The 72,089-nt window shown below is 45.4% G+C and overlaps 1 protein-coding gene across 1 annotated transcript; it reads left to right on the forward strand.

Moving 5' to 3' along the window:
• The first annotated feature begins 1,178 nt into the window (after positions 1-1,178).
• Positions 1,179-25,760, forward strand: LOC129827813 (sodium-dependent phosphate transport protein 2A-like). Its single transcript, XM_055889011.1, has 13 exons — positions 1,179-1,340; positions 1,491-1,679; positions 3,597-3,743; positions 4,127-4,270; positions 5,157-5,268; positions 6,204-6,399; positions 8,024-8,119; positions 8,489-8,621; positions 9,266-9,433; positions 9,671-9,787; positions 23,295-23,419; positions 23,743-24,012; positions 24,203-25,760. Exons 1-13 carry the CDS (start codon positions 1,280-1,282, stop codon positions 24,518-24,520), a joined length of 2,076 nt encoding a protein of 691 aa, XP_055744986.1. The 5' UTR covers positions 1,179-1,279; the 3' UTR covers positions 24,521-25,760.
• The last annotated feature ends 46,329 nt before the right edge of the window (positions 25,761-72,089 follow it).

A 72,089-nucleotide genomic window follows, 5' to 3' on the forward strand; every position in this document is an offset into this window, starting at 1 on the left:
GGTGTGCCTTGTTAAAAGTTAAGTTGTGGGATTTCTTTCCTTCTTAATGTGTTTGAGCCAATCAGTTGTGTTGTAACAAGGTAGGGGTTGTATACATGAGACAGCCCGATTTGGCAAAAGACCAAGTCCATATTATGGCAAGAACAGCTCAAATAAGCAAAGAGAAACGACAGTCCATCATTACTTTAAGACTCAAAAGGACTTGAAAGGACTACCCAGAGTTACCTTTGAGGCAGAGGATATGTTCATGAGAGTTACATGCCTCAGAAATTGCAGCACAAATAAATGCTTCACCGAGTTCAAGTAACAGACACATCTCAACCTCAACTGTTCAGAGGAGACTGTGTGAATCAGGCCTTCATGGTCGAATTGCTGCAAAGAAACCACTATTAAAGGACACAAATAATAAGAAGAGACTTGCTTGGGCCAAGAAACACGAGCAACGGACATGAGACTGGTGGAAATATGTCTTTGGTGTGATGAGTCCAAATGTGAGATTTTTGGTTCCAACCGCCGTGTCTTTATGATATGCCGAGTAGGTGAACGGATATCTCTGCATGTGTGGTTCCAACCGTGAAGCATGGAGGAAGAGGTGTGATGGTGTGGGGGTGCTTTGCTGGTGACACTGCCAGTGATTTATTTAGAATTCAAGGCACACTTAACCAACATGGCTACCACAGCATTCTGCAGCGATATGCCATCCCATCTGGTTTGCGCTTAGTGGGACTATCATTTGTTTTTCAACAGGACAATGACTCAATACACCTCCAGGCTGTGTAAAGGCTATTTGACCAAGAAGGAGAGTGATGGGGTGCTGCAACAGATGTCCTGGCCTTCACAATCACCCAATCTCAACCCAATTGAGATGATTTGAGATGAGTTTGACCACAGAGTGAAGGAAAAGCAGCCAACAAGTGCTCAGCAAATGTGGAAATTCCTTCAAGACTGTTGGTAAAGCCTTCCAGGTGAAGCTGGTTGAGAGAATGCCAAGACTGTGCAAAGCTGTCATCAATGCAAAGGGTTGCTACTTTGAAGAATCTCAACTATAAAAAAACACTTTTTTGGTTACTACATGATTCCATGTGTGTTTTTTCATATGTCTTCACTATTGTTCAACAATGTATAAAATAGTAAAAATAAAGAAAAACCCTTGAATAAGTAGGTGTGTCCAAACTTTTGACTGGTACTGTGTATTTTTGTTGCTGGGTTTTTCATTTATTTAAAATGGTCAAATATAATATAATACTATTTCTCTACAGCCCTATACAGTGAAGTCATCATGTCCTCTCGTCTAATCACAATAATTTCATCCAGCGTGGAACCTATGATCAACTACAACGGTAAATTCCAAGAGTGATATTTTATCATATCAAAAAGTGTGCCCAGAGAATTCAAGGCACTTTGTCAATAAATACAACTCTGACTTTATCTTCAACCTCAAATTCAGAATTAATTGTTTGAATTCAGTGAAATATAAACTGTGGTTTTAGGGGGACGGACCCATGGAACACCCGCTTCCCTGCGTCCCAAACATCTCCTGGAGGAGGACAGGGAGTCGGGCCTTGGGTCCACTCTGGACCTCATCAGCAGCTTGGAGGGGTACAGCCAGGAGGATGAACCAACCTCACCCACCTCCTCCCCCAAACAAAGGGAAGGGAACAGTCCCCCCAAAGAGCAAGGTACAGCACTCTGAAGTTTCAGACACATTTTACCCCTGCATTATACTATATTTACATCAACACTCCTACAAGAGGAGATACTGTGTAGTGAATGTGGAGGAGAGTCATTGTGATAACCTATTAGTAAGTCATTTTTTATTTTATTTTGTTAGGATCCCAATTGGCCCACACCAAATCTGACAGCTAGTCTTCCTGGGGTCCAACACAGTGAATAATACATTACAAACAAAAATACTTTACAATTTACATGCATTTAAAACATGAAAGGAAAATGTTCCTTTTTTTACAAACACATTTATGTCAATGTTTTGTTATAGAAGGGTCTAGACACCTTTTTTGTGATTTCACATGTTTTTGAGAAACTTATCCCAAACAGCAAATCACTTCCTCAGCCTCCTTGTGCATTATGGGGGCCCCGGCAAAACATGAACAAAGGCTCCAAAAACACACAGATTTGTCCTTTTAGAAACGGCCAAGCTCTCAGTGAAGTGATCATCCGAATTTTATCCCCAATGTTTTATTACATTTTCTACGACTCAAGCCGTTTCCCCTTTCCAGCTGTTCCATTCTCTGTGTTGCCTGCTGCTACAGGTAACTGCCAAAATTGTCATGAATACTCAGGGAGAAAAAGGTGTAGATTCACGCACTGAGCGTGGCAGGTGTTAATTTCGCCTTCGCAGAAGGCAGGAGTCGTGGTCACAGGCAGGCAATGGTCATACACAGGTAGGCAAACAGGCAGGTGAATCAAAACTAGGTTCTCACAACCGATCTAGGAAAAGGCTTAGTAGAGTCAAAATGAAAAATACCTCACAAAGGCACAAACAGAATGAACTGAACTAAATCTGGAGCTGATGAGACCAGGTGAGTAACTAACACAGGTGAAATCAATGAACAAAAATGAAAGACATGTCTATGTTCAAGAACACAACAAAACAGAACACAAGTTTGACTAAGAAAATAATACAGAACCTTACAAAAATAAAATAAACACCAACATAAAGTGTCTTAATAGGGCGTTGGCCACCATGACCTGCCAGAACAGCTTCAATGTGCCTTGGCATAGGTTTTTTTCTCTCCTCAATTGTCTAGTGTTGGTGATCACGTGCCCACTGGAGCCGCTTCTGCTTGTTTTCAGCTGATAGGAGTGGAACCCGGTGTGGTCGTCTGCTGCAATAGCCGTGACAAGTTGTGCGTTCCGAGATGCCATTCTGCACCCCACTGTTGTACTGCGCTGTTATTTGTCTGTTTGTGGCCTGCCTGTTAGCTTGCACGATTCTTGCCATTCTCCTTCAACCTCTGAAAAGCCCAGCAGGGCAGCTGTTTCTGAGATACTCGATCTGGCGTGTCTGGCACCAACGATTATACCATGCTCAAAGTCGTTTAGGTCACTCGTTTGGCCATTCTAATGTTCAATCGAACAGTAACTGAATGCCTCGATGCCTGTCTGCCTGCTTTATATAGCAAGCCACGGCTACGTGACTCACTGTCTTTACGAGCAATCCATTTTCGTGATAAACTGGCCACTGAGTGTATATAATGTGTATATATCTAAAACTACAACTAAAGTCACAAATGTACACAATTAATAAATAAAGAAACAATACAACTAAATATTAATAATGTGTGGATGTGTGTAGAGTGTGTGTTAAGAGTGTGTGTGTGCATCTATCTCTTATACGTACAGTACATGTCAGTACATGTACTGTACACACAAAAATTAGGTCACAATGGGGAGAGAAGTTGCTTATTTTGTCATTACGTTGTTGCCTTGTCTTTTCAAAGCGATACTGTTTCTAAACTAGGACAAATGTTTGTTTGTTCTTCAGGAAGAAACATTGTAATAATGCATTTGTTCTTTCCATCTTTTTCTTTCTTGTTCTTTCGTTCTCTGGTTGTTTCTTTTGTTTTGATCAGCAGCCACCGCAGAACCTGACATGGAGCTCAGTCCCAACAGAGTCAGAGAATTCTTCATCAACTGCTCCAAGATCCCTCTACTCCTCCTCCTCCTCTTCTTCTTCGTCTGTTCATTAGACACACTAAGTTCAGCGTTCCAGCTGGCTGGGGGTGAGTAGATTACACTCAACTGTCCCTCTGAGATTAATTTGGTAATGAGGGATTTTCTTTCTCACTATAATTAGGATGTTTTGCACTCTGTCCTGTCCTCTCTGGATGTGCTTTGTCAGATTAACTGACTCGTGCATTTTGATGACTGTGATGAGAAAACCTGTTGAAACCTGTGGAAACCTGTTGAAACCTGTTGAGTCGATGACAATTACTATTGTATAACTAGACATAACTAAACTGATACTATTGGTACAAACTGATTCATGATATGGTACTGTAAACTGTGTGTTTACTCTAACTCTGAACTAGGTGGAAACCCTGTCTATTGTCCTGATGTAGGAGATGTGTTAAGAGCTGTACATCCTGTATGTGTGTGACTGAAGGTAAGGTAGCGGGGGACATCTTCAAAGACAATGCGGTGCTGTCTAACCCAGTAGCAGGGCTGGTGGTGGGGATACTGGTCACTGTATTGGTCCAGAGCTCCTCCACATCCACCTCCATCATCGTCAGCCTCGTCTCCTCAGGATGTGAGTACTTGGAGAGAGAGATTCTGTGTTTGTGTGTGTGTTCGTGCAGGTGTGTGTGTGTGTGTGTGCGTGCCGTCTTGTGGGTTTGTGCATACATGTTTTTGGGCTTGTGTTGATCTGCATGAGGGTGAAAACATGGCTTGTAAATCTGAACTGAGTGAATAGGATTAAAGGGACCAGTGAAAACACGATGCTTATGAATTTGAAACAAAGTGGTGGAGCTCTCTCATCATTGTCAGTGCTTAGTTATGTACAACAGTCTCTTGGGGTGGGCTGTCTGCTGCTAATAGGGGTTATCCACAGAGACCTCTCATTCACTGTGTGTATGTGACCAGTGGCTATGGTACATCAGTATGCCAGGACTGTCTCTGTCTAAGCAGCCAATCTCAGAGAGGACACCAGGGGATTTATGGGCAATTACAACCGCTCAGCTTCCCTGTGCCTCCTGTCTGTCTGTGAGCTGTATGTATGTGTGAATACGCAAAGGGTCATCATCTGCATAATAGGCCCCAGCAATAATAAAGCCAGTTCTTCAGTTAAAAACTGAGATGCCTCCACTCACCTGCAAATTACCTTCAGTTTTTCCTCCATTAAAAGCATTTTGAAATAGGAAGGGTCAGGTTTGATAATATTTAATCCCTAGCATTACCATAATCATGGCACTATGCAGTCTGAGAAGAAGCCAAAGTCATTACATAAATATGGGAGGTTGTGTAACTGTCTGTCTGTCTGTCTGTCTGTCTGTCTGTCTGTCTGTCTGTCTGTCTGTCTGTCTGTCTGTCTGTCTGTCTGTCTGTCTGTCTGTCTGTCTGTCTGTCTGTCTGTCTGTCTGTCTGTCTGTCTGTCTGTCTGTCTGTCTGTCTGTCTGTCTGTTTCCTTCTGACAGTGCTGGAGGTCCGGTCTGCCGTTCCTATCATCATGGGGACCAACATTGGGACATCGGTCACCAACACCATCGTAGCCATGATGCAGGCAGGGGAGAGAAATGACTTCAAACGGTACAAGGGGATGGGAGGAGAGGAGATGGAAGAGAGGAAAGGAGAGAGGAAAGAGGAGAGGAGAAAGGAGAGGGGAGAGGAGAGGAGAAAGGAAAGGGGAGAGGAGAGACGAAAGGAGAGGGGAGAGGAGAGGAGAAAGGAGAGGGGAGAGGAGAGGAGAAAGGAGAGGGGAGAGGAGAGGAGAAAGGATAGGGGAGAGGAGAGGATAAAGGAGAGGGGAGAGGAGAGGAGAAAGGGGAGGGGAGAGGAGAGGAGAAAGGAGAGGGGAGAGGAGAGGAGAAAGGAGAGGGGAGAGGAGAGGAGAAAGGAGAGAGGAGGGGAGAGGAGAAAGGAGAGGGGAGAGGAGAGGAGAAAGGAGAGAGGAGAGGAGAGGAGAAAGGAGAGGAGAAAGGAGAGGGGAGAGGAGGATAGGAGAGAAGAGAGGAGAGGAGAGGAGAGGAGAAAGGAGAGGGGAGAGGAGAGGAGAAAGCTGAGGAGAAAGGAGAGAGGAGAGGAGGAGAGGAGAGTGAACTGTACTTCTCTCCAGTCCATGTGCTGTCATGTTAACAGTATAACATCATCTAACCATACATAAGCCTATCAACAGCAGCAATGACATTTCTCAAGCTGTTGACCCCATATCACTAAACTTATTAAGCACCCAGCACTACGGAGATTGTATTACTTTTGCCCATGTCATCACAAGGACCTTTCTGCTCAGAGTTCAAAGTTAAAAACACTTTATTGTCAATTATAAAGTGAAATGGACACTTTCACTAAACTAACTTAATCACATAACTCAGTCACATAAGTACATGACGAAACAAGTAATGCGTAAGGGCATATTATTTAAAAGTAATCAGTACAAGTACCCATAACATCGCAAAGGTAAGTTATTGGAGGAGATCAAACACACAATTAACCAACCCACAACTGGGTTCTGTCTCTGTGTTCAGGGCGTTTGCTGGGGCTACCATCCATGACTGTTTCAACTGGCTGTCTGTGCTGGTACTGCTGCCGATGGAGGTGGCTACAGGGCTGATGACCTACCTGGCCCGCATCGTGGTCACCAGCTTCAACATCCAGACTGGAGAGGACGCACCAGAGCTACTGAAGGTCATCACCGAACCAGTTACAAAACTCATCATACAGGTATTAATCAGTCACTAAACTCATCATACAGGTATTAACCAGTCACTTAACTCATCATGCAGGTATTAACCAGTCACTAAACTCATCATACAGGTATTAACCATTCACTAAACTCATCATACAGGTATTAACCAGTCACTAAACTCATCATACAGGTATTAACCAGTCACTAAACTTATCATACAGGTATTAACCAGTCACTAAACTCATCATACAGGTATTAACCAGTCACTAAACTCATCATACAGGTATTAATCAGTCACTAAACTTATCATACAGGTATTAACCAGTCACTAAACTCATCATACAGGTATTAACCAGTCACTAAACTCATCATACAGGTATTAACCAGTCACTAAACTCATCATACAGGTATTAACCAGTCACTAAACTCATCATACAGGTATTAGCCAGTCACTAAACTTATCATACAGGTATTAACCAGTCACTAAACTCATCATACAGGTATTAGCCAGTCACTAAACTCATCATACAGGTATTAACCAGTCACTAATCTCATCATACAGGTATTAGCCAGTCACTAAACTCATCATACAGGTATTAACCAGTCACTAAACTTATCATACAGGTATTAACCAGTCACTAAACTCATCATACAGGTATTAACCAGTCACTAAACTCATCATACAGGTATTAACCAGTCACTAAACTCATCATACAGGTATTAATCAGTCACTAAACTCATCATACAGGTATTAACCAGTCACTAAACTTATCATACAGGTATTAATCAGTCAAAAAACTCATCATACAGGTATTAACCAGTCACTAAAATCATCATACAGGTATTAACCAGTCACTAAACTCATCATACAGGTATTAACCAGTCACTAAACTTATCATACAGGTATTAATCAGTCAAAAAACTCATCATACAGGTATTAACCAGTCACTAAAATCATCATACATGTATTAACCAGTCACTAAACTCATCATACAGGTATTAATCAGTCATTAAACTCATCATACAGGTATTAACCAGTCACTAAACTTATCATACAGGTATTAATCAGTCAAAAAACTCATCATACAGGTATTAACCAGTCACTAAAATCATCATACATGTATTAACCAGTCACTAAACTTATCATACAGGTATTAATCAGTCATTAAACTCATCATACAGGTATTAATCAGTCATTAAACTCATCATACAGGTATTAACCAGTCATTAAACTTATCATACAGGTATTAATCAGTCATTAAACTTATCATACAGGTATTAATCAGTCATTAAACTCATAATACAATATAAAAAAAACTGTCAATATAACACCCAATGAATACCTGTCATAAACATGTTGGCTGTGCTCCCTGCTTATACCATCAAACCCCTGCAACTTATCCAAAATGTTGCTGCCGGGCTGGTGTTCAACCTTCCCAAGTTCTCCCATGTCACCCCGCTCCTCCGCACACTCCAATGGCTTTCACTCAAAGCTCGCATCCACTACAAAAATATACTTACCATGACTGTGATATATGTTTGTCCCACCCAACTATCTGAAGATGAATGCACTAACTGTAAGTAGCTCTGGAGAAGAGAGTCTGCTAAATGACAAAAATAAAATAAAAGTTAACAACCACTCTGTCTTGTCTCCATCAGTTGGATAGGCAGGTGATCACCGGCATCGCGATGGGAGATGAGAGGATGAGGAACAGGAGCCTAGTGAAGAAGTGGTGCCACACCGGGCTAGTTACGGTACAGACCCTCAACACCATCACTGTCTCAACACTGTCATCGTTGTCATCACTGTCACCCACAGACCCTCTGCCTCACCACGTCACGGTCTCAACACTGTCACGGCCAACACCGTCATCATCATCATGACTGTCACCACCGTCACTCTTGAGCCTGTCACCCCCACCAGCTGTTAAGGCTTTGGTGCGATAAGCTCTGTCGCTGATGAGACTTTCACTGTCACTATCACAGTGATTTATGAATATACTGTCTGTGAATGATAAGACATAAGGCATACTGTTTGCTATGTTTATCTTCTCTCTACCTTGCACTCTCTCTGCTATCTATCTCATATGCTTCTAAACTCTCTCCCCTTCTCTTTCCCATCAGTCCTCTCTTCAGTCCTCTATGAATATCAGCATCACTGGTTCTGACAACTGTAGCCCCGCCCATCTCTGCTTGCAGGAAGGTGACATCACCTGGACCACTCAGAATCTCTCCTCCGAGTTTAACATCCAGAAATGTAAATCCAACATAAATGACATACATTAAACTTACATACCACTGTTTTACATACTATTTTTGACATCACACTTATTTTAATTATTATTTATTTAGAGGTTTTTAGATTATTTTTTAGATTTGGGTTATTTATAGTTCATTTTCATTGTTTTAGCAGAATAAGAACTTTATACAGATGTAGAATCTCAATTTCAGCTAGTTTCCTACAGCAGGACTAGAATCCTGCAGCAACAAGAAATGTGAATTATTATGTGGATTATATTTAATGGATATTTTTTGTAGCGCATTTTCTGTTGGGGCAAATCAAATCTGACATGTTTAAAATGGAAATTACAAACTTTAGAAGCATTTTTAAACCTTGAATACACTACAAGTTTGCCTTTCCTGCTGTGCAGGAACATTTTCAACAAAAAAGACTGCTCAAATTATGATCCTACATCTGTATAGAGAAAATAATACATGCCATTTAGCAGACACTTATCTCCAAAGAGACTCACAGTCATGTGTGCATACATTTTTTACATATGGGTGGTCCCAGGAGTCAAACCCACTATCCTAGCATTGCAAACGCCATGCTCTACCAACTGAACTGCAGACGAGCACATTATTGTGAATTATTTGTCTGGTGCTCCTGGTTTCCTCCAGGTAGGCATCTGTTTGCTGATGCCGATCTGTCAGACCTGACGGTGGGGCTGATCCTCCTGGCCGGCTCCCTGGCCCTGCTCTGCACCTGCCTGGTGCTCCTGGTCAAGCTGCTCAACTCCCTCCTCCAAGGTCAAGTGGCAAAGGTCATCCAAAAGGTCATCAACACAGGTGGGCGCCGGTCAGAGATAGATTGCAAGATTTTTTACATACAATATATGAGAAAGCCAAGACAGACAGACAGACCTAATCAGGGTCGTCACTAGTTACCACAGCAACAAAGTCTTAATTATGTCTAAACCCTGCCTATTTCTGAAATCCACTAGCAAGATTTTCAGACAGACAAGAAAGACAGACAGGTAGACAGACAGACCTAATCAGGATCTTGCTCTAACCATTTCAATGTAGACTTGCCGTATCCGTTTGGCTGGCTGGCGGGCTACCTGGCCATGTTTGTGGGAGCAGGGATGACCTTTGTAGTGCAGAGCAGCTCTGTGTTCACCTCTGCCCTGACACCACTTATAGGTGAGTGACTTCTGGCTAGGGGAACATCTACCTGCCCCATTCTGACTTCTGGCTAGGGGAACATCTACGTACCCCATTCTGACTTCTGGCTAGGGGAACATCTACCTACCCCATTCTGACTTCTGGCTAGAGGAACATCTACCTACCCCATTCTGACTTCTGGCTAGGGGAACATCTACGTACCCCATTCTGACTTCTGGCTAGGGGAACATCTACCTACCCCATTCTGACTTCTGGCTAGGGGAACATCTACCTACCCCATTCTGACCTCTGGCTAGAGGAACATCTACCTACCCCATTCTGACTTCTGGCTAGGGGAACATCTATCTACCCCATTCTGACTTCTGGCTAGGGGAACATCTACCTACCCCATTCTGACTTCTGGCTAGGGGAACATCTACCTACCCCATTCTGACTTCTGGCTAGGGGAACATCTACCTACCCCATTCTGACTTCTGGCTAGGGGAACATCTACCTACCCCATTCTGACTTCTGGCTAGGGGAACATCTACCTACCCCATTCTGACTTCTGGCTAGGGGAACATCTACCTACCCCATTCTTGCATGAATAACAATTAAAACAACATTTGTAGGTTTTATGTAATGATTGAAATTATAGACAGAATAATCATAAATAAAGGCCATTTATCAATTTGGTTTATTCAAATCAGTTGTTCGGGGGGGAGAAGAAAAGGTCAATAGTTTGAACAAGACTAACAGATTCACTTGGGTTATGAAATCTATTCTCAGAAAAAACATTGATGTATACCTGAAATACGTAGCCTACAAACACAATCTATGAACTCACACAGAGACATACATTCTAGTTTTATCTCATTGCTGACATGCTGGTCCAGACTAAAACCCCTGTGGTTTGTGAGATAGCATGTTAATATACCGTAGAAAGACAGCAGGCAGTTAAACATGTACAATCAGATAAACATTGACCCACTTCACATCACATAGTTTGATGAAGCCAGAGTTAAACTTCCTCATGCATCTTCATTTGATGTATGGTTTGAATATTTATAAAAACATGAACAATGGATTAATGGGTATTTTTTGGGTTATCATCAGGTAAACCAGTTATGCTAATCCCATTAAGGTACAGCATAAATCACGTTTCTTAAATCAAAGGGAATATTCCATTACCTGATATAACAACAAATGGGTGTAAATCTTCAGTGGATCAGTGACCAGGAAGTCACACTGTTCATACTGTTCTCTGGCTGGATGTTTCTGGAGGTGAAGGCGTAGAGGAATGGATCCAAGCAGCTGTCGGTCAGAGATCCAGCAATTCTGCAATTGGATTCCCAGAACCCTCTCATAGCCTTTTCCCCCACAAAGATGACTGCCACTCCCAGCACATTCAAATCAAATCAAATTGTATTTGTCACATACACATGATTACCAGATGTTAATGCGAGTTTAGCGAAATGCTTGTGCTTCTAGTTCCGACAATGCAGTAATAACCAACGAGTAATCTAACCTAACAATTCCACAACTACTACCTTGTACACACAAGTGTAAAGGGATAAAGAATATGTACATAAAGATATATCAATGAGTGATGGTACAGAACGGCATAAGCAAGATGCAGTAGATGGTATCGAGTACAGTATATACATATGAGATGAGTAATGTAGGGTATATAAACATAAAAGTGCATAGTTTAAAGTGGCTAGTGATACATGTATTACATAAAGATGGCAAGATGCAGTAGATGATATGGAGTACAGTATATACATATACATTATATTAAGTGGCATTGTTTAAAGTGGCTAGTGATACATTTTTGATCAATTTCCATCAATTCCATTATTAAAGTGAGCTGGAGTTGAGTCAGTATGTTGGCAGCAGCCACTCGATGTTAGTGGTGGCTGTTTAACAGTCTGATGGCCTTGAGATAGAAGCTGTTTTTCAGTCTCTCGGTCCCTGCTTTGATGCACCTGTACTGACCTCGCCTTCTGGATGATAGCGGAGTGAACAGGCAGTGGCTCGGGTGGTTGTTGTCCTTGATGATCTTTATAGCCTTCCTGTGACATCGGGTGGTGTAGGTGTCCTGGAGGGCAGGTAGTTTGCCCCCAGTGATGCGTTGTGCAGACCTCACTACCCTCTGGAGAGCCTTACGGTTGTGGGCGGAGCAGTTGCCGTACAAGGCGGTGATGCAGCCCGACAGGATGCTCTCGATTGTGCATCTGTAAAAGTTTGTGAGTGCTTTTGGTGACAAGCCAAATTTCTTCAGCCTCCTGAGGTTGAAGAGGCGCTGCTGCGACTTCTTCACAACGCTGTCTGTGTGGGTGGACCAATTCAGTTTGTCTGTGATGTGTACGCCGAGGAACTTAAAACTTACTACCTTCTCCACTACTGTCCCGTCGGTGTGGATAGGGCGGTGCTCCCTCTGCTGTTTCCTGAAGTCCACCTTCATCTCCTTTGTTTTGTTGACGTGTGTGAGGTTATTTTCCTGACACGACACTCCGAGGGCCCTCACCTCCTCCCTGTAGGCAGTCTCGTCGTTGTTGATAATCAAGCCTACCACTGTAGTGTCGTCCGCAAACTTGATGATTGAGTTGGAGGCGTGCGCGGCCACGCAGTCGTGGGTGAACAGGGAGTACAGGAGAGGGCTCAGAACGCACCCTTGTGGGGCCCCAGTGTTGAGGATCAGCGGGGTGGAGATGTTGTTACCTACCCTCACCACCTGGGGGCGGCCCGTCAGGAAGTCCAGAACCCAGTTGCACAGGGCGGGGTCGAGACCCAGGGTCTCGAGCTTGATGACGAGTTTGGAGGGTACTATGGTGTTAAATTCTGAGCTGTAGTCGATGAACAGCATTCTCACATAGGTATTCCTCTTGTGCAGATGGGTTAGGGCAGTGTGCAGTGTGGTTGCGATTGAGTCGTCTGTGGATCTATTGGGGCGGTAAGCAAATTGGAGTGGGTCTAGGGTGTCAGGTAGGGTGGAGGTGATATGGTCCTTGACTAGTCTCTCAAAGCACTTCATGATGACGGAAGTGAGTGCTACGGGGCGGTAGTCGTTTAGCTCAGTTACCTTAGCTCTCTTTGGAACAGGAACAATGGTGGCCCCTTGAAGCATGTAGGAACAGCAGACTGGGATAAGGATTGATTGAATATGTCCGTAAACACACCAGCCAGCTGGTCTGCGAATGCTCTGGGTGCGGATGCGGATGCGGCTGGGGATGCCATTTGGGCCTGCAGCTTTGCGAGGGTTAACACGTTTAAATGTTTTACTCACGTCGGCTGCAGTGAAGGAGAGTCCGCAGGTTTTGTTAGCGGGCCGTGTCAGTGGCACTGTAATGTCCTCAAAGCGAGCAAAGAAGTTATTTAGTCTGTCTGGGAGCAAGACATCCTGGTCCGCAACGGGGCTGTTTTTCTTTTTGTAATCCGTGATTGACTGTAGACCCTGCCACATACCTCTTGTGTCTGAGCCGTTGAATTGCAACTCTACTTTGTCTCTATACTGACGCTTAGCTTGTTTGAATGCCTTGCGGAGGGAACAGCTACACTGTTTTTATTCGGTCATGTTTCCGGTCACCTTGCCCTGGTTAAAAGCAGTGGTTCGTCACTTTCAATCCACGGTTTCTGGTTTGGGAATGTTTTAATAGTTGTTGTGGTTACGACATCGCCAATGCACTTTCTAATGAACTCGCTCACCGAATCAGCGTATTCGTCAATGTTGTTGTTGGACGCAATGCGGAACATATCCCAATCCACGTGATTGAAGCAGTCTTGAAGCGTGGAATCAGATTAGTCGGACCAGCGTTGAACAGACCTGAGCGCGGGAGCTTCTTGTTTTGTGACACGGTGAGGAGTGCATGGAATGATGAAGGTCACAATGATGCTGGTCACTAACCTAGTCATCCTGCGGCTCCTGAAGAAGGCTGTTTGGTTCACCTTTCTGTGGAGGTGGATATAGGCGGTGGCCACGAGAAGGGAACAACAAATCCCAGGACAGTATTGAGGAGTATACCGGCCATTTCCTGAGTGTCTGATGTGAAAACATACTGACACTGTACCTGTCCACTCTCATCTGGCTTCAAATCTCATAACATCACCCCAGAAGACATATTCATAACCCCTGTTACTCCCCAAAGGACAGCCAGCAGACCTGTCTTCCCTGCCACCCGTACGCACCGTGTCTTCCCTGCCACCCGTGTCTTCCCTGGACCACCCGTACGCAAGCATGAAAAAGTTGCTTAGAAAAAAAGTCTGCTAAATGGCATATATTCTATATGAACATACAAAGAGACAGGGTTTCATCCAGATAAACCATAGGTCGTGGACCCATACAAGCAGCGTGATGAGGCAAAGTAGATCAGATACAGTCGGCATCTGGCTCAAACTAGCTATATCTTGGTTTTGGCGAAGGACAACCAATCACTGGGATGTTCTCGGGAATGCTGATTAGGCAGCAGAGAGACATGACCGCGCTAGGCTGTCATATAAAGTACTGTTCTCATCTGACAGGAGGTACAGTACTCTGAAAAGCTGTTTTTCTGTCCAGTGGATTTGCTATCCAAATATAGTCTTAGTGAGTTGGTAGTTATGGAAAGGCCATGGTTAGATGTTGTGTGTCAGTGGGACTTTGCATGGGCCCTCTGAATATCTTGAACTCTTTATGTGAAACCACAAATGACGATGTCTTTATCTTAATTTACCTGTAGAATGTTGGATAACCAAGCAACCAATGAACTATCAGAGTTGTTCCTGCTCTAACACATGGAAAGTCAAATCAACCCCTCATATCTATTTCATATCTGATCTCTGGAGAATTTTAGGAAATGGAAATGGAAATGTTTTGGGGAAATGTTCTTTCAATTATAATGTAAACAATGTACTGGTATACATTATCACAACATCACAGGAGGTTGGTGGCACCTTAATTGTGGAGGGTGGGCTTGTGGTAATGGCTGGAGCGGAATAGGTGGAATGGTATCAAATACTTCAAACACATGGTTTCTATCTATTTAATGCCTTTCCATTTGCTCCGTTTCAGCCATTATTATGAGCCGTCCTCCTCTCAGCAGCCTCCACTGTCCAATATATCATATTTCTATTCGCATCTAAGACTCAGTTTCGGATTATTCCTCATGTTGACGGTGTGCAGGTCTCTCTCTCTCTTCTTATTTTTCAATTACCTTCAAATACATTCTTAAATAAGTATTTAGCCAAAGTTTGTTTGAAAATACAAGTGTAGTTGAATATTGGAATGTATTTGCAAATACATTTGGAAAGTATTGGCTTGTATTTAAACCTACTTCCAATTTAAGTAGTTGTAGTGGGCTGTGTATTAGAAAATACTTAAATACACAGAAAATAAGTATATCAAATACAAATACTTAAATAATCGTACATTCGTATTTTACACTGTTGAAATAACTAATGAGTGTCTGGAAATTCTACAAGATTGTGGCTTTCAGATGACTGGTGTCTACTGGTCAGTGGTGGAAAAAGTACCCAACTGTCAGACTTGAGTAAAAGTAAAGATATCTTAGTAGAAAATGACACAAGTAAAAGTGAAAGTCACACAGTAAAATACTACTTGAGTAAAAGTCTAAAAGTATTTGGTTTGAAATATACTTAAGTAACAAAAGTAAATGTAATTGTCACGACTTCCGCCGAAGTCCGAGTGGCAGTGGTATGGAGAGGGGAGGGGGGGGCAATGCAAATAGTCTGGGAAGTCATTTGACTAGCAACATTTGAAATAATGTTTTTTACATTAGATATAAGTAGAGACTCAGAGCTAGAAAATGTTATTTCATACACTATAGTTGAGGAACAATGGTAAAGTAATTCTGCTTTGAAAGTTGATAAACTCGGTCTCCGGCTCAAACTGGAAAGATCGTGGTTTTAACGATGGTTGAACATCACTGCGATGTTCCCTGGAACTCCGATTAGGAAGCAGAGAGACATGGCCACGCTAGAGGCTAGATATCCACAGTTCCAGGAGAAGGCTGAAGGACTGAGGAAGGAAGCAGAGAGACAAGGCCACGCTAGAGGCTAGATGTCCACAGTTCCAGGAGAAGGCTGAAGGACTGAGGAAAGAAGCAGAGAGACAGGACCACGCTAGAGGCTAGATGTCCACAGTTCCAGGAGAAGGCTGAAGGACTGAGGAAGGAAGCAGAGAGACAGGACCACGCTAGAGGCTAGATGTCCACAGTTCCAGGAGAAGGCTGAAGGACTGAGGAAGGAAGCAGAGAGACAGGACCATGCTAGAGGCTAGATGTCCACAGTTCCAGGAGAATGCTGAAGGACTGAGGAAGGAAACAGAGAAACAGGACCACGCTAGAGGCTAGATGTCCACAGTTCCAGGAGAAGGCTGAAGGACTGAGGAAGGAAGCAGAAAGACAGGACCACGCTAGAGGCTAGATGTCGACAGTTCCAGGAGAATGCTGAAGGACTGAGGAAGGAAGCAGAGAGACAGGACCATACTAGAGGCTAGATGTCCATAGTTCCAGGAGAAGGCTGAAGGACTGAGGAAGGAAGCAGAGAGACAGGACCATGCTAGAGGCTAGATGTCCACAGTTCCAGGAGAATGCTGAAGGACTGAGGAAGGAAGCAGAGAGACAGGACCATGCTAGAGGCTAGATGTCCACAGTTCCAGGAGAATGCTGAAGGACTGAGGAAGGAAGCAGAGAGACAGGACCACGCTAGAGGCTAGATGTCCACAGTTCCAGGAGAAGGCTGAAGGACTGAGGAAGGAAGCAGAGAAACAGGACCACGCTAGAGGCTAGATGTCCACAGTTCCAGGAGAATGCTGAAGGACTGAGGAAGGAAGCAGAGAGACAGGACCACGCTAGAGGCTAGATGTCCACAGTTCCAGGAGAAGGCTGAAGGACTGAGGAAGGAAGCAGAGAGACAGGACCACGCTAGATGCTAGATGTCCACAGTTCCAGGAGAAGGCTGAAGGACTGAGGAAGGAAGCAGAGAGACAGGACCACGCTAGAGGCTAGATGTCCACAGTTCCAGGAGAAGGCTGAAGGACTGAGGAAGGAAGCGTTGGAGGTGGAGTAGTTTAAGGTGGACAAGTTAAGTTGCTCTATTTCTAGCAGTGAGATAAACGGACTGGTTGACTGGGACGAAGTCAGTTCCTTGTTTAGATTTAATGACATCAGACAGTTTTTAGAACAGCTGGTTTTCTGTCATGCGAATATTTCCTTTTCAAATAGAGTCTCAGTGAAGTGGTGGTTTGGGAAAAGCTCTGGTTGGATGTTGTGTGTCAATATGTATTTGCATGGGACATCTGAATATACTGAACTCATGACACCACTGATTATCTTGTTTGTCAGTTCATCTTGAATTTTCTAGTCAGAATCTTGGACAGCCTTTGGACAGGAAGGTGGGTTCCTATTCTAACTTGAAACATGTTGGGTGGATGAGTGTTGTTATACATGTTCAGATTTACATTTACATTTAAGTCATTTAGCAGACGCTCTTATCCAGAGCGACTTACAAATTGGTGCATTCACCTTATGACATCCAGTGGAACAGCCACTTTACAACAGTGCATCTATCCTAGGTATTCCTTAAAGAGGTGGGGTTTCAGGTGTCTCCGGAAGGTGGTGATTGACTCCGCTGTCCTGGCGTCGTGAGGGAGTTTGTTCCACCATTGGGGGGCCAGAGCAGCGAACAGTTTTGACTGGGCTGAGCGGGAACTGTACTTCCTCAGTGGTAGGGAGGCGAGCAGGCCAGAGGTGGATGAACGCAGTGCCCTTGTTTGGGTGTAGGGCCTGATCAGAGCCTGGAGGTACTGAGGTGCCGTTCCCCACACAGCTCCGTAGGCAAGCACCATGGTCTTGTAGCAGATGCGAGCTTCAACTGGAAGCCAGTGGAGAGAGCGGAGGAGCGGGGTGACGTGAGAGAACTTGGGAAGGTTGAACACCAGACGGGCTGCGGCGTTCTGGATGAGTTGTAGGGGTTTAATGGCACAGGCAGGGAGCCCAGCCAACAGCGAGTTGCAGTAATCCAGACGGGAGATGACAAGTGCCTGGATTAGGACCTGCGCCGCTTCCTGTGTGAGGCAGGGTCGTACTCTGCGGATGTTGTAGAGCATGAACCTACAGGAACGGGCCACCGCCTTGATGTTAGTTGAGAACGACAGGGTGTTGTCCAGGATCACGCCAAGGTTCTTAGCGCTCTGGGAGGAGGACACAATGGAGTTGTCAACCGTGATGGCGAGATCATGGAACGGGCAGTCCTTCCCCGGGAGGAAGAGCAGCTCCGTCTTGCCGAGGTTCAGCTTGAGGTGGTGATCCGTCATCCAGACTGATATGTCTGCCAGACATGCAGAGATGCGATTCGCCACCTGGTCATCAGAAGGGGGAAAGGAGAAGATTAATTGTGTGTCGTCTGCATAGCAATGATAGGAGAGACCATGTGAGGTTATGACAGAGCCAAGTGACTTGGTGTATAGCGAGAATAGGAGAGGGCCTAGGACAGAGCCCTGGGGGACACCAGTGGTGAGAGCACGTGGTGAGGAGACAGATTCTCGCCATGCCACCTGGTAGGAGCGACCTGTCAGGTAGGACGCAATCCAAGCGTGGGCCGCGCCGGAGATGCCCAACTCGGAGAGGGTGGAGAGGAGGATCTGATGGTTCACAGTGTTGAAGGCAGCCGATAGGTCTAGAAGGATGAGAGCAGAGGAGAGAGAGTTAGCTTTAGCAGTGCGGAGCGCCTCCGTGATACAGAGAAGAGCAGTCTCAGTTGATTGACTAGTCTTGAAACCTGACTGATTTGGATCAAGAAGGTCATTCTGAGAGAGATAGCAGGAGAGCTGGCCAAGGACGGCACGTTCAAGAGTTTTGGAGAGAAAAGAAAGAAGGGATACTGGTCTGTAGTTGTTGACATCGGAGGGATCGAGTGTAGGTTTTTTCAGAAGGGGTGCAACTCTCGCTCTCTTGAAGACGGAAGGGACGTATCCAGCGGTCAGGGATGAGTTGATGAGCGAGGTGAGGTAAGGGAGAAGGTCTCCGGAAATGGTCTGGAGAAGAGAGGAGGGGATAGGGTCAAGCGGGCAGGTTGTTGGGCGGCCGGCCGTCACAAGACGCGAGATTTCATCTGGAGAGAGAGGGGAGAAAGAGGTCAGAGCACAGGGTAGGGCAGTGTGAGCAGAACCAGCGGTGTCGTTTGACTTAGCAAACGAGGATCGGATGTCGTCGACCTTCTTTTCAAAATGGTTGACGAAGTCATCTGCAGAGAGGGAGGAGGGGGGGGGAGGGGGAGGAGGATTCAGGAGGGAGGAGAAGGTGGCAAAGAGCTTCCTAGGGTTAGAGGCAGATGCTTGGAATTTAGAGTGGTAGAAAGTGGCTTTAGCAGCAGAGACAGAAGAGGAAAATGTAGAGAGGAGGGAGTGAAAGGATGCCAGGTCCGCAGGGAGGCGAGTTTTCCTCCATTTCCGCTCGGCTGCCCGGAGCCCTGTTCTGTGAGCTCGCAATGAGTCGTCGAGCCACGGAGCGGGAGGGGAGGACCGAGCCGGCCTGGAGGATAGGGGACATAGAGAGTCAAAGGATGCAGAAAGGGAGGAGAGGAGGGTTGAGGAGGCAGAATCAGGAGATAGGTTGGAGAAGGTTTGAGCAGAGGGGAGAGATGATAGGATGGAAGAGGAGAGAGTAGCGGGGGAGAGAGAGCGAAGGTTGGGACGGCGCGATACCATCCGAGTAGGGGCAGTGTGGGAAGTGTTGGATGAGAGCGAGAGGGAAAAGGATACAAGGTAGTGGTCGGAGACTTGGAGGGGAGTTGCAATGTGGTTAGTGGAAGAACAGCATCTAGTAAAGATGAGGTCAAGCGTATTGCCTGCCTTGTGAGTAGGGGGGGAAGGTGAGAGGGTGAGGTCAAAAGAGGAGAGGAGTGGAAAGAAGGAGGCAGAGAGGAATGAGTCAAAGGTAGACGTGGGGAGGTTAAAGTCGCCCAGAACTGTGAGAGGTGAGCCGTCCTCAGGAAAGGAGCTTATCAAGGCATCAAGCTCATTGATGAACTCTCCGAGGGAACCTGGAGGGCGATCTTGGATGATGTGTTCTACACATTGGTAGTGTAAGCCAGTTGTTCTCAAACTGTACCAGTATCCCCAACATGTACCTTTTTATGTCCATTTTACCTGTAAGACTATGGTCTCGTGAGTCTTTTCAAGTACTCCTGGTTCAGAACCACTGGTGCTGTTGTCTTTACATCCTGTAGGTCTGGTGTGTGATTGGAGGTTAACTTTACTTTATGCTATTGGTCAAAAACTTAGATTTTGAATCCAAACAGTCACATGTTATAAAGGGGTATCAGTTTCTCTTTCTCTTTGTTCCTGACCTGTGCTGATGAAATACACTCTCTCTTTCTTTCTCTCTCCACCCCAGGGACTCTTGTGGCATGGCCTTTCAGGCTATGACTTCTCTCTCTCTCTCTCTCTCTCTCTCTCTCTCTCTCTCTCTCCTTCTAATGCTTCTGAAAGCTTTGTAAATTAAGCTTATGCCTTGTTTGTGATTTCATTCATTTTACAATGATATTAAATCTCTGACTTTGATATAGACAATTCTTATTCCTTACTTGATAGTGTATTCCTGTAGCTCTTTAATGCTGCAATATGTAACTTTTTGGGTGACCCAACCAAATTCAAATATAAATGTGAGTTAATAGATCTGTCATTCTCATTGAAAGCAAGTATAAGAAGCGGTATATAATGTATGTAATATGTCCGCTATTTCTATGCTTCCCATGCAATATTATAGGTTATATTTCACAGCGGTTTAGATGGTATAATGATTCTGTACACTATAATAGCTTGTTATGTCACATACACTGAAATTAGGCAAACTTACAATTTTAGCAACCAGGAAATGGCGAGGGGATTTCTGTATAGTGCACCTTTATGAGTATTGGTTGCTTTATCTTTATCTTTATGGAGTCAGATATTCCTCTTAATAGACTTTGTCCATTCATTTCATAGTCTTATTGTGGGTCGCATGTAAGAAGTATACAATATACACATAATGTATCAAATATTACCCCACTACAATGTAAGGGGTGAGTTAGCCCCTCTACAAATATTACCTACTACAATGTAAGGGGTGAGTTAGCCCCTCTACAAATATTACCCACTACAATGTAAGGGGTGACTTAGCCCCTCTACAAATATTACCCACTACAATGTAAGGGGTGACTTAGCCCCTCTACAAATATTACCTACTACAGTGTAAGGGGTGAGTTAGCCCCTCTACAAATATTACCCACTACAATGTAAGGGGTGAGTTAGCCCCTCTACAAATATTACCCACTACAATGTACATTTACATTACATTTAAGTCATTTAGCAGACGCTCTTATCCAGAGCGACTTACAAATTGGTGCATTCACCTTATGACATCCAGTGGAACAGCCACTTTACAATAGTGCATCTAAATCTTTTAAGGGGGGGGGGGGGGGGGGGGAAGGATTGCTTTATCCTATCCTAGGTGAGTTAGCCCCACCACAAATATTACCCACTACAATGTAAGGGGTGACTTAGCCCCTCTACAAATATTACCTACTACAGTGTAAGGGGTGAGTTAGCCCCTCTACAAATATTACCCACTACAATGTAAGGGGTGAGTTAGCCCATCTACAAATATTACCCACTACAATGTAAGGGGTGAGTTAGCCCCTCTACAAATACTACCCCACTCCAATGTAAGGGGTGACTTAGCCCCTCTACAAATATTACCCACTACAATGTAAGGGGTGAGTTAGCCCCTCTACAAATATTACCCACTACAATGTAAGGGGTGAGTTAGCCCCTCTACAAATATTACCCACTACAATGTAAGGGGTGAGTTAGCCCCTCTACAAATATTACCCACTACAATGTAAGGGGTGAGTTAGCCCCTCTACAAATACTACCCCACTCCAATGTAAGGGGTGACTTAGCCCCTCTACAAATATTACCCACTACAATGTAAGGGGTGAGTTAGCCCATCTACAAATATTACCCACTACAATGTAAGGTGTGAGTTAGCCCCACTACAAATATTACCCACTACAATGTAAGGGGTGAGTTATCCCCTCTACAAATATTACCCACTACAATGTAAGGGGTGAGTTAGCCCCTCTACAAATATTACCCACTACAATGTAAGGGGTGAGTTAGCCCCTCTACAAATATTACCCACTACAATGTAAGGGGTGAGTTAGCCCCTCTACAAATATTACCCACTATAATGTAAGGGGTGAGTTAGCCCCTCTACAAATATTACCCACTACAATGTAAGGGGTGAGTTAGCCCCTCTACAAATACTACCCCACTCCAATGTAAGGGGTGACTTAGCCCCTCTACAAATATTACCCACTACAATGTAAGGGGTGAGTTAGCCCATCTACAAATATTACCCACTACAATGTAAGGGGTGAGTTAGCCCCACTACAAATATTACCCACTACAATGTAAGGGGTGAGTTAGCCCCTCTACAAATATTACCCACTACAATGTAAGGGGTGAGTTAGCCCGTCTACAAATATTACCCACTACAATGTAAGGGGTGAGTTAGCCCCTCTACAAATATTACCCACTACAATGTAAGGGGTGAGTTAGCCCATCTACAAATATTACCCACTACAATGTAAGGGGTGAGTTAGCCCATCTACAAATATTACCCAGTACAATGTAAGGGTTGAGTTAGCCCATCTACAAATATTACCCACTACAATGTAAGGGGTGAGTTAGCCCATCTACAAATATTACCCACTACAATGTAAGGGGTGAGTTAGCCCATCTACAAATATTACCCACTACAATGTAAGAGGTGACTTAGCCCCTCTACAAATATTACCCACTACAATGTAAGGGGTGACTTAGCCCCTCTACAAATATTACCCCACTCCAATGTAAGGGGTGACTTAGCCCTTTCTACAAATATTACCCCACTACAATGTAAGGGGTGACTTAGCCCTTTCTACAAATATTACCCCACTACAATGTAAGGGGTGACTTAGCCCTTTCTACAAATATTACACAACTACAATGTAAGGGGTGACTTAGCCCCATTACAAATATTACCCACTACAATGTAAGGGGTGACTTAGCCCCTCTACAAATATTACCCACTACAATGTAAGGGGTGACTTAGCCCCACTACAAATATTACCCACTACAATGTAAGGGGTGTGTTAGCCCCTCTACAAATATTACCCACTACAATGTAAGGGGTGAGTTAGCCTATCTACAAATTTTACCCCACTACAATGTAAGGGGTGACTTAGCCCCACTACAAATATTACCCACTACAATGTAAGGGGTGACTTAGTCCCTCTACAAATATTACCCCACTCCAATGTAAGGGGTGACTTAGCCCTTTCTACAAATATTACCCACTACAATGTAAGGGGTGACTTAGCCCCACTACAAATATTACCCACTACAATGTAAGGGGTGACTTTGCCCCACTACAAAGTAATTAGCAAATCGCTATCATCTTACAGCAGACACACTTTTCTGTGTGCCACATGAACAATGGTGAACCCTTCTCCTGGTTTGCAGGTATTGGTGTGATCAGTCTGGAGAGGGCCTATCCACTGACTCTGGGCTCCAACATCGGCACCACAACCACAGCCCTGCTGGCAGCCCTGGCCAGCCCTGGGGACAAACTGGCTGCTGCCATACAGGTACGGACCGTTGGGGAATAACTTATTTCGCAAAAGGCTTTATTCAGAACAACTTATATTCAAATAAAAGGGCTAAGAAACAGCAAAAGATACCTTTCAAGTAAAACCCTTTTTGAAGGAAATGGTTTCCCCCAATGTCCACCTAATACCGTTCATCTTGTCTTTCCTCTCAAATGTCCACCTAATACCGTCCATCTTGTCTTTCCTCTCAAATGTCCACCTAATACCATCCATCTTGTCTTTCCTCTCAAGTGTCCTCCTAATACCGTCCATCTTGTCTTTCCTCTCAAATGTCCACCTAATACCGTCCATCTTGTCTCCAGATTGCTCTGTGTCACTTCTTCTTCAACATCCTGGGAATCCTGCTGTGGTACCCCATCCCTGTGACACGTGTCCCCATACGCATGGCTCGTGCCCTGGGTGAACGCACCGCCAAGTACCGCTGGTTCGCTGTCCTCTACCTCCTCTTCTGCTTCCTGCTCCTCCCGTCCCTGGTCCTAGGCCTCTCATTGGCTGGCTGGAGAGTGATGGTGGGAGTGGGCGCACCATTTGTGTGTGTGACTGTTTTCATTGCCTTGGTGAACCTGATGCAGGTGGGTTAGAAATACTGTAATCAGCTATTCTTGGAGAACATTGGAAGTCGAATTGATGATGGATGCTGTACGTTTTTATGAGGATTTTCTACTCAACTTCCATTGTCATCCAAGAGTGGTTGAATAGTTCAGATGTATCAAATTTGATTGGTCTACGATTGGTTGGTAACAACATTTCTCTGTGCTGCAGGCTCACAGCCCTGGCCACCTGCCCGTCCGTCTCCAGAGCTGGGACTTCCTGCCTCGCTGGATGCGATCCCTCAAGCCCCTTGACAGGGTCATCACCAAGGCAACTAGCTGCTGCAGCACTGGCCATGCAACCGGAGACAACCAGGCGGCGCCCGTTAACGCGGTAACGACCCCTGTTGACCCCAAGGTTGCATCCGCCCAGAGGAAGGCTGACCTAGCGTATGATAACCCCGTCCTTGAGTACCTGGATGAGACGAAGCCAGGTGTACCTGTGTTTAAACTGAAGGGTCTGGAGAGGTGCAACAGCACACCCCTCTAAAGGAGATGGATCTTGGTCTGACATGGGAAGGGTTGGTTTAATATTTTCTATTTAATCTCAGGAGTGCACTGCTCTGGGCCTCAAGGGCCATAGAGTGTTCTGGTCCTTGGCTTATAATCTATGATTGATTTCTGCCAGCTGTGCAGTCTCTCTATAGCCAATCAATGACATATATTGATAAATGAAGTGCCTGGGAGATGTACTGTACAGTATAAAGCCCAGAAGGAGATCTTATAGTCTTTGAGGACTGGAGTTGTTCACCCTCTTCTGTGAATATGTTTTATTATCATAGTGATCAAGACTGGATCCAGTAGTCTAGATTGAAGATGACAGAGGTTAAGACAGCAGATTCTAATATCCCATAACTCTTTACAAAAATGGGACCAGTTATGCTAGTTAATATCGGTCCAGGTCCAATGAATGTGTTTATTTTCGAACGCTGTCACATGGAATTATTCTATTGTTCTAACCAGTATATTTTCGACCTAGCAAGTATCTAGTTCCCTACGTGTGGTTGGGATGGATAAGCACTCGAAGACATCACAATGGAATCAACGAGGGCTCAGTTCACAGATAATCTAAACCAGATGGGCGTACATGAAATGAATGTGTACTGTGTGTCACTGTGTGGGTTAGAATGTCCATAGTAGGTGTGTTTTTATAAGTCTATGTAAATGTGTCTGTTTGTGGGTTGGCTTATGTGTTAGTCATACACGCGTGTACCTACTCTAGCAAATGTAGCTTCACAGAAGTCAGTTGATTATGCAGAAGAAGATCATGCTTCAAGCCCCTTGATGATGCTGTTCCCTGTAGGGAAGAAATACTTTACTAGCACTTTGGGAACAGAATGAAACGTTCAGATCAACAGTGTCTCTCTTTGCTCCAAGAACCAAAGCAGAGTGCAGAGTGTGCAATGATATGAAACACTAAAAGGAACTTGTTTGTCAGACAAGGGTGGAAGAAATATTTAGAAGAAAGACAAAGATACTAATAAAGTGCTTGCTACTGTATTATACAGCTCTCTGTATATGCCATTGATCGTTTCCCTGACAAGTGTCTATCTAATGATATAGCAACATTTCTATAAAACAATGATATCTTGTCAAACAATATGTGTACATACATTTGATTGATATAATGGTAACCGGGCCTTTCAAATAAAAAAGCAATCATAAGCAACAAAAATCAAGAGAAGAACCCTGTCGTTGTCGTGCCATGTCTGAAGTCGTAACTAAGTCAGTATCTCATCAAATAGCTACAAACCTGTGTTATATTTAGTGGGCAAAACACTAGAACAGTTTCTAAAAGGTGCTACTACTTAAACTTCCCAATAAGAACACAGAAGATCATTTTCCATCTAGAACATCTACTTCATTTCTGGCTACTGAACATGACCCTAGACATCATCGATCCCCCCTCAGCAGCCCTCCACCCTATCACCCCGTCGGTCATTCAATCAGTAGCCCTCCACCCTGTCACCCCGTCGGTCATTCAATCAGCAGCCCTCCACCCTGTCACCCCGTCGGTCATTCAATCAGCAGCCCTCCACCCTGTCACCCCGTCGGTCATTCAATCAGCAGCCCTCCACCCTGTCACCCCGTCGGTCATTCAATCAGCAGCCCTCCACCCTGTCACCCCGTCGGTCATTCAATCAACAGCCCTCCACCCTGTCACCCCGTCGGTCATTCAATCAGCAGCCCTCCACCCTGTCACCCCGTCGGTCATTCAATCAGCAGCTCTCCACCCTGTCACCCCGTCGGTCATTCAATCAGCAGCCCTCCACTCTGTCACCCCGTCGGTCATTCAATCAGCAGCCCTCCACCCTGTCACCCCGTCGGTCATTCAATCAGCAGCCCTCCAACCTGTCAACCCGTCGGTCATTCAATCAGCAGCCCTCCACCCTGTCACCCCGTCGGTCATTCAATCAGCAGCCCTCCACCCTGCCACCCCTTCGGTCATTCAATCAGCAGCCCTCCACCCTGTCACCCCGTCGGTCATTCAATCAGCAGCCCTCCACCCTGTCACCCCGTCGGTCATTCAATCAGCAGCCTTCCACCCTGTCACCCCGTCGGTCATTCAATCAGCAGCCCTCCACCCTGCCACCCCATCGGTCATTCAATCAGTAGCCCTCCACTCCACGCCGCAGTCAGTTACTTTCCACCCTGTCCCCTACCCTCTAACCTCCACCCTGTCTGTCCCCTACCCTCTAACCTCCACCCTGTCACTTCCCTACCCTCACCCTGTCAGTCCCCTACCCTCCAACCTCCACCTTGTCAGTCCCCTACTCTCCACCCTGTCATTCCCCTACCCTCCACCCCATCAGTCCCCTACCCTCCAACCTCCACCCTGTAAGTCCCCTACCCTCCACCTTGTTAGTCCTCTACACTCCAACCTCCACCCTGTCTGTCCCCTACCCTCCAACCTCCACCCTGTAAGTCCCCTACCCTCCAACCTCCACCCTTTCAGTCACCTACCCTCCAACCTCCACCCTGTCAGTCACCTACCCTCCAACCTCCACCCTGCCAGTCCCCTACCCTCCAACCTCCACTTTGTCAGTCCCCTACCCTCCAACCTCCACCCTGTCAGTCACCTACCCTCCAACCTCCACCCTGTAAGTCCCCTACCCTCCAACCTCCACCCTTTCAGTCACCTACCCTCCAACCTCCACCCTGTCAGTCACCTACCCTCCAACCTCCACCCTGTCAGTCCCCTACCCTCCAACCTCCACTTTGTCAGTCCCCTACCCTCCAACCTCCACCCTGTCAGTCACCTACCCTCCAACCTCCACCCTGTAAGTCCCCTACCCTCCAACCTCCACCCTTTCAGTCACCTACCCTCCAACCTCCACCCTGTCAGTCACCTACCCTCCAACCTCCACCCTGTCAGTCCCCTACCCTCCAACCTCCACTTTGTCAGTCCCCTACCCTCCAACCTCCACCCTGTCAGTCACCTACCCTCCAACCTCCCTCATGATACTGTCTGGGTCAGTCTGGAGAGACCATAGACCTACTGGTCTCCTTCCTCATGATACTGTCTGGGTCAGTCTGGAGGGGCCACAGACCTGCTGGTCTCCCTCCTCATGATACTCTCTGGGTCAGCCTGGAGGGGCCACAGACCTGCTGGTCTCCCTCCTCATGATACTGTCTGGGTCAGCCTGGAGGGGCCACAGACCTGCTGGTCTCCCTCCTCATGATACTCTCTGGGTCAGCCTGGAGGGGCCACAGAGCTGCTGGTCTCCCTCCTCATGATACTGTCTGGGTCAGCCTGGAGGGGCCACAGACATGCTGGTCTCCCTCCTCATGATACTGTCTGGGTCAGCCTGGAGGGGCCACAGACCTGCTGGTCTCCCTCCTCATGATACTGTCTGGGTCAGATTGGAGGTGCCACAGACCTACTGGGCTCCCTCCTCATGATACTGTCTGGGTCAGCCTGGAGGGGCCATAGACCTGCTGGTCTCCCTCCTCATGATACTGTCTGGGTCAGCCTGGAGGGGCCACAGACCTACTGGGCTCCCTCCTCATGATACTATCTGGGTCAGCCTGGAGGGGCCACAGACCTACTGGTCTCCCTCCTCATGATACTGTCTGGGTCAGTCTGGAGGGGCCACAGACGTGCTGGTCTCCCTCCTCATGATACTGTCTGGGTCAGTCTGGAGGGGCCATAGACCTGCTGGTCTCCCTCCTCATGATACTGTCTGGGTCAGCCTGGAGGGGCCACAGACCTACTGGGCTCCCTCCTCATGATACTGTCTGGGTCAGCCTGGAGGGGCCACAGACCTACTGGTCTCCCTCCTCATGATACTGTCTGGGTCAGTCTGGAGGGGCCACAGACGTGCTGGTCTCCCTCCTCATGATACTGTCTGGGTCAGTCTGGAGGGACCACAGACCTGCTGGTCTCCCTCCTCATGATACTGTCTGGGTCAGTCTGGAGGGGCCACAGACCTACTGGGCTCCCTCCTCATGATACTGTCTGGGTCAGCCTGGAGGGGCCACAGACCTGCTGGTCTCCCTCATGATACTGTCTGGGTCAGCCTGGAGGGGCCACAGACCTGCTGGTCTCCCTCCTCATGATACTGTCTGGGTCAGCCTGGAGGGGCCACAGACCTGCTGGTCTCCCTCCTCATGATACTGTCTGGGTCAGTCTGGAGGGACCATAGACCTGCTGGTCTCCCTCATGATACTGTCTGGGTCAGCCTGGATTGGCCACAGACCTACTGGGCTCCCTCCTCATGATACTGTCTGGGTAAGCCTGGAGGGGCCACAGACCTGCTGGTCTCCCTCCTCATGATACTGTCTGGGTCAGCCTGGAGGGGCCACAGACCTGCTGGTCTCCCTCCTCATGATACTGTCTGGGTCAGCCTGGAGGGGCCACAGACCTGCTGGTCTCCCTCCTCATGATACTGTCTGGGTCAGTCTGGAGGGACCATAGACCTGCTGGTCTCCCTCATGATACTGTCTGGGTCAGCCTGGAGGGGCCACAGACCTACTGGGCTCCCTCCTCATGATACTGTCTGGGTCAGCCTGGAGGGGCCACAGACCTGCTGGTCTCCCTCCTCATGATACTGTCTGGGTCAGCCTGGAGGGGCCACAGACCTACTGGGCTCCCTCCTCATGATACTGTCTGGGTCAGTCTGGAGGGACCACAGACCTGCTGGTTTCCCTCCTCATGATGGTGTCTGGGTCAGTCTGGAGGGACCACAGACCTGCTGGTTTCCCTCCTCATGATGGTGTCTGGGTCAGTCTGGAGGGACCATCGACCTGCTGGTTTCCCTCCTCATGATGGTGTCTGGGTCAGTCTGGAGGGACCATCGACCTGCTGGTTTCCCTCCTCATGATGGTGTCTGGGTCAGTCTGGAGGGACCATCGACCTGCTGGTTTCCCTCCTCATGATGGTGTCTGGGTCAGTCTGGAGGGACCATAGACCTGCTTGTTTCCCTCCTCATGATGGTGTCTGGGTCAGCCTGGAAGCTGTTTCTCATAATTGATCTCTTCTTCCCCAGATGATTTTATGGTATTATAGGGACAGCTAAACAGTGTTGCTCAATCAACAGTTCAATGAAAAAGGTCCCCCTTGAACTGAAAGAGAGGCTCCTTTTGTAGCGGAAGCCCCTCATATCAGAACATAATAAACTCATGAATTCATTAATTAAGCCATTACAAATATCAAAACATATATTTTCCAGTCAGCTAAATTGATCATGAATTATCGTCCTTGAACCTTTGCAATTGGTTTATCATAATGCAATAGAGCACAATATAACACATTTACATAAACCCATCGCTACTGTCATGGTGTCTTCCAATACGTCATTCATATGAACGCGCGATTCGGGACAAGCACTACAAATCCAGCCCGATTGTCATAGCTGGGGTCCTTATTCCGGCATATCTGGAAGCTACAGATATGGAGAGAGAGGAACAGAAACAAAAACAGAGCGCTCATCCAAAACATTGATAAGTACAATAAACATCACTTAAGTTAAACATGAAAGCTTGTCTGCGTATTCCTTATACCATACCAAACTGTTACTGGGGAGGTAAGAATAATGTGTGTAATGTATGAACTGAGATCGCTAAGTTAACTTGTATGTCGACCCACATTGGTAACGTAACTCAAAACGGAGCAGGGTAAAGGAGAGGAGTGTGGGTGTGTTAGCTTACCAAATGCTGCCCGCGCCAGTGACGGACTTCTCCGCCACAGTCAGCTTGTAGGGGCCACAGAACTGCTGGTCTCCCTCCTCCACCAGGGACTTAACCAACAGCCTGGAGTTTGTCAGCATTGCAGCCAGGGAGAACAGGAGATGAGCCTAATGAATGAGTCGATACAGACTGATGTCTTCACTAACGTCTGACACACATACAGATGTATACAGGAGGACTATACAAATACGCACACACACACACCGCTGTGATGACAGGCTCTTTATGTACTTTGTGAGTGGGAGCACATGAGAAGATTTTGGTACTATACAGAGGAGGTTCATTGTAGAGGTGGAACATACAGTATAAAGAGGTTTATGGTAGAGTTGGACCATACAGTATAAAGAGGTTTATTGTACAAGTGGACCATACAGTATAAAGAGGTGTATGGTGGAGGTGGACCATACAGTATAAAGAGGTTTATGGTAGAGGTGGACCATACAGTATAAAGAGGTTTATGTTAGAGGTGGACCATACAGTATAAAGAGGTTTATGGTGGAGGTGGACCATACAGTATAAAGAGGTTTATGGTAGAGGTGGACCATACAGTATAAAGAGGTTTATGGTAGAGGTGGACCATACAGTATAAAGAGGTTTATGGCGGAGGTGGCCAATACAGTATAAAGAGGTTTATGGTGGAGGTGGATCATACAGTATAAAGAGGTTTATGGTGGAGGTGGACCATACAGTATAAAGAGGTTTATTGTACAAGTGGACAATAGAGTATAAAGAGGTTTATTGTACAAGTGGACAATACAGTATATAGAGGTTTATTTTACAAGTGGACAATACAGTATAAAGAGGTTTATTGTACAAGTGGACAATACAGTATAAAGAGATGTATTGTACAAGTGGACAATAGAGTATAAAGAGATTTTTTTTACAAGTGGACAATACAGTATAAAGAGGTTTATTTTACAAGTGGACAATACAGTATAAAGAGATTTATTGTACAAGTGGACAATACAGTATAAAGAGGTTTATTGTACAAGTGGACAATACAGTATAAAGAGATGTATTGTACAAGTGGACAATAGAGTATAAAGAGATTTATTTTACAAGTGGACAATACAGTATAAAGAGGTTTATTTTACAAGTGGACAATACAGTATAAAGAGGTTTATGGTAAAGGTGGACCATACAGTATAAAGAGATTTATTGTACAAGTGGACCATACAGTATAAAGAGGTTTATGGTGGAGGTGGACCATACAGTATAAAGAGGTTTATGGTAGAGGTGGCCAATACAGTATAAAGTTAGAACATTTGGCTTGAGTTCAAATTGCCTACTTATATATCCACTGTGTGTGTTAGGGACATACCACATTCCTCAATAACTCATTCCACAAACTTACAAAAGCCCCAAAGACTTTTGAACCTGTTAATTTCTGCTTCCATGGCATTTCTTCTCACAAATAACTGATCTCTACAGTACATCAATAATCTACGAGGAGAGTAACCTTTGGTCATTATTAAGACACTTTAACCGCTGATCTAAAACGCAGAATAAAATAAACTATCAAAGACAAGAAATATAGCTGAATATAGATTTTGGGCTCCCGAGTGGCGCAGCGGACAAAGGCACTGCATCTCAGTGCTAGATGCGTCACTACAGACCCTGGTTTGATTCCAGGCTGTATCACAACCGGCCGTGAATGGGAGTCCCATAAGGAGGCGCACAATTGACCCAGCATTGTTTAAATTGTTTATTTACTTCACCTTTATTTAACCAGGTAGGCCAGTTGAGAACAAGTTCTCATTTACAACTGCGACCTGGCCAAGATAAAGCAAAGTGGTGCGACACAAACAACACAGAGTTACACATGGAATAAACAAACATACAGTAAATAACACAATATAAAAATCTAATCTATATATTGTTAGGGTTTGGCCGGGGTAGGCCGTCATTGTAAAGAAGATATTGATCTTAACTGCCTAGTTAAATAAAAATAGATGAAGCGACACTCTCTTCTCATAAGGTTCAGCCAGGAAACTATAAACCTGATGACCTGCGATGACTGCTATTCATTAACAGAGTAGTACTGGGGGACCCTGTTAACCCTGTGGGAGTCTAATAAACTTATTAGGGGTGACAGGGTAGCCTAGTGGTTAGAGCGTTGGACTGGTAACCGAAGGGTTGCAAGTTCAAATCCTCGAGCTGACAAGGTACAAATCTGTCGTTCAGCCCCTGAACCCACTGTTCCTAGGCCGTCACTAATGTTCTTAGCTGGAGGTAAGGCTAGTCCTCGTGAGAGGGTATGCCATGCTAGTGTGAACCTGTGATGGCTGGGCTGTTTCGCTCACTGTGAAGGATCAGCATGCTAGTGTAACAGTTTAACTTTACGTCCGTCCCCTCGCCCATACCCGGGCTCGAGCCAGGGACCCTCTGCACAACAACAACAGTCACCCACGAAGCATTGCTCCACAAAAGCCGCGGCCCTTGCAGAGCAACGGGAACCACTTCAAGGTCTCAGAGCAAGTGATGTCACCGATCGAAAGGCTATTAGCGCGCACCACCGCTAACTAGATAGCCATTTCACATGTCAATAGAGTACCACCGGATGAGTCATAATATCCATAAAACCTAGTGGTGAAACAGGGAAATGGTTCCACCATACATTTTTCCAATAGGGGATTTTAAAAACACTTCAAATAAGGGCTGTGTTTTGATAACCATGTAAATCCTCTCTAGGACAAGGTGACTTTCGTCAATATGTTTGCCTGGATTAACCCCCCCCAAAATGGATTGCTAATCAGCTGCTAATGTGGCTATCATAACAAACAACAAATGCCATTATGATCTGGATGACACTGCCGAATCGAGGCAAAGGTAAGAATCTCTGGATTAACTATCTAATGTTAGTTAAACGTGGTAATGAATAAATGCCTACATTTAACTAAATTTACATTTCTGTAATCTGTTTTGTAAAAGTTTTAAATTGACACAATACCTGTTAATTAACAAAGGTGTCAGCTAGGGATGACGTGCAGGAGCTTGCAGGGATTTGTAGTTTTGCATGATATCTGCTTTGATGCTAATTAGCATTTTTGAATCTGAGATTAAATAGAGCCAAATATAATGATAAAAGTCACTTTGTCCTAGATAGATTGACACGGTTATCAAAACGTCACGCCAGGGTAAGCCTTCACAAAACCCAGAGCTTATTTTAAGTATTTCTAAAATGAATGGTGGAAAAATTATTGGAACCATTGTCCTGTTTGACCGCTAGGTTTTATGGCTATTATGACACCTCCACTGTGGGGCTATATACAGGATAAATCTGATGTCTGTATGAAGAAGCCAATCAAAATAGTTGGGTATTTGGTGCGATGTATCAAATCAAATCAAATTGTATTGGTCACATACACATGTTTAGCAGATGTTAATGCGAGTGTAGCAAAATGCTTGTGCTTCTAGTTCCGACAGTATCTAACAAGTAATCTAACAATTCCACAACAACTACCTAATACACACAAATCTAAAGGGATGGAATAAGAATATGTACATATAAATATATGGATGAGCGATGACCGAGCGGCAAAGGCAAGATACAATAGATGGTATAAAATACAGTATATACATATGAAATAAGTATGTAAGATATGTAAACATTATTCAAGTGGCTAGTGATCCATTTATTAAAATGGCCAATGATTTCGAGTCTGTATGTAGGCAGCAGCCTCTCTGTGTTAGTGATGGCTGTTTAACAGTCTAATGGCCTTGAGCTAGAAGCAGTTTTTCAGTCTCTCGGTCCCAGCTTTGATGCACCTGTAATCACCTCGCCTTCAGGATGATAGCGGGGTGAACAGGCTGTTGCGCCTTCTTCACCACACTGTCTGTGTGGGTGGATGAGGAACACTTTCCACCTTCTCCACTGCGGTCCCACTGATGTGAATAGGGGGGGGGGGGGGGGGGGGGGGTGCTCCCTCTGCTGTTTCCTGAAGTCCACCTTCATCTCCTTTGTTTGTTGACGTTGAATGTGAGGTTATTTTGCTGACACCACAATCCGAGTGCCCTCACCTCCTTCCTGTAGGCTGTCTTGTTGTTGGTGGTAATCAAGCCCACCACTGTTGTGTCGTCTGCTAACATGATGATTGAGTTGGAGGCGTGCATGGCCATGCAGTCATGGGTGAACAGGGAGTACATGAGGGGGCTGAGCACGCATCCTTGTGGGGCCCCAGTGTTGAGGATCAGCTAAGTGGAGATGTTGTTTCCTTCCTTCACCACCTAGGGGTGGCCCGTCATAAAATCCAGGACCCAATTGCACAGGGCTGGGTTGAGACCCAGGGCCTCAAGCTTAATGATGAGCTTGGAAGTTACTATGGTATTGAATGCTGAGCTGTAGTCAATGAACAGCGTTCTTACATAGGTATTCTTCTTGTTCAGATGGGATAAGGTAGTGTGCAGTATGATGGTGATTGCATCGTCTGTGGACCTATTGGGGAGGTATGCAAATTGAAGTGTTTCTAGGGTGGCAGGTAAGGTGGAGGTGATATGATCTTTGACTTGTCTCTCAAAGCACTTCATGATGACAGAAGTGAGTGCTACGGGGCGATAGTCATTTAGTTCTTTGCCTTCTTGGGTACAGGGACAATGGTGGCCATCTTGAAGCATGTGGGGACAGCAGACTGGGATAGGGAGAGATTGAATATGTCCGTAAACACAAGAGCCAGCTAGTCTTTCCATGGTTAAATGCCATCTATCCACGGTTTCTGGTTAGTGTAGGTTTTAATAGACACAGTGGGTACAACATCTCCAATGCACTTCCTTATAAACTCACTCACCAAATCAGCGTATATATATCGATGTTATTCTTTGAGGCTGTCAGGAACATATCCCAGTCCGTGTGATCAAAACAATTTTGAAGCCTGGATTTCGATTGGTCAGACCAACGATGAATAGGGAGGGCCTTGTATGCATCGCGGAAGTTAGAGTAGCAGTGATCCAGTGTATTACCGCACGAGTGCTACAATCAATATGCTGGTAGAATTTAGGTAGTCTTGTTCTCAAATTTGCTTTGCTAAAATCCCAAGCTGCAATAAATGCAGCCTCAGGATATATGGTTTCCAGTTTGCATAGAGTCCAATGAAGTTCCTTAAGGGCCATCATGGTATCGGCTTGAAGGGGGATATACATTCACCGTCGAGAATTCTCCTGGGAGATAATATGATCTGCATTTGATGGTAAGGAATTCTAGGTCAAGTGAACAAAAGGACTTGAGTTCCTGTATGTTGTTACAATTACACCATGAGTCGTGAAGCATACATCCCCGCCCTTCTTCTTCCCAGAGAGAATTTTATTTCTGTCGGCGCAACGCATGAAGAATCCCGGTGGCTGTACCAACTCCATATCCCGAGAGAGACATGTTTCTGTGAAACAGAGAATGTTACAATCTCTGATGTCTCTCTGGAAAGCAACCTTTTCCCTAATTTTGTCTACATTCTTTTCTAGAGACTTGACGTTGGTGAGTAATATACTTGGAAGCAGTGGGTGGTGTGCACGCCTTCGAAGTCTGACCATAAGTCTGACCATCTACCTCTTCTGTGGCTACATTGTTTTTGGTCGGCCTCTGGGATTAGATCCGATGTCCTGGGTGGTGGTGCAAACAAAGGATCCGCTTCGGGAAAGTCGTATTCCTGGTAAATTGACGTCGCTCTGATATCCTTTAGTTATCCTGGCTGTATGTAATAACATACAGCCGGGGCTAACAATGTAAGAAATAATACATAAAAAAACAAAACACTGCGTAGTTTCCTAAGGACTAAAAGCGACTTTACCATCTCTGTTGGCACCATCTTGCTTATGGAGGAAGTGGTAATGGTAATGTGAAACCCCTCTCTGCGAGAGTTGAGGAGTGCGAAAGCACGTGAAGGTGCTTTGACATCCAAGGTATGTGGTGGTGAGGAGAGGTGGCTATTTTCAGCAAATATGTCAACCACTACTGGAAGGTCGTTTTAATTGGCCACGGCAGTGAACAAGAGGGATAGGCTTTCATTCGAAAGACAATGTAGTACAGTACAATGAGAGCACACACAACACAATTCACAGACTGTTTTGAATGTCTCTCTGTCTGCCTCTTCACCTCTCCCTCTTGTTCACTTCCCTGGTCCTTCACTGGCTCTGATAAGGTGCCTCAAAGTCAATGTTTGTGTCTTCTGTCTGGTGTTTCTCTCTTCAGCTGTTGATTACCCCCCCCAGCAGCACAAACACACTGCCACTGAATGTCTCACATCAGCCCAGGAGCAGGGCTGGTAGAGAGAGGGAACAGATAGAGAAAGAACAGATAAAGATAAAGGGAAAGAGAGAATACCAGATTATGTAATAGAGGAGAGAGGAGACTAGTAATGACTTGTAATGCCTCTAACTCGCATTAATCTAACTTGACGACTTCTAGGAAACAAAGAGAGTGCGTGACTCCAGGTTCACATGTAATAACACACCCTCCTAACTTCCTCCATAAGCAGCATCCCCCACACAGAGAGACACAGTTAGCTGCTTGCTCAGATAGATTCCAGTATCTTCATCCTCATCAGGCAGTAATTAATTAAAGTGCTGTATTGAACCAGGGATTGATCCAGGGAGATGAGGCTGAGATTCATCAAACTAGACTAAGACCTAATTAGAAAATATTTGTGAACGATGGGAAGCAACACCAACCAACAGAGGATTCGTTCACTTACAGCTGTTGCTCTGATAGCAACTATTATCCTACTGTTATCCTATTATAACTAGTATTTCCCAGCACATAGAAGATATTTTACAATATGAAATATAGCAAAATATGGCTAGGTGGGTGGATGGATGGCTAGGTGGGTGGATAGATGGCTAGGGCTAGGTGGGTGGTTGGGTGGGTGGATGGATTGATAAATGGGTGGATAGATGGCTAGGTGGGTGTCTAGGTGGGTGGGTGGGTGAATGTCAAGGTGGGTGGGTGGGTACCTAGGTGGTTGGATGGATAGGTACATGGCTAGGTAGATGCTAGGTGGGTGGATGGCTGTGTTAATGGCTCGGAATGTGGGAGTAAAGGTGGGTGGGTGGGTGAATGGCAAGGTGGGTGTGTACCTAGGTGGGTGGATGGATAGGTACATGGCTAGGTAGATGCTAGGTGGGTGGATGGCTAGGTTTATGGCTAGGGGTGTGGGAGTCTAGGTGTGCAGCTGGGTTGGAGTCTAGGTGGGTGGGTGGGTGGGGGTCTAGGTGTGTTGGTGGGTGTCTAGGTGGGTGGGTATGCATGCACACACACACACACACACACACACACACACACACACACACACACACACACACACACACACACACACACACACACACACACACACACACACACACACACACACACACACACACACTTAGTCACAATTCCATGAGCTAGTGTGAGCAGGCTTACACTCCCGCACACATACACACACACACACACTCACTAAATGATCCATCAAATTGCTGGAGGAGAAGTTGGGACACCATGTTTGTTTATCTCTAGGATCTGATAATAGAAATAAGTGGCCACTCTATCACAATCCTCCCTGGCTCTCACACACACACACACACACACACACACACACACACACACACACACACACACACACACACACACACACACACACACACACACACACACACACACACACACACACACACACACACACACACACACATACACACACACACACACACACACACACACACGATAATTACTTCCAGATAGAGGATGGAAGAGAGACAGAGGCTGAGCAATGTGCAGTAGGAGATGGATAGCCATTAAAGTCCAATACAGTACATGGATTTGGTTGCATTGCTCAGTAAGTGAAGGGATTATAGTGTGCAGAGAACATTTATCAAATCTCCTGTGTTTGTATGCTCTACATATGTCAAGAAAGTAATGGAAACATTATCCAGAGTAGAATTGTTGATTGGCTGTTGATTGGCTGTTCATTGGGTTGAATCAGAGTGTTTAGAGTGGTGTTACATCATCTCACTTCATCCCTTTCATCAGCTGCTATCTGTCACTCAGACAGAAGACAGAAGTGAAGAGATTGAGGTCGGGATTCAATCCAAGGCGACTTGTTGAAATGTTCCCGACGTTTGCAGAAATCACATTAACTGTAAATGCTGCGGATGTCAGCGCTGCAGATTTTGGCGCAGAGGATGTCTGTGTGTCGACTTTTAAATTACCTTTTAAAAGTCAAGTGCAATGCGCTTCCCTACAACACACCTTGGCTTGAATCCTGGCCAGAGAAGCCTTGGTGGAGACCACTATTTCTTATCTAAGGAGAGTCTGTCCAAGTTTGTCTGGGATTCTTTATCTAATGTTCATACAGGTTGAAAGTAGGGGGAGTTTGATTCAACATAAAGATGTTCCTGTTTTATTCTCTCTCCCCCCTTTGTTATCAAAGACTGAGGAAGTTTGTTAGCTTGTCTCGCTGATCAGGGAATTTAATCAATTACTCCTATAAACAGTGGCCCGGATAACATTAATGTTAGCTTTCCTTTGGTACTCACCTTAGCGTGATGCGCTGGGCCTGAAATGAATAGTTTCCTGCTGTAAATATATCCTTTTGATATGAAAGAACAATCACCCAGTGAATGACACCTTACAAGTTTCGAATTAATAAAAAATCCAGACCTATTGTTTGGTCTCGTAGCTACGACATTGAACGTTGAAACATATATTTTGGGGGAAGAATGTTCAATTTGAGCGTTTTTCAAAACGTTTGTAAGAGATACGATAAGAAAGCTTTGTTTGCCTATTTGTCCCCTGACTAAGATTAAACTCCCAGAGCTCCGAGGCACTTTCCGCAGAGATGACAGATAACGTATGCAGAGTCGAATAGCTGTTTGTTGTTCCTCATCACATTTTCCACCAGACCACTTTGCATGCAAATACACCAGTGGACGTATGTCTCATGTGGCAGTACGCCTGTTATGGACCAAAGAAGAAGATTAGAAGAAGTGCAAGTGTACAGAACCAGTGTGGGAGGCATAGAACCATCAGGAAGTATCTAAAGTGGTTGCGTTCATAAAGATAAGGCCAACATTTTCAGCATGCCTTAACCCTTCTGTGTATTGTATCATACCATATCCAATCACAGCACACAACTGAAACCCTATCCACTCACATTAGTATAGAGTAAGATAGAGACCGATTATGTTTCTTGTACAGGAGAATTGCATAGGTAGAAATCCCCGACCCACAACCCCCAACCCCCCTACCCACTCACTTGTTTAACCGTAAGTACACAGGTTTTCCATATAGGAAAAGATCCTGCCATACATTCCCCCTGGCAACCACTACCATTCCCTCTACTGACATAACAATACAATGTAAGTTGATACCCCCCCCCCCCCCCCCCCACACACACACCTTTGACTGTTACTTTCTGTTGCTCTCCCCTCTCCCACTTGTTTCCCATGGAGATGATTTGACGCTGCAGACCTGAGGGGGGTCAGGAGGTTACCATGACAACCCCTGAGAGAGCCATCCACAGTGATAACATTGCATGTAGAGGAGTTAAAAGGTTGTGAGATCACGGATGTCACGGTGTGTCTGTGTTGAACTCCAGAGAGTACAGTACAGAGTAACACTACAATAGGCAGACTCACAATGTTTCCATTATATAGTAAAATGTGTCAGTGTGCTGATAGATGGTTAGCCTATTCTAGAGGCAGGCCTATATTACTTGTAACATTGGAGGTCATGTTGTAATAAAAGCACACTGATTTGTAGACCCATTGTAACATTAGTAGTAATTTCCCTCCTTTTCTGAGTCCTCACCTCTCCAAACTTCGTCAGTCCTCTCCTCTCCTCTCCTCTCCTCTCCTCTCCTCTCCTCTCCTCTCCTCTTCCCCTCTCTCCTCTCCTCACCTCTCCTCTCCTCTTCCCCTCTCTCCTCTCCTCACCTCTCCTCTCCTCACCTTTCCTCTTCTCTCCTCACCTCACCTCACCTCTCATCTCCTCTCCTCTCCTCTCCTCTTCCCCACCTCACCTCTCATCTCCTCTCCTCTCCTCTTCCCCTCTCTCCTCTCCTCACCTCTCCTCGCAGTACATATTGTACAGCCATACTGTTACTGATATGTTTGTATTTATGATAATAGGTGCTCATTTCTTATCATTTTCTCTTCATTCTTGTCTTCATTATTTGTTGTATTCTATATATTGACCTATTCTACTTATTAGTTATCTTCTATCTATTCAACTATTCTACTTATTAGTCCCCTTCTATCTATTGACCTATTCTATTTATTAGTCCTCTTCTATGTATTCACTTATTCTACTTATTAGTCCCCTTCTATCTATTGACATATTCTATTTATTAGTCCTCTTCTATGTATTCACTTATTCTACTTATTAGTCCCCTTCTATCTATTGACCTATTCTATTTATTAGCCCTCTTCTATGTATTCACTTATTCTACTTATTAGTCCCCTTCTATCTATTGACCTACTCTATTTATTCCCAGGCTCTCTTTTCACCTCCTCCCCTCATGCATCTCTTCTCCTTTGCTATTACCACCTCTATTCTTCTTGCCGGTCCTCTCTCCTCCTCTCTCAGATAGAGGGATAGAATGAGCAGAATGAATCGTTATTAATTGACAGCTCCTTGTTGCACTGTGTGTCCTGCTGGTGGTGGAATGGGCAAAACAGTACATGAGGGATCTACCTGCTGTGCTTTCCAATGAAACAGAGGACCTAGCTAGCCATACAACCTTAATGGTGTGTGTGTGTGTGTGTGTGTGTGTGTGTGTGTGTGTGTGTGTGTGTGTGTGTGTGTGTGTGTGTGTGTGTGTGTGTGTGTGTGTGTGTGTGTGTGTGTGTGTGTGTGTGTGTGTGTGTGTGTGTGTGTGTGTGTGTGTGTGTGTGTGTGTGTGTGTTTGCGTGTGTGTGTGAGTGTGAGGATTGTACCCCTGCAATGGTTTTCAATATGATAGTTGGTAGCCAAACTAGCAGCTTTTGTGTCATGTCTTGATTCATTAATTAGGGGTTTTGTGTGCAGGACGCAGTGTTGGGATAACTACTTTGAAAATATAGTTCACTGTCATGTGTGCTCCCTCTCAGGCCTCTTGGTCATCAGGCTGCTCATTATCCCGCACACCTGTCACCATTGTCATGCGCACCAGAGCCTCATGACACTCACCTGGCCTCCATCACCTCCTTGATTAACTTCCCTATATATGTCACACCCTTAGGTTCCTTCCCCAGGCGTTATTATTTCTGTTCCAGCTTCATGTCTGTGCTTTGTTTGTGTCTCTTGTTTTGTATTAAGTTCCGTACCTTTATTAAATGTGCTCACTCCCTAAATTTGCTTCCCGACTCTCAGCGCACATTACATTCACCAAGCTACCAATTCCTTCACACTGGAAGAAGTTAAACTACACTAAATCTACTAAACCTTAAGAAAAATATAGTTTAATAAACTAAAGTTACTGTGAAAAAGTAGTTCACTTAATCCAAACTACTTTGTTATAAATTATCATATGTAAATCTGAAATGTCATAGACTAGAAATTACAAGAACAGACCACTTTGGGCTTCTACTAAGCTAATGTATGGAATTGTTTTAAGATAGGCATACCATGGATAATTTAGCTATTTGATTTTGAATTTTTTGATAAAATATTGAATTGGGCCTTTACTACTATAGCCCATAGAAATGCATTGAATAATACATTCATGAATGGCAAATCAGACAGTCAAAAAATAAATAATAGGGAATACATTTCTGAAGTGTCTTTCCTATATGTAGAAGATATAAGAAATCTCAAATATTTAGTTTTTTGGGACCAGGGCCGGCACCAGACATAGGAGGTCCAGTGTAAAAAACGTGCACCCCTATGGAAATCAAATGCCTTTCCAACAGATTCCTTATGCTGCCGGCCCTGGTCAAAAAAACTAAAGTATATATACAGTGCCTTTGGAAAGTATTCAGACCCCTTGACTTTTTCCATATTTTGTTACGTTACAGCCTTATTCTAAAATGTATTAAATAAAACAAATTCCTCAGCAATCTACACACAATACCACATAATGACACAGCGAAAACAGGTTTTTATAAATTTTGCAAATGTATTAAAAATAAAAACTGAAAAATGTATTTACATAAGTATTCAGATCCTTTGTTATGAGAATCGAAATTGAGCTCAGGTGCATCCTGTTTCCATTGATCATCCTTGCGATGTCTCTACAACTTGATTGGAGTCCACCTGTGGTAAATTGAATTGATTGGACATGATTTGGAAAGGCACACACCTGTCTATATAAGGTCCCACAGTTGACAGTGCATGTCAGAGCAAAAACCTAGACATGAGGTCGAAGTAATTGTCTGTAGAGCTCAGAGACAGGATTGTGTCGAGGCACAGATCTGGGGAAGGGCACCAAAAAAATTCTGCAGCATTGAAGGTCCCCAAGAACACAGTGACCTCCATCATTCTTACATGGGAGAATCCCACACCTTTCCCCCTCTGGACACTGAAAAGATTTGGCATGGGTCCCCAGATCACCCAAAAGTTCCACAGCTGCACCATCGAGAGCATCCTGACCGGTTGCATCACTGCCTGGTATGGCAACTGCTCGGCATCTGACCGTAAGGCGGTACAGAGAGTAGTGCGTACGGCCCAGTACATCCCAGTACATGGGGACAAGCTTCCTGCCATCCAGGACCTACAATATAGGTCAGGATCACCCAAGACAGCAAGCGGAACCGGAGCGCCAAGTCTAGGACCAAAAGGCTCCTTCACAGCTTCTACCCCCAGGCCATAAGAACAATTAATCAAATGGCCACCTGGACTATTTACATTTTACCGTTTCCTTTGGTGGTGGCGTGGGCACCTGCTCAATGCATAGAGTTCTGTTTTTTTGTTGTGCTTAGGCCTCAGAGGTGTAGGTTCAGGTTGAGGCTCAGAAACAGAAGAATGTTCATCAGAGATGTCATCATGATTCATTTTTCCCCACCATCTGAGTCATTTTCATTCCGATTTTGTAGCAACGGTAATGAGCGCATCCGTTCGTCTTGGTCTTCTTGCCATTGTAAATTACGCACACTCTCACTGTATACTCCAAGTAGGCCAGAGTAGACTGATAGAGTACATAACATTTTGAGATTATAATTAGATTAGATCAATGTAATAGAATGGCCAGCCCTGTTCTTCATTCACAATTTGTGATTACATAATTAGACATTGTTCGCTTCCCCTCACTCATCAACTCATCCATTCTCCTAATCATACTTTAGCCTTCTTCATTTATTTGTGTGAAATTAGTTTCAATATAGTTTAGGTTAACTTTCGAAGCAATTACCTGGGTGATTATAAACTGGGCATGGCATCTTCAACTATTGGGAGAAGGAGGGGTGCAGGTCCTACTGTCAAGAGAAGGAGGGGTTCAGGCCCTACTGTCAAGAGAAGGACGGGTTCAGGCCCTACTATCAAGAGAAGGAGGGGTTCAGGCCCTACTGTCAAGAGAAGGAGGGTTCAGGCCCTACTGCCAAGAGAAGGAGGGGTTCAGGTCCTACTGTCAAGAGAAGGAGGGGTTCAGGCCCTACTGTCAAGAGAAGAAGGGGTTCAGGCCCTACTGTCAAGAGAAGGAGGGGTTCAGGCCCTACTGTCAAGAGAAGGAGGGGTTCAGGCCCTACTATCAAGAGAAGGAGGGGTTCAGGCCCTACTATCAAGAGAAGGGGGGGTTCAGGCCCTACTGTCAAGAGAAGGAGGGGTTCAGGCCCTACTGTCAAGAGAAGGAGGGAATTCACACCCTACTGTCAAGATAAGGAGGGGTGCAGGCCCTACTGTCAAGAGAAGGAGGGGTTCAGGCCCTACTGTCAAGAGAAGGAGGGATGCAAGCCCTACTGTCAAGATAAGGAGGGGTTCACGCCCTACTGTCAAGAGAAGGAGGGGTGTAGGCCCTACTGTCAAGAGAAGGAGGGGTGTAGGCCCTACTGTCAAGAGAAGGAGGGATTCACGCCCTACTGTCAAGAGAAGGAGGGGTGTAGGCCCTACTGTCAAGAGAAGGAGGGATTCACTCCCTACTGTCAAGAGAAGGAGGGGTTCAGGCCCTACTGTCAAGAGAAGGAGGGATTCACTCCCTACTGTCAAGAGAAGGAGGGGTTCAGGCCCTACTGTCAAGAGAAGGAGGGGTTCAGGCCCTACTGTCAAGAGAAGGATGGGCAACAGGGAAAACCACATAAAACTGTTTATGATATTAACATTCTAACAACGGCAGTGTGTATTATAGACTAATTTAGGAGTCAAGGACGGGGGGTATGACTTTAAAAATGGCAGTGTCACGTATGCTCCCTCTCCGACCTCTAGGTCACCAGGCTGCACATTATGGCGCACAACTGTCACCATCGTTACGTGCACCTGCGCGTGATCAGACTCACCTGGATTCCATCACTTCCCTGATAACCTTCCCTTTTGTTTTATGTTGTTTATTTATTAAATGTACTCACTCCCTGAACTTGCTTCCCGACTCTCAACGCACATCGTTACAGAATAAGGAAAGCATCAGGGAGTGTTTTTGTTTTGTTTTTTTGAGTCAGGTGGAATGACATCGGCTCCGGGAGCCGCTTTCATGACTCAGCCAGATCGCCAGGATCCCCTGCCTCAGCCGGTTCGCCAGGCTCTCATGCCTCAGCCGGATCGCCAGGCTCTCATGCCTCAGCCGGATCGCCAAGCTCTCATGCCTCAGCCGGATCGCCAGGCTCTCATTCCTCAGCCGGATCGCCAGGCTCTCATGCCTCAGCCGGATCGCCAGGCTCTCATGCCTCAGCCGGATCGCCAGGCTCTCATGCCTCAGCCGGATCGCCAGGCTCTCATGCCTCAGCCGGATCGCCAGGCTCTCATGCCTCAGCCGGATCGCCAGGCTCTCATGCCTCAGCCGGATCGCCAGGCTCTCATGCCTCAGCCGGATCGCCAGACTCTCATGCCTCAGCCGGATCGAACAAACTCTCATGCCTCATCCGGCTCGTCAGACTTTCATGCCTTCATCGGATCGTTGGTTCCTTCCCCAGGTGTTATTGTTTATGTTTCTTGTCTGTGCGTTGTTCGTGTTTCTTCATTTGTATTATGTTTTTTTAATTCATTAAATTATTAATTCCCTGAACTTGCTTCCCGACTCTCAGCGCACCTCGTTACACAGAGTAATACATTTTTTTTAATTTATGAGCAGTCCAAATGACTGCTTTAGTTTTATGGTAACAATATTTAATTTAACCGTAAAAAATATTAGCCTATCTTTTAATGTGACATGAACACAACCAGTCATGGTGTTTTCATCTGAATGCAAAACAAATCACTTCAAGAAGTAGGTTACCTTCCCAACGTTAGTCCAAAATAGCATCCGATCGGCCAAAACAGCGCCCTTCTGTCTTACAATATGTACCCCATCTATCTGATCTGATCTGGCAAAAAAGAGTGTCATGAAATACTATTTTAGGCTAGACAGCATCAAATACATGGGCTACACATACTGAGACAGAGAGGCACTGTTTCACTTGTTCGGATGCTTTACCTGACAATGATGGGTCTTTCTATCTGCGCGCATCTCAGTCAAATACATTATCAATATTTGTATATTTTATTTGGAGGGGCAAGGAAGTACGGTAGGGCGGGCCAGGCCCCCTAAGTACCCGCCCATAACGCCGGCCCTGTTTTTGAAACATATTTAACCCTTTCTTTTTGTATCTCCATACTTCCAGTATTTTATTTTTTTACTAGTACCAGTTACATTCAGATGAGTCCCGTGAAACTTGTAGGGGTTGTAGAGCAAATCACATAACACCATCCTGTTAGTGAGAATCTCCCATTTCCATAGTGGGGTCATATTAGTTTGTAACAATTGGGACACTTCGGGCAGAAGTTGGCACATCGGTGGAACAGACGAGCCTGGTGGGGCTTGTTTGGGGTCGTAGAGCAAAATGGAGAACACCATGATGTTCGTGAGAGTCTCATCTTTATGAACATTTGTGAGAAGACCGACTTTTGTGATGTCTCATGGTCTGACAAACGCTGCTGCAGCTCGGCCACCTTCTGCCACAGATGCGGAAGGCTGACATAGGTGACAAGGGGTGATTTGAGACGTAGCCCATCCCAAAAAACGGATATAACTGCTTTAACGTTATAGCTTTAACTGATGGATTTTGATGGGGTCTTTATTGTTATGTTACTTAGATTAATGCAAATCTGATTATTTGCTTTCATTTTACTCCTGCGATTCTTTCATACTCTTGCTTGTTCCTTGTTCCATTTTTTCCCATTAATGCTACGACAACAGAAATGTGTCACGATCGTGTGGCGGATTGACGGACCAAAATGCAGCTTTTGGAAAATAAGCCATCTTCTTTTATTTTAACACGAACGAAGATGAACACGACACAAAACTCTATACAAACAACAAAACAACAAAACGACCGTGAAGCTACAAACGTTGTGCACATACAGACAGGCTACAAACGTTCTTACATAGACAATTACCCACAACCAATGAGAGCCTATGGCTACCCTAAATAAGGCTCCCAATCAGAGACAACCGAAATCAGCTGTCTCTAATTGGGAACTCATTCAGGCAACCATAGACTCTCCTAGATAACTAACCACCATAGACAATGCTAAACATCTACACTCAACACAAAACCATATACTACACCCATTAACCCCTTTACCAAATAAACACCCAAAACAACAAAACATAAACATTCCCCATGTCACACCCTGACCTAACTAAAATAATAAAGAAAACCAATAATACTAAGGCCAGGGCGTGACATAACCCCCCCCTTGAGGCGCGAACTCCGGGCGCACCATACACAGTCTAGGGGAGGGTCTGGGTGGGCTTCCATCCACGGTGGCGGCTCCGGCTCTGGTCGCGGTCCCCACGTCACCACAGTACCTAAACACCTCCTAGGCTTCCTCCAAACGACCCCCCTCCACCTTAACCCCATTGCATTCAGGGGCAGTTCCGGACTAAGGGGCAGTACCAGGGTAAGAGGCAGTACCAGGGTCAGGGGCAGTACTAGGGTCAGGGACAGTACCAGGGTCAGGGGCAGTACCAGGGTAAGGGGCAGCACCAGGGTAAGGGGCAGCACCAGGGTAAGGGGCAGCTCCGGACTGAGGAATGGCAGCTCCGGACTGAGGGACTGCAGCTCCGGACTGAGGGACTGCAGCTCCGGACTGAGGGACGGCCCATGGCTGGCTGACAGATCTGGCTGCTCATGGCTGGCTAACGGATCTGGCTGCTCATGGCTGGCTAACTGATCTGGCTGCTCATGGCTGGCTGACTGATCTGGCTGCTCATGGCTGGCTGACGGATCTGGCTGCTCATGGCTGGCTGACGGATCTGGCTGCTCATGGCTGGCTGACGGATCTGGCTGCTCATGGCTAGCTGACGGATCTGGCTGCTCATGGCTAGCTGACGGATCTGGCTGCTCATGGCTAGCTGACGGATCTGGCTGCTCATGGCTAGCTGACGGATCTGGCTGCTCATGGCTAGCTGACGGATCTGGCTGCTCATGGCTAACTGACGGATCTGGCTGCTCATGGCTAGCTGACGGATCTGGCTGCTCATGGCTAGCTGACGGATCTGGCTGCTCATGGCTGGCTGACGGATCTGGCTGCTCATGGCTGGCTGACTGATCTGGCTGCTCCTGTCTGGTTGGCGGCTCTGGCAGATCCTGTCTGGTTGGCGGCTCTGGCAGATCCTGTCTGGTTGGCGGCTCTGGCAGATCCTGTCTGACGGACGGCTCTAGCGGCTCCTGTCTGGCTGGCGGCTCTAGCGGCTCCTGTCTGGCTGGCGGCTCAGTGGGCTCATGGCAGACGGGCGGCTTTGCAGGCTCATGGCAGACGGGCGGCTTTGCAGGCTCATTGCAGACGGATGACTCAGATGGCGCTGGGGAGACGGATGGCTCAGATGGCGCTGGGGAGACGGATGGCTCAGATGGCGCTTGGCAGACGGGCAGTTCAGTCATTGCAGTGCAGACGGCAGACTCCTGCCGGCTGAGGCGCACTGTAGGCCTGGTGCGTGGTGCCGGGACTGGTGGCACCGGGCTGGGGACACGCATCTCAGGGCTAGTGCGGGGAGCAGCAACAGGACGCACAGGACTCTGGGGACACACAGGAGGCTTGGTGCGTGGTTTAGACACTGGTGGTAAAGGGCTGGAGACACGCACCATATAGCTAGTGCGCGGAGGAGGCACTGGTGGTACTGGATTGGGGCGGGGAGGTGGCGCCGGAAATACCGGACCGTGCAGGCGTACTGGCTCCCTTGAACGCCGAGCCTGCCCAACCTTACCTGGTTCTATGCTCCCCGTCGCCTGACCAGTGCGGGGAGGTGGAATAACCCGCACCGGCCTATGTAGGCGAACCGGGGACACCATGCGTAAGGCTGGTGCCATGTACGCCGGCCCGAGGAGACGCACTGGTGACCAGATGCGTTGGGCCGGCTTCATGACATACGGCTCAACGCTCAGTCTAGCCCGGCCGATACGTGGAGCTGAAATGTACCGAACCGGGCTATGCACGCGTACAGGAGACACCGTGCGCTCTACTGCGTAACACGGTGTCTGCCCGTACTCCCGCTCTCCACGGTAAGTACAGGGAGTAGGCGCAGGTTTCCTACCTGACTTCGCCACACTCCCTTTAAGGCCCCCCCCAAGAAATTTTTGGGGTGTACTCACGGGTTTCCAGCCTTGTCTCCGTGCTGCCTCCTCATATCGCCTCCTCTCGACTTTCGCTGCCTCCAGCTCTTCACGAGGGAGGCGATATTCTCCAGGTTGATCCCAAGGTCCATCTCTTTCCAATTCGTCCTCCCAACTCCAGAGATCCTGTGTAGGTAGGTCCTGTTGCCGCCTTCCATGCCGCTTGGTCCTAAGGTGGGTAATTCTGTCACGATCGTGTGGCGGATTGACGGACCAAAATGCAGCTTTTGGAAAATAAGCCATCTTCTTTTATTTTAACACGAACGAAGATGAACACGACACAAAACTCTATACAAACAACAAAACAACAAAACGACCGTGAAGCTACAAACGTTGTGCACATACAGACAGGCTACAAACGTTCTTACATAGACAATTACCCACAACCAATGAGAGCCTATGGCTACCCTAAATAAGGCTCCCAATCAGAGACAAACGAAATCAGCTGTCTCTAATTGGGAACTCATTCAGGCAACCATAGACTCTCCTAGACAACTAACCACCATAGACAATGCTAAACATCTACACTCAACACAAAACCATATACTACACCCATTAACCCCTTTACCAAATAAACACCCAAAACAACAAAACATAAACATTCCCCATGTCACACCCTGACCTAACTAAAATAATAAAGAAAACCAATAATACTAAGGCCAGGGCGTGACAAAATGTTTGTAATGACCTGTCAAACACACCCCGGTAATGCCTGAAATGGGCTCAATGGAATATATTGTATTTCCGTTGCATCTATAACAACGTTAAAGCTTTGTTGGGCATTTAACACATCGTCTCAACACTTACATCACAAGAAAAAGAAGAAATGTAACATTATTTTGATGGGTGTTTATTTTTTAAATGTAAAAAAGTAATACATTTATACAGTTACAAATGAAATGTGTTGAAATGAAAGCAACTACTGAACATGAACACTCAGATTATAGTGATATGTCTGATCTCAATGTAAAGTATGTATTGATAGGTGTAATCTAGAGCCAAGATGTAGATTTTTTATCTCAGGGTATCCTGCTATTGATATACTTGTTAATTTATGCAACAGAACATAACAAAAACAGTAATTAATGAGGAGGTCTAGACAGAGCAGTTGAGTGCAGGTAGGCTTAGACAGAGCAGTTGAGTGCAGGTAGACTTAGACAGAGCAGTTGAGTGCAGGTAGGCTTAGACAGAGCAGTTGAGTGCAGGTAGACTTACACAGAGCAGTTGAGTGCAGGTAGGCTTAGACAAAGCAGTTGAGTGCAGGTAGGCTTAGACAAAGCAGTTGAGTGCAGGTAGGCTTAGACAAAGCAGTTGAGTGCAGGTAGGCTTAGACAGAGCAGTTGAGTGCAGGTAGGCTTAGACAGAGCAGTTGAGTGCAGGTAGGCTTAGACAGAGCAGTTGAGTGCAGGTAGGCTTAGACAAAGCAGTTGAGTGCAGGTAGGCTTAGACAGAGCAGTTGAGTGCAGGTAGGCTTAGACAGAGCAAGTTGTTGGTAGTTGGAGCCCTGTTCCACCTCTTTATGTTAATGTCTTCGTATATGCAAATGACTTTTTTAAATTGAACCTTTATTTAACTAGGCAAGTCAGATAAAAACAAATTCTTATTTACAATAACGGCCAAGCCCTAACCCGGACGTCGCTGGGCCAATTGTGCACCGCCCTATGGGACTCCCAATCATGCCTGGTTGTGATGCAGGTTGGAATCAAACCAGGTCTGTAGTGACACCTCTAGCACTGAGATGCAGTGCCTTAGACCGCTGTGCCACTCAGGAGCTCCTATTAAGCTCATATCATTTTCTTTATTTTAACACAAAATGGAAAAAAGTACCTGATACCGTTAGAAAATGTACAGCGGGGAGAACAAGTATTTGAATCACTGCCGATTTTGCAGGTTTTCCTACTTACAAAGCATGTAGAGGTCTGCAATTTTTATCATAGGTACACTTCAACTGTGAGAGACGGAATTACTTAAAAATCATACAATGTGATTTTCTGGATTTTTGTTTTAGATTCCGTCTCTCACAGTTGAAGTGTACCTATGATAAAATGTACAGACCTCTACATGCTTTGTAAGTAGGAAAACCTGCAAAATCGGCAGTGTATCAAATACTTGTTCTCCCCACTGTATATACTGTATAAGCTGTAGTGCTGTGTGGGTAAAATCCCTGGGGAAGCCTTAATATGCCTTGCGACCATGATATACAGCATAGGCCTAAGGTCGAGGTATAGGCCTAAAGGTCGAGACAATAAGAAGACATAGTGGCAGAATAAATTCAACCCCACCTTTGTTATTTTTTGTATTTATTTAACGTTTTTTGTATTTTACCCTCCTTTTCCCCCTAATTTTGTGATATCCAATTGCGATCCAAATACGATCTTGTCTCATTTTATAATGCAACGACGTGCGCTGAGAGTCGGGAAGCAAGTTCAGGGAGGGAGTGCTTTAATAAATAAACAACATAAAAAACAAGTAACACGAACAACACACAGACATGACACTGGAACAGAAACATTAACGCCTGGGGAAGGAACCAAAGGGAGTGACATATATAGGGAAGGTAATCAGGGAGGTGATGGAGTCCAGGTGAGTCGGATGATGCGCAGGTGTGTGTAACGATGGTGATAGGTGTGCGCCATAACAAGCAGCCTGGTGACCTAGAGGCCGGAGAGGGAGCACACGTGATATATCACAAAACCGGATAGCAAGTCCACAAAGCATATTGCATGTACAGTAACAAACAGTAACATGACCTACAGCATGGTCAAGCAAGTTCATGTGTCCAACATTTTCAGACCACTAGACAACTATTGATTTAGAACCATGGAGAGTTACTGCAAGAAGAAGACAGGAACAGCCTCCACTATTCCAGCACCATTTCAACTTCAACGTCATCAAATCACCTCTGCTTAGTCTAACACAGTGACAACTAAACGATACCAAAAACTATTTAGTCCAATCAAAGTAAGTTAAATATGATGTGGCTGTCCATGGTACTGATTTCTCTGTGTCCGTGTCCGTGTCCGTGTCTGCGTGTGTGTGTGTGTGTGTGTGTGTGTGTGTGTGGGGGGGGGGTTCTTATTTCTGATTTGTCTGTGTGTGTGCGTGTGTGTGTGTGCGTGCACGTTCGTGCAAGTAGAAAAACATGTTGACTCACCCTACTTGTAGAGTACTGCAAATGCCCCCCTCATCTTTCATGTTGCCTAAACGGTCTATCACTCTGGCATACAGTACACACTTTTATTTTTTGTTGTCCTACTGTAAGCTGCCTGGCTAAGCTAAAATGCTTGCTCGCTAGCCTAACTTCCTTTCATGGGCAACGTTAGCTAGTTCAATCAAATTTCAATCAATCAAATGTATTTATGAATCCCTTTTTACATTAGCCGATGTCACAAAGTGCTATACAGAAACCCAGCCTAAAACCCCAAATAGCAAGCAATGCAGATGTAGAAGCACGTGGCTCGGAAAAACTCCCTAGAAAGGCCAGAACCTAGGAAGAAACCTAGAGAGGAACCAGGCTCTGAGGGGTGGCCAGTCCTCTTCTGGCTGTGCCGGGTAGAGATTATAACAGAACATGGCCAAGATGTTCAAACATTTATAGATGACCAGCAGGGTCAAATAACAATAATCACGTTGGTTGTAGAGGGTGCAACAGGTCAGCACCTCAGGAGTAAATGTCAGTTGGCTTTTCACAGCCAATCATTCAGTTAGAGACAGCATGTGTGGTAGAGAGAGAGAGAGTCAAAAACAGCAGGTCCGGGACAAGGTAGCACGTCCGGTGAACAGGTCATGGTTCCTTAGACGCAGACAGAACAGTTGAAACTGGAGCAGCAGCATGAACAGGTGAACTGGGGACAGCAAGGAGTCAGGCCAGGAGGTCCTGAAGCATGGTCCTAGGGCTCAGGTTCTCAGAGAGAAGAGAGAAAGAAAGAAAGAGAGAAAGAAAGAGAGAAAGAAAGAAAGAAAGAGAGAGAGAGAGAGAGAGAGAGAGAGAGAGAGAGAGAGAGAGAGAGAGAGAGAGAGAGAGAGAGAGAGAGAGAGAGAGAGAGAGAGAGAGAGAGAGAGAGAGAGAGAGAGAGACAGAATTAGAGGGAGCATAATTAAATTCACACAGGACACCTGATAAGACAGGAGAAATACTTAAGATATAACATACTGACCCTAGCCTCCCAACATATAAACAATTGCAGCATAATTACTGGAGGCTGAGACAGGAGGGGTTTGGAGACACTGTGGCCCCGTCTGATGATACCCCCAGACAGGACCAACCACGCAGGATGTAACCCCCACCCACTTTACCAAAACACAGCCCCCACACCACTAACAGGATATCTTCAAGCCACCAACTTACTACCCTGAGACAAGGCCGAGTATAGCCCACGAAGATCTCACCCATGGCATGAACCCGAGGTGGGGCGCCAACCCGGACAGGGAGATCACATCAGTGACTCAACCCACTCAAGAGATGCACCCCTCCTTGGGACGGCATGGAAGAGCACCAATAAGCCAGTGACTCATTCCCCGTAATAGGGTTAGAGGCAGAGAATCACAGTGGAGAGAGGGGAACTGGCCAGGTGGAGACAGCAAGGACGATTCTTTGCTCCAGTGCCTTCCCGTTCACCTTCACACCCCTGGGCCAGACTCAATCATAAGACCTACTGAAGAGATTAGTCTTCAGCACCAAGGTCCTTCACAATTTTATTTGAGGTGACTGCCCAACCATCAAGATTAATTGTCAGATCCAACAGAATATATCTTTGTTTCTTGGGACCTAGAACTAGCATCTCTGTTTTTCCCGAGTTTAAAATAAAAACATTTGCCTCCGTCCACTTCCTTAAGTCTGAAACACAGGCTTCCAGGGAGGGACATTTAGGGGCTTCACCATGTTTCATCGAAATGTACAGCTGTGTATCATCCGCATAGCACTGAAAGTTAACATTATGTTTCCGAATGACATCACCAAGAGGTAAAATATATAGTGAAAACAATAGTTGTCCTAAAACGGAGCTTTGAGGAACTTCAAAATGTACAGTTGATTTGTAAGGCAATGTATGAATTAATGGTTGGATCAGAATCGCCATTATAATCATTGGTCAGTACAGAGAATTAAGTAAAACCACAAGTCCAAATCCCAGTCTCCATCCATGGCTAATTTAGGAAAGAGCCACCACAACAACATAACAAGATGCAACAACTCAAGTTTTTCTGTAAATGACGTATGTGCTCAATGGGATTTGATAGGAGCGACGCCAAATCCAAACTGGCTTCCTCTTACACTTTTTTTTGGTGCGCCAGGACTATTCACAGTTGCGCTTGCTCAGTTTAGCTCAACGCTTAGTGGCACATGTTTTATTAAAATTCTCGCTGGATTCCCTTCATTCAATGCTGTTGGCGGCAACAATGTTATACTCTTTTGGACCAGACAACATCAGATAGACGGCCTACACGCAGAGAGACAGAGGGCCGCTGTTTCACTCGCTCAGATCTTTTCTCCAGTGTATTACATTCAGCCCCTTGCGAATTGAAGGGAAAACATTTTTCTTTAAATGTATTGGTCAATTTGTTGGGGAAGCCTGGCTTCCCTTGGCATCATTGAATTTATTTCTAAGAAAACACAAGAGGGAGAGGGGGAGAGAGAGAGAGGGAGAAAGCAAGAGAGAGAGATAGATAGAGGGGAGAGTGAGAGAGAGCGAGAGAGAAGGGAGAGAGAGAAAGGGGGGAGATATATAGAGAGAGAGGAGGGAAAGAGAACAGGGTAGAAGATAACGAGTGTCAGAAGGCTGAGGAGCCTGTGGCAATATACAGTAGACTCACAATGAGACATAGGTGAGGTGATTTGTCTTTGGTTTATGTCTAGTGTGTGTGTGTGTTTGTGTTTGTGTCCGTGTGTTTATGTGAGAAAGAAAATCCATGTCATAATCATGTTTTGAGTCTCAGGGAAAGTGTGTCTACGGTCAGTGTGTGTATTTGTCTGTTAGGGAAAGTGTGTCAGTGTGTGTATTTGTCTGTCAGGGAAAGTGTGTCTACGGTCAGTGTGTGTATTTGTCTGTCAGAGAAAGTGTGTCAGTGTGTGTATTTGTCTGTCAGGGAAAGTGTGTCTACGGTCAGTGTGTGTATTTGTCTGTCAGAGAAAGTGTGTCAGTGTGTGTATTTGTCTGTCAGAGAAAGTGTGTCAGTGTGTGTATTTGTCTGTCAGAGAAAGTGTGTCAGTGTGTGTATTTGTCTGTCAGGGAAAGTGTGTCAGTGTGTGTATTTGTCTGTCAGGGAAAGTGTGTCTACGGTCAGTGTGTGTATTTGTCTGTCAGGGAAAGTGTGTCAGTGTGTGTATTCGTCTGTCAGGGAAAGTGTGTCTACGGTCAGTGTTTGTATTTGTTTGAGAGGTTGTGTAGGGATCATCATGAGGGTGTAGCATGGCCTTGTTTTTCTGCTTTCCCACGACGATGGTCTCACAGCGTCTCACAGTGATCGTGTCATCAGGTCACAGTGGATGATGGAACAGACCTTTCCTGAATTAGCCCACTTTTCTTCCTACCTGCCATTTTCCCACCACTGTCACAACCATTACGGGTAAAAGGTTATAATGTGTTGTCATTGATGGACAAGCCTGAGATGTTTTCTCAACAAGACTCGGTCTGGCCTATAATCGTTAAAGCGGGGCTCTGGGTTTCTGTAAAAGACAGATAAAAGCAAGAAAGCATTCTAATACATAAAGGTCCTTTGTAGCTGAGCTGTTCCATCCTGCCAGGGGGGAGAGGGGGGGAAAGAGGGGGGAGAGAGATGGGGGGAGATAGATGGTGGTGAGAGAGAGGGGGAGATAGAGACAGACAGAGAGAACCAAATCATGAGAAAACTAAAATATAATTTCTTGACAAATTAGAAAGAATTAACAAAAAACTGAGCAAACTAGAATGCTGTTCAATTCAAATCAAATGTTATTTGTCACATGCGCCAAACACAACAGCTGTAGACCATAATTAACCAACAAGCCCATAATTAACCAACAATGCCGTTTTAAGAAGAATACCTCAAAAAGGTGAGAAATAAAAGTAAGAAATAATTAAAGAAATAATAAATATAATTAGAAATCATTAAATTAAAGCGCAGGAGTAAAATAACAATAGTGAAGTTATATTCAGGGGGTAACGGTACAGAGTCAATGTGCAGGGGCACCAGATAGTCTAGGTAATTGAGGTAATATGTATATGTAGGTTGAGCTCTTAAAGTGACTATGCATAGATAATAACAGAGAGTAGCAGCAGCATAAAAGAGTGTGTTGGGGAAATGCAAATTGGGGTAGCCATTTGATTAGATGCTCGTATGGCTTGGGGGTAGAAGCTAATTAGAAGCCTCTTGGACCTAGACTTGGCGCCCCGGTATCGCTTGCCGTGCAGTAGCAGAGAGAACAGTCTATGACTAGGGTGGCTGGAGACTTTGACAATTAGGGCCTTTCTCTGACACCGCCTGGTAAAGATGTCCTGGATGCGGTCGGAGGCCAAGCAGATGCCATTCCATGCAGTAATGGTGTTGCTCTCGATGGGGCAGCTGTAGAACCATTTGAGGATCTGAGGACCCATGCCAAATCTTTTTTAAGTCTCCTGATGGGGAATAGGTTTTGTCGTGCCCTCTTCACAACTGTCTTGGTGTGCTTGGACCATGTTAGTTTGTTGGTGATGTGGACGCCAAGGAACTTGAAGCTCTCAACCTGCTCCACTACAGCCTCGTCGATGAGAATGGTGGTGTACCCGGTCCTCCTTTTCCTGTAGTTCACAATCATCTCCTTTGTCTTGATCACGTTGAGGGAGAGGTTGTTGTCCTTGCACCAAAAAGTCAGGTCTCTGACCTCCTCCCTATAGGCTGTCTCGTCATTGTCTGTGATCAGGCCTACCACTGTTGTGTCATCGGCAAACTAAATGATGGTGTTGGAGTCATGCATGGCCGTGCAGTCATTAGTGAACAGGGAGTACAGCAGGGGACTGAGCACGCACCCCTGAGGGGCCCCTGTGTTGAGGATCAGCGTGGATGTGTTGTTATCTACCCTTATCACCTGGGGGCGGACCATCAGGAAGTCCAGGATCCAGTTGCCGAGGGAGGTGTTTAGTCCCAGGGTCGTTAGCTTAGTGATGAGCTTTGCGGGCACTATCGTGCTAAACGCTGAGCTGTAGTCAATGAATAGCATTCTCGCATAGGTGTTCCTTTTATCCAGGTGTGAAAGGGCAGTGTGGAGTGCAATAGAGATCGTATGTGGATCTGTTGGAGCGGTATGCAAATTGGAGTGGGTCTAGATTTTCTGGGATAATGGTTTTGATGTGAGCAATGACCAGCCTTTCAAAGCACTTCCTGGCTACAGATGTGTGTGCTATGGGTTGGTAGTCATTTAGACAGGTTACCTTAGTGTTCCTGGGCACAGGGACTATGGCGGTCTGCTTGAAACATGTTGGTATTACAGACTCAGACAGGGAGAGGTTGAAAATGTCACTGAAGACACCTGCCTGTTGGTCAGCGCATGCTCAGAGTACACATCCTGGTAATCCGTCTGGCCCTGCAGCCTTGTGAATGTTGAGCTGTTTAAAGGTCTTACTCACATCAGCTGCGGAGAGCGTGATCACACAGTCATCTGGAACAGCTGATGCTCTCATCTATGTTTCAGTGTTATTTGCCTCAAAGCGAGCATAGAAGTAATTTAGCTCGTCTGTTGGGATCGTTTCACTGGTCAGCTTGCGGCTGTGCTTCCCTTTGTAGTCTGTAATAGTCTGCATGTCCTGCCACATCCGACGAGCGTCGAAGCCAGTGTAGCACGATTTGATCTTTGTCCTGTATTGATGCTTTGCCTGTTTGATGGTTCGTTGGAGGGCATAGCGGGGTTTCTTATAAGCTTCCAGGTTAAAGTCCCACTCCTTGAAAGTTGCAGCTCTACCTTTTAGCTCAGTGTGAATGTTGCCTGTAATCCATGGCTTCTTTTTTGAGGTATGTACAGTCACTGTGGGGACAACGTCATCAATGTACTTATTGATGAAGCCAGTGACTGATGTGGTGTACTCCTCAATGCCATCGGAAGAATTCTGGAACATATTCCAGTCTGTACCCGCAAAACAGTTCTATAGCTTAGAATCTGCTTCATCTGACCACTTTTTTATTGGCGGAGTCACTGGTGCTTCCTGCTTAAACTTAAACTTACAAGCAAAAGTTTAAGCAGGAATCAGGGGGAAAGAATTAGGGTCAGATTTGCCAAATGCAGGGCAGAGGGAGAGCTTGTACGCGTCTCTGTGTGTGGAGAAAATGTGGTCTAGTGTTTTTTTCCCTCTGGTTGCACATTTAACATGCTGATAGAAATGAGGTAAAACAGATGTAACTTTCCCTGCATTTAAGTGCCTGGTCACTAGGAGCACTGCCTCTGGATGATTTGGACCTAAACAGAGAGTACACAGTGACAGAATACCTGACCACTGTGACTGACCGAAATTAAGACAAGCTTTGACTGTGTACAGACTCAGTGAGAATAGCCTTGCATTTGAGAAAGGCCGCCGTAGGCAGACCTGGCTCTCAGGAGAAGACAGGCTATGTGCTCACTGGCCACAAAATGAGGTGGAAACTGCACTTCCTAACCTCCTGCCAAATGTGTGACCATATTCGAGAAAAATATTTCCCTCAAATTACACAGACCCACAAAGAATTTGAAAACAAATCCACTCCCATATATATTGGGTGAAATACCACAGTGTGCCAACAAGATTTGTGACCTGTTGCCACAAGAAAAGGGAAACCAGTGAGGAGCAAATACCATTATATTTACAACCCATATTTATGTTTATTTATTTTCCCCTTTTTACTTTAACTATTTCCACATTGTTACAACACTGTATATAGACATAATACGACATTTGAAATGTATTATTTTGGAACTTGTGTGAGTGTAATATTTACTGTTCATTTTTATAGTTTTTTTCACCGTTATTTATCCATTTCACTTGCTTTGGCAATGTAAACATATGCCCCTTGAATTTTGTTTTCATAATAATAATTGAGAGAGAGCATTTCATTTGTGCCACTTCATACAGAGACAAATCAAAGCAAAGTAGCAGTTCAGGGAGGAATGTCACAGTAATACATCCCCATTCAGTTCAGGGAGGAAAGTCACAGTAAAACATCCCCACTCAGTTCAGGGAGGAAAGTCACAGTAATACATCCCCACTCAGTTCAGGGAGGAAAGTCACAGTAAGACATCCCCACTCAGTTTAGGGAGGAAAGTCACAGTAAAACATCCCCACTCAGTTCAGGGAGGAAAGTCACAGTAATACATCCCCACTCAGTTCAGGGAGGAAAGTCACAGTAATACATCCCCACTCAGTTCAGGGAGGAAAGTCACAGTAATACATCCCCACTCAGTTCAGGGAGGAAAGTCACAGTAATACATCCCCACTCAGTTCAGGGATGAAAGTCACAGTAATACACCCCCACTCAGTTCACAGAATAAAGTCACAGAAATACATTCCTATTCAGTACATTCTAATCAAGGAATTTTACAATTTAATGGAGCATTTGTTTTATTAAGTTTGTTGTCATTGTGGGCATCTCTCAATTAGCTGTTCTATTTCTAACAGAGATGAGGTGGAACTAATGTCACCCCAATGAAGCAAAATGATGAGCATTCACAATTAGGCTGGTGAATGTGTGATTTGATGAGATATTTAGTGTGCCAAGCGTCAAGGAGTTGAAATGGAAACCCCTGTTGGCATGTTGAGCAGCAGAGTCACAGTTTTTCTGGTTATTATAGCTTTGTCTGCCAGAAGACCTCTTAAAATATCAGAATGTTGCCGTGTCATGTTGAAGTAAACATTCCGTACTCCAAAGGAAGAGGACGGTACAGAGAGACTATGAAATTGAATGAGTTGTAATGAAAATGAATAAGATGAGAGAATTTAATTGAAGACTTCAGTTTACGTTCCAGTAAACTAAAATGATAAATATTTGTTGCGGGCTTATAGTTATTACAACGTCTCCTAACTAATCTGAAGCTCCAGCTCCCATGTCCTCAGGCTTACTGTAATGGTTCTATTGATCACTGCCATCTTAAAAACTGTGGCTTAAAGTGATGAATGTGTTTAAATATGCACATCATCTCCCTTATAGTGCTTTATTCACATGAAAGAGAGAAAGTGAAAGATTTACTAAGTACTGGAATGAAGAAGGCATTCCATTGCCTTATGCTGCAGAAACCACTGTTATTATTCTATTGGATGTGTCAGGCGGAGGCTATTTAATGATAAACCTGCTTGTATGTCTTTGTGTGTGTTTGTGTGTGTGTGTGTGCGCACGTGTGTACGTGTGTGCGTGTGTGTGAACTAAGACCCACACAGAGCCTCTGCTTCACTTTTCAGTACTTAGTGACTTAGTATGAAGACAGGATTTGTGTTTCAACCAAGGGTTAAATTGAAGGGGAAATGAGTGGAACAGACAGAAGAGGAAATTAATTTCAGTCACAAATTGGGGACAGCTCTACCACTGAAACCAATTTACACTATACCAATTTAACCCCACAAGAACAGGTTATCTAGTTCAACAACATTGCTGTCATCATCCTAAATGAATTACCTTCCAAGACTTCAAAGAAGTAAACCCAAACCAACAACTCAGTTTTAACAAAACATTTCGAAGCTGGCCATCCAAATCTAAATTGAACAAGCTATTCCCATAGCAGAGCTGTTTTTATCAGGGAAACAATTCCAGCTTACAACAGAGTGTGTACTTTGTCTCTCCTTCAACAAAACAGACACATTAGTTGGGAGGAGCTGAATGTAATAGTTCTCCTCTTTATCAACACTGTCATTGGGGAATGGGGAGTTGTTGGACTGGCCTATGCTCGCAATGCATCATACACATACTCACACCTTTTTAATTTGAGTCAGGCCTATCAAATTACCAGGGAAGGAGAGGGTAATGACCAGAGACGAGCCCTCTCCTATACAGTAGGCGAACGTTTTAATCTCACTTCGTCCAAATGAATCTGCAGTGCAATCAAACATTTGTTATGTAGGGAAAGGCATCTCAGGATGATGACTGGGTAGCCTAACAGCAAGATGGCAGCACAGTGGCATTGAGCTGTGGAGAGAGATTGCAGTTGCCATGGCTTCTCCATCTCGAAGAATGAATGTTGATTGGCTTAGCTAAAATAATGGAAAATGGATGGAAGCCCAGAACCCAAACCTGGTTCTGAAGATTTACATTGTGTCTGTTTGGGTTTATTGTTCTGGTCTAAATGGAATGCATGGAACAAGTAATGTAAGATGGAGCTGACAGACATGGAAGCTCTGCTTCTAGCTCCTAAGCAACGTTGCAGTATTATTTTGTGTGTGTGTTATTTCTTTCATTATTAGCCCAGAACATTGTTTGTGTTATTTCATACAGCCGGAAATAACTTTTGAATATCAGAGAGGCGGTAACTCACCAGCGTTACGACCAGGAATACGACCTTCCCGAATACGATCCTTTTCTTCGTACCCCCCAGGGCAATTTAACTCATCCCAGAGGCTGCTCCAAGACGCCGACGGCGGAGAAGAGGTGGACTTCTAGTCCGTACACACCATCCACCGCTTCAGAGTATATTACTCGCTAATGTTCAGTCTATGGACAATAAAGTCGACAAGCTCAGGGCGAGGATCTCCTTCCAGAGAGGCATCAGGGACTATAACATGGAATCATAGCTCTCTCGGGATATACTGTCCCCGTCCGTACAGCCAGCTGGGTTCTCAGTTCATAAAGAACTCTCCGGGAAGAAGAAAGGCGGTGGTGTATGTTTCATGATTATTTACTCGTGGTGTGATTGTGATAACATACAGAAACTCAAGTCCTTTACTTCACCCGACCTAGAATATCTCACAATCCAATATATTACCTCCCCAAATCATTATTCTGGGTTATTGTCATAGCCGTGTATATTACCCCTCAAGCCGATACCACAGTGCCCCTCAAGGAACTACACCAGACTTTATGCAAACGGGAAACCACAAATCCTGAGGATGCATATATTGTAACTGGGGATTTTAAAAACCTCTTAAAACCTCTACCGACCCACCCTCCTGGATCCGGGATCCTCCTCATCAGAAACGCTGACTAGCATAGCATAGCATAGCGCCACAAGTAAATAATAGCATATAAATATCATGAAATCACAAGTCCAATACAGCAAATGAAAGATAAACATCTTGTGAATCCAGCCAACATGTCCGATTTTTAAAATGTTTTACAGCGAAAACACAACATATATTTATGTTAGCTCACCACCATATCCAAAAAAACACAGCCATTTTTTTCACAGCAAAGATAGCTTTCACAAAACCCACAAATAGAGATAAAATTAATCACTAACCTTTGAACAACTTAATCAGATGACAGTCTTATAACATCATGTTATACAATACATTTATGTTTTGTTCGAAAATTTGCATATTTATAGCTACAAATCCTGGTTTTACATTGTGAACATGGCGCCAAAATGCTCCAAATTGTCCGGAGAAATTTTAGAGAGTCATGAAATCTAACAGAAAAACTCATCATAAACTTTGCTGAAAAATACATGTTGGACATATAATTAAAGATACACTGGTTCTTAATGCAACCAATGCGTTAGATTTAAAAAAAAATAACTTTAGTAAAAAGCACAGCATACAATAACCTGAGACAGCGCTCAGCCATTCTCTGCCATGTTGGAGTCAACATATTCAACAAAAATTTTATTTCGTATAATGTTATTTGGTATAACATTATAAATATTCTAAAACCTTTGATGAACTTTCATCAGAATGCAGTGCCAGGAATCCTTGTTCCACAATAAATCGTTGTTTTTTAGAATGTCCATTTCTTCTGTCGAATTAGCAACTTTGGCTAGCATAGTGGAGCTCACGTGTCCATGAAAGTTTGACGCATGGAACGAAAAATTCAAAAAGTGATAATAAAAGTCAAAATAAACTGGTCAAACTCAGTTGAGAATCCATCTTTAGGATGTTTTTATCCAATAACGTCCCAGACGGAGCATTTCTTCGTGTCTACCTAAGGTATTGCAGACAACGATATGGTGCACCTAGGTGCGCAGCAAAATACTGCCAATATGGCTGACCTGTCACTCCAAAAGCTCTCATTCGGTCCCACATCAGGCTAGACACCTCATTCAACGTTCTACTGCCTGTTGACATCTAGTGGAAGGCGTATGAAGTGAGGGGCGCCACCCGGCATCCCACCTGGGCAAATCTGAGGGGCCGGCCGAGGCAAGGGCGCTGGACAAGCCAGCTGGGGTGTAGAAGCCCGATGAGCCGGCAGAGGTGTGAAAGCCTGCCGATCCCGCTGTGGCGTGGGAGCTTGATGAGCCGGCTTAGGCATGACGTCGGATGGGCGCCTGCCGAATCAACTCAAGGCAAGAAAACCTCTCAAGCCAGCTAAGGCGTGGAAGCCCGACAAGCCAGCTGAGGCACCTCCGGTTCCATCGGCGACGGCACCCGGACCCGACGTCACCAACAAAAACAACAACAAGAAAACTCCCTGATGCTTCACATATTGGTGTCAGCATTCTGTAAGGATCGAAACGGAAACGACAATAATGCTGACACAGGGATGAAACAGCAGAAACCGACAGAGCGAAACAGCCCTTTAGCACCAGAGCGGAGAGAGGAAGCAGACGTGACAAGAAGAGCTGGTTCGGCTGTTTTCCTGTTATGCAGAGCATTGGTGACTATAACCGAGCTGTTGGCAACAGTTAATTTATGCTTTTTTTGCCAACGTTTACTGACATCGGCTATATTCAATGGGGGTTGAGCGTTCGTAAATACATCACTTATTCTGCACTCTGGCACACTCGGACGAGAGTATTTTGTAAAGACATGTAGTTAGTTGGCTAGCCAGGTAAACAATGAACTACAATCCGAACTCATGACGTTACTATCCTGCATTAATCTGCAGGTAGCTAACCGCCCAGGTTCAATGTTAGCTAGCTAACATTAGGCTATATCTAGTCAAGCAAATGGGTCTGAGATGCGAATAATAAGATCAAACACCTAATGTTAGGTAGAGAGCCAGCCAGCTAACGTTAGCTAGCTAACAGCACACTTTAACTTGAAATGAAACCACTTTCTGTCAAATTATAAACGTGTAATATCTAAAAATGTAGCAGCCAGACTATTTTTCGCATACATCATCGATGGACAAGCCTGATGGTTGCCATTAGTTTGTATATGTATTCCGGAGACAGGTGTTTTCTCTATCTTCTTAGCTATCGTACTGGAATACCACTGATTTCAAAACTCGGTCCTCCAGAAAGTGGAGAGCATACACATAACGTTAGATAGCGAGCCAGCCAGCTAATGTTAGCTAGCTAACAGTACACTTTAACTTGACATTAGGCTTATACAGTTTTACTACACGATGCATTTAAAAAAAATGCGTTAGAGAGGATTACCTACACAAACTGACCAGCTCAAGTTGACAGAAGTGTGCTATATGGCAGATCAATCCAAACTCATCTCTCGGCATGTCCAGCCCACTCATTATCTCAGTCAATCATGGCTAGCGGGAAGGTTACTTACTTTTTCTGTGGCTTAACCAACTAGGTTCGTAATTTAACACTTTTATACATATTTACAGATGGCAATAACGTTTCTTATTAAGGCACATGAAAGTTCACATGTTCGAGAAGACATTTGTCAAAAACTTTTTTGACAAAAGCTCTCCTGTTATTAAGTAGTGACCCGCGACATACGCCTAGTTTTCTGAAACGGGTCACATTTGACCATTCTCTTACAAGTTCCAAGCTGCTGTCAATGGGGACTGAAATGAAGGATTTCACATTTAGAGAAAAAGAAAAGTGGATTAACTCTGACTGCTGATAAGAGGCGATTGCCTTTCCACTATTTTTTGATGGGCTTTCTCTGCCCTATGGTCAAGAATGAACACTTCCCAGCTGACTGGACTGTTTGAAGTGATGTCATTGGAACCTGTTACTGGTTTATCCTGTGTTCCATCCTTCTGTGTTCTCCAATCCTGGCCCTGGGATCCCATCCACAGTATGTACAGAGTTTGATTCCAACCCAGTACTAACACACAAGGGACTGATTATTATAGTGCTTGATTAGTTTCCTCATTTTGAGCTAGTGCATAGTGGGAACAAAAGCATGCACACTCGGTGTGTCTTCAGTCACCAGGGTTGAAGAAAAGTGTTCTAGTAGCAACGGTCATCAAAATTGTTAATTTCTCTGCGAACGGATCCCTTTTACGGGATCATTTTCCTAAACAACCGCTGAATTGCAGGGCGCAAAATATTACTAAAAACATTTATAATCATGCAATCACAAGTGAAATATACCAAAATACAGCTTAGCTTGTTGTTAATCCACCTATCGTGTCAGATTTTGATAATATGCTTTGCAACAAAAGCAATCTAAGCTTTTGTGAGTGTATCAATCAATGCTAGAACAGTTAGCCTTATATTAGCTTGGTTAGCTTGGTCACGAAAGTCAGAAAAGCAATAAAATTAATCGCTTACCTTTGATAATCTTTGGATGTTTAAGCTCACGAGACTCCCAGTTACACAACAAATGTTATTTTTGTTCGATAAATATTACTTTTATAAGAAAGAAACGCCGTTTGGGTTGCGCTTTATGTTCAGAAAACTACAGTCTCGTTCCGTTCGACGAACATTCCAAAACGTATCCGTAATGTTCGTAGAAACATGTGAAATGTTTTTTATAATCAATCCTCAGGTTGTTTTTAACAAACATAATCGATAATATGTCAACCGGACCGTAACCTATTCAATAAGAGAGAAAAAGAAAATGGAGAACTCCCCTCTCGCACGCAGGAACTATTCAGAGGACACCTGACTACTTTTGAAAAATCTAGCTCATTTTTCAAAATAAAAGCCTGAAACTATGTCTAAAGCCTGGTCACAGCCTTTAGGTTATAAATGGAACGGAAATCCAATGTATCCCATTGAGCCCATTTCAGCCATTACCGGGGTGTGTTTGACAAGTCATTACAAACATTTCCGAGGTTGTAAAGTTCATGGGGAAAAATGACAGGGATGCGCAAGAGTCGCAGGAATTAAATGAAAGCAATCCATCGAGCGAGATTTAAGTGAAAAGTGGATTTTGCACCCCTCAAACACAGGACATAGATGGCTGAAATAGACAGATCCTCAGGTGGGCGGGTCATGTGTGTTGATAGTTTTAGAAGCAGAGCAGCAGGTGGTTGTTCTCAGGCACATCCTGTCCAGAAAGTACCCTGCAGGAAGCAGTTGGAGAGGGAGGCTTGTTGAGTCATCTGTCTCCCGCTTCAGCTTGATCCAATCGCTTTGGAAGACTCTGCAGCCTGGCGAAAACTAACACCTGGGAGAGTGACAGAGCTGTGGAAGACTCTGCAGCCTGGCGAAAACTAACACCTGGGAGAGTGACAGAGCTGTGGAAGCCTCTGCTACCTGGCGAAAACTAACACCTGGGAGAGTGACAGAGCTGTGGAAGACTCTGCAGCCTGGCGAAAACTAACACCTGGGAGAGTGACAGAGCTGTGGAAGCCTCTGTTGCCTGGTGAAAACTAACACCTGGGAGAGTGACAGAGCTGTGGAAGCCTCTGCTGCCTGGCGAAAACTAACACCTGGGAGAGTGACAGAGCTGTGGAAGCCTCTGCTGCCTGGCAAAAACTAACACCTGGGAGAGTGACAGAGCTGTGGAAGCCTCTGCTACCTGGCGAAAACTAACACCTGGGAGAGTGACAGAGCTGTGGAAGACTCTGCAGCCTGGCGAAAACTAACACCTGGGAGAGTGACAGAGCTGTGGAAGCCTCTGTTGCCTGGTGAAAACTAACACCTGGGAGAGTGACAGAGCTGTGGAAGCCTCTGCTGCCTGGCAAAAACTAACACCTGGGAGAGTGACAGAGCTGTGGAAGCCTCTGCTGCCTGGCAAAAACTAACACCTGGGAGAGTGACAGAGCTGTGGAAGCCTCTGCTACCTGGCGAAAACTAACACCTGGGAGAGTGACAGAGCTGTGGAAGCCTCTGCTGCCTGGCGAAAACTAACACCTGGGAGAGTGACAGAGCTGTGGAAGCCTCTGCTACCTGGCGAAAACAAACACATGGGAGAGTGACAGAGCTGTGGAAGACTCTGCTGCCTGGCGAAAACTAACACCTGGGAGAGTGACAGAGCTGTGGAAGCTTCTGCTGCCTGGCGAAAACTAACACCTGGGAGAGTGACAGAGCTGTGGAAGCCTCTGTTGCCTGGTGAAAACTAACACCTGGGAGAGTGACAGAGCTGTGGAAGCCTCTGCTGCCTGGCGAAAACTAACACCTGGGAGAGTGACAGAGCTGTGGAAGCCTGGCCCCAGCCTCTGATTCTATTAGACCCACTCACACAGATTGAAAAAACACATGCATGTCCTCATACACACAGATAAGATACAAGCCCTCATGCACATACACACACACACACGCGCACACACACACGCACACACACACACACACCACACACCACACAACACACACACACACACACACACACACACACACACACACACACACACACACACACACACACACACACACACACACACACACACACACACACACACACACACACACACACACACACACACACACACACACACACACCAGGGGATGTAACAGCATTTGAAAACTACGGGGGAGCCGGTCAGAATGATGGAACTAAGAGGCTGAGGGGGCTGGACTGTAGCTCTGCTCCTCTCTGTCTCCTCTCTATCTCCTCTCTCCGCTCCTCTCTGTTTCCTCTCTATCTCCTCTCTGTCTCCTCTCTATCTCCTCTCTGTCTCCTCTCTATCTCCTCTGTGTCTCCTCTCTATCTCCTCTCTCTGCTCTATCTCCCCTCTCTCTCTCTCTTTTCTCTGTTCCCGTCTCTCTCCACTCTCTGCTCCTTTCTGCTCCTCTCTCTTCTTTCTCCGCTCCCCTCTCTCTCCTCTCTCTACTCCTCTCTCCCCTCCCTCTCCTCTCTCTGCTCGTCTCTATCTCTTCGCTCCTCTCTCTCCTTTCTCCTCTCCCCTCTCTCTGCTTATTTCACCACTCCTCTCCTCTCTCTCCTGTCTCTGCTCTTCTCTCTGCTCCTCTCCCTGCTCCTCTTTCTGCTCCTCTCTGTGCTCCTCTCTATCTCCTCTATTTGCTCCTCTCTCTCTCCTCTCCCTCCTCTCTCTGCTCTTCTCTCTGCTCCTCTCCCTGCTCCTCTCTGTGCTCCTCTCTATCTCCTCTATCTGCTCCTCCCTCTCTCCTCTCCCTCCTCTCTCTGCTCTTCTCTCTGCTCCTCTCTCTGCTCCTCTCTCCGCTCCTCTCTGTGCTCCTCTATCTGCTCCTTCCTCTCTCCTCTCCCTCCTCTCTCTGCTCTTCTCTCTGCTCCTCTCTCTGCTCCTCTCTCTGCTCCTCTCTGTGCTCCTCTCTATCTCCTCTATCTGCTCCTCCCTCTCTCCTCTCCCTCCTCTCTCTGCTCTTCTCTCTGCTCCTCTCCCTGCTCCTCTCTCTGCTCCTCTCTGTGCTCCTCTCTATCTCATCTATCTGCTCCTCCCTCTCTCCTCTCCCTCCTCTCTCTGCTCTTCTCTCTGCTCCTCTCCCTGCTCCTCTCTTTACTCCTCTCTCTCCCCTCTCTTCTCCTCTCTCTACTGCTCTCTTTCCACCTCTCTTCTCCCCTCTCTTCTCATCTCTCTGCTCTTCTCTCTCCCCTCTTTTCTCCTCTCTCTACTCCTCTTTCTCCCCTCTCTTCTCCTCTCTCTACTCCTCTCTTTCCTCCTCTCTCTCCCCTCTCTACTCCTATCTTTCCTCCACTCTCTCCCCTCTCTACTCCTCTCTTTACTCTTCTCTCTCCCCTCTCTTCTCCCCTCTCATCTCTCTACTCCTCTCTCTCCTCTCTCTGCTCCTCTCTCTACTGCTATCTACTCCCGCCTCTGCCCTTCCTCTATCTTGCCTCTACCCTACCTATATTCAGCCTCTACCCTTCCTCTACCCTGCCTCTATCCTGCCTCTATTCTGGCTCTATCCTGACTCTAACCTGCCTCTATTCAGTCTCTATCCTGCCTCTATCCTGCCTCTATCCTGCCTCTAACCTGTCTCTATCCTGCCTCGATCCTGCCTCTGCTGTGTCTAACCTCACCTCCACTGCTGTCTGTCACTACTAACAAGCTAGAGCAGATTAGTTGGTGTGTTTGTGTTAGTGTGTGTTAGTGTGTGTTAGTGTGTGTGTGTGTGTTCATTGACACTTTTTAATCAAAAAAGGCCTATGTGTTGATATACTCACCTATGGATGTACACACACACACACACACACACACACACACACACACACACACACACACACACACACACACACACACACACACACACACACACACACACACACACACACACACACACACACACACACAGGCAATCTGGATGCCCCAGCCCATGCCTGATACATATGTCTCTCCGTTGATATGTCTGTCTATGTGATGTCCCGTACCTGTAACTGCTAATTTCCTATATCTGGTGATTTCCACTGTATAATCTCTGCATCATGTCTGCTGTTAAAGGTAGCAGCCCCTGAGGACACAGTCTGTCTGCCAGCTCTGGTCCATGTACGGTTACTGCATTCAGAGCACAGCATTTTTCACATCGCTCTGTCTCTCCTGCAGGAGCCTGCTGAAATATAGTTATAAACTATAACGGCTACATTGTGAACAGGTTCTTGCTTGTACAGTATATGCCTACAGTCACCCCATAATGCTTCTGGAAACGTCATCTCTCTTGGGCAGATTCTACATTGTTTGGGGACTAGTTCCACAAGCCGGAGCCCCTCTGGATTGAGCCTTTGAGCTGTAAAAGCAGGAATATCAGGAGGCACTACAGTGGATCAAGGCTGAGAGTCCTCAGAATAGCGAGTCTTATCAACATGATTGTTAGATTGGTAAGGCTACAGCAAGAACACCATTATGCCTAGTTTAACATAATCCATCAGGAACACCTGGAGAGCACGAGGCAGAAGTTGTTTTCGGAAAGACCAGCAGAGGCCTTGGGTCAAGGAGCAGGTTGGAGTTGTTTGTTGAGGTGAGGCTGGACACAGATGTAGAGATGAGAGAGAGGAGGAGCAGAGATGCCGCAGAGTAGCTTCATGCCAAAAGGGTTTGGTTGTACTACCATATATAGGACTGGACTGGAGGAACTATTCCCATCTGGAGATGTTTTACTTTCGGTCTGAGAGGACTGTTGTATGTGTCAGGCCAAAACAAAATCATATCAAAGCAGGGACGCCTGAACGCGAAACACCCAAATTCACACAGCTGAAAACAATGCTCTTGCCGCCTAAAGTTAATTGGAACGGCATCAACTGTCTCGTGTCTCATTCAATTTAACACTCCCCTTAACTGTGACGTTATCCGACTGCAGTGCTGTAACTGTGACGTTATCCGACTGCAGTGCTGTAACTGTGACGTTATCCGACTGCAGTGCTGTAACTGTGACGTTATCCGACTGCAGTGCTGTAACTGTGACGTTATCCGACTGCAGTGCTGTAACTGTGACGTAATCCGACTGCAGTGCTGTATCTGTGACGTTATCCGACTGCAGTGCTGTAACTGTGACGTTATCCGACTGCAGTGCTGTATCTGTAACGTTATCCGACTGCAGTGCTGTATCTGTAACGTTATCCGACTGCAGTGCTGTAACTGTGACGTTATCCGACTGCAGTGCTGTAACTGTGACGTTATCCGACTGCAGTGCTGTATCTGTAACGTTATCCGACTGCAGTGCTGTAACTGTGACGTTATCCGACTGCAGTGCTGTAACTGTGACGTTATCCGACTGCAGTGCTGTAACTGTGACGTTATCCGACTGCAGTGCTGTATCTGTAACGTTATCCGACTGCAGTGCTGTAACTGTGACGTTATCCGACTGCAGTGCTGTAACTGTGACGTTATCCGACTGCAGTGCTGTAACTGTGACGTTATCCGACTGCAGTGCTGTAACTGTGACGTTATCCGACTGCAGTGCTGTAACTGTGACGTTATCCGACTGCAGTGCTGTAACTGTGACGTTATCCGACTGCAGTGCTGTAACTGTGACGTTATCCGACTGCAGTGCTGTAACTGTGACGTTATCCGACTGCAGTGCTGTAACTGTGACGGAAACAGAAATGCCTACTTTGTAAGATGAAAACGGTTTGTCAGGGGGACATGATTCTTGGTTCAAAGCAGATGCATTGTAGAAGTTTCAGTAGTTGTTGAACTTTGCTGTCTCTGATATGTGTGGTTGAACATTGCTGTCTCTGATATGTGTGGTTGAACTTTGCTGTCTCTGATATGTGTGGTTGAGCTTTGCTGTCTCTGATATGTGTGGGTGAACTTTGCTGTCTCTGATATGTGTGGTTGAACTTTGCTGTCTGTTATGTGTGATTGAAATTTGCTGTCTCTGATTTGTGTGTTTGAACTTTGCTATCTGATATGTGTGGTTGAACTTTGCTGCCTCTGATATGTGTGGTTGAACTTTGCTGTCTGTTATGTGTGGTTGAACTTTGCTCTCTCTGATATGTGTGGGTGAACTTTGCTGTCTGTTATGTGTGGTTGAACTTTGCTGTCTCTGATATGTGTGGTTGAACTTTGCTGTCTGATATGTGTGGTTGAACATTGCTCTCTGATATGTGTGGTTGAACATTGCTGTCTGATATGTGTGGTTGAACTTTGCTGTCTGATATGTGTGGTTGAACTTTGCTGTCTCTGATATGTGGGGTTGAACTTTGCTGTCTGATATGTGTGGTTGAACTTTGCTGTCTCTGATATGTGTGGTTGAGCTTTGCTGTCTCTGATATGTGTGGGTGAACTTTGCTGTCTCTGATATGTGTGGTTGAACTTTGCTGTCTGTTATGTGTGATTGAAATTTGCTGTCTCTGATTTGTGTGTTTGAACTTTGCTATCTGATATGTGTGGTTGAACTTTGCTGCCTCTGATATGTGTGGTTGAACTTTGCTGTCTGTTATGTGTGGTTGAACTTTGCTCTCTCTGATATGTGTGGGTGAACTTTGCTGTCTGTTATGTGTGGTTGAACTTTGCTGTCTCTGATATGTGTGGTTGAACTTTGCTGTCTGATATGTGTGGTTGAACATTGCTCTCTGATATGTGTGGTTGAACATTGCTGTCTGATATGTGTGGTTGAACTTTGCTGTCTGATATGTGTG

The sequence above is a fragment of the Salvelinus fontinalis genome, chromosome 29 (genome assembly GCF_029448725.1).
Source record: "Salvelinus fontinalis isolate EN_2023a chromosome 29, ASM2944872v1, whole genome shotgun sequence".
In the NCBI taxonomy this organism is placed as follows: Eukaryota; Metazoa; Chordata; class Actinopteri; order Salmoniformes; family Salmonidae; genus Salvelinus; species Salvelinus fontinalis.

Coding starts and splice junctions, on each gene's coding strand:
- LOC129827813 (XM_055889011.1), top strand. CDS start 1,280: ATGTCCTCTCGTCTAATCACAATAATTTCATCCAGCGTGGAACCTATG. Junction 3,744..4,126: donor AGCGTTCCAGCTGGCTGGGG/GTGAGTAGATTA, acceptor GTGTGACTGAAG/GTAAGGTAGCGGGGGACATC. Junction 4,271..5,156: donor CAGCCTCGTCTCCTCAGGAT/GTGAGTACTTGG, acceptor TCCTTCTGACAG/TGCTGGAGGTCCGGTCTGCC.